Source organism: Zingiber officinale, chromosome 6B, assembly GCF_018446385.1.
Source record: "Zingiber officinale cultivar Zhangliang chromosome 6B, Zo_v1.1, whole genome shotgun sequence".
Classification (NCBI taxonomy): domain Eukaryota; kingdom Viridiplantae; phylum Streptophyta; class Magnoliopsida; order Zingiberales; family Zingiberaceae; genus Zingiber; species Zingiber officinale.
The window spans coordinates 92,970,562-93,042,650 of record NC_055996.1 but is presented as its reverse complement, the minus strand read 5'-3'; the positions used below and the strand labels follow the sequence as shown (position 1 = coordinate 93,042,650).

At 39.4% G+C, this 72,089-nt stretch overlaps 2 protein-coding genes across 2 annotated transcripts; one reads left to right on the top strand and one right to left on the bottom strand.

Moving 5' to 3' along the window:
* Positions 1-3,947: 3,947 nt before the first annotated feature.
* Positions 3,948-4,595, bottom strand: LOC121991243. Its single transcript, XM_042545254.1, has one exon. It carries the CDS (start codon positions 4,593-4,595, stop codon positions 3,948-3,950), a length of 648 nt encoding a protein of 215 aa, XP_042401188.1.
* Positions 4,596-35,522: 30,927 nt separating this feature from the next.
* On the top strand, positions 35,523-36,924 carry LOC121991242 (galactose mutarotase-like). The gene is made up of 5 exons (XM_042545253.1): positions 35,523-35,586; positions 35,726-35,775; positions 35,879-36,002; positions 36,087-36,197; positions 36,287-36,924. Exons 1-5 carry the CDS (start codon positions 35,523-35,525, stop codon positions 36,922-36,924), a joined length of 987 nt encoding a protein of 328 aa, XP_042401187.1.
* Positions 36,925-72,089: the final 35,165 nt, after the last annotated feature.

Below are 72,089 nucleotides of genomic sequence, written 5' to 3'. Positions count from 1 at the left end.
TGGCACTGGCGTTCTTTAGTCATAACAGCATGACATTATAGCAGAATGTTCCGTCGGCCATGATAAAGCTGACCTTTTCTTGATCTTCTCAGGCGAGCGACACTTAGTGATAACCTTGATATGCATCGAGCATGCAGATCAGCTCGTAGCCAGCCGTAGAGTCCACCATTTGGTCTATCTGGGGCAGCGGATAGAAATCCTTCGGGCATACTTTATTCAGGTCATGGAAGTCTATGCAGACCCTCTATTTGTTGTCTGGCTTGGAGACCAGTACAATATTAGAAAGCCAACTCAGGAATTGTACCTCTCGTATGTGGCTAGCCTCCAACAATTTCTCTATCTCCGCTCGAATGACCAAGTTCTGCTCCGCACTGAAGTCCCTTTTCTTTTGTTTGATAGGTCAAGCATTCGGTCGGATGTGTAGTTCATGCTGGGCCACACTCGGCGAGATACCGGGAAGCTCATGTGTCGACAAAGCGAATATATCATGGTTTTGTCTGAGGCAAGATACTAGTTCCGTCTTTTTCTCAGCCTCTAGATTGGCAGCAATGAAGATGGTTGCTTTCGGGCGGTTAGGGTGGTTCTTCTTTTTCTTCATACACCGGTGTGGGGGGTTTTTCGACGACGACATTCACCTTCAAGCGTGGGGTCTTTCGAGCGGCTCGTGCTTCCATTCTGACCATCTCGACGTAACAACGTCGAACGACTAACTGATCTCCTTTGAATTCTCCTACCTTACCATCCACCGGGAATTTGATCTTTTGGCAGAAGGTTTGCACCACCGCTCAGAACTCATTGAGTGTCGTCGGCCCAAAATGATGTTGTAGGCCGAGGACGTATCTACCACTATGAAATTTGTGATCCTTGTCCACTTTAGGGGCTCTTCTCTGAGTGAGATGGCTAACTTGATCTGGCCGATCAGCAACACTTAGTTGCCCGTGAAGCCGTAGAGTGGAGTCCTCATTGGCAGTAGTTCACTTCGGTCAATTTGTAATTGATCGAATGTCTTCTGGTATATGATATTTACCGAGCTCCGTGTATCAATAAAAGTGTGATGGACTGTATAATTAGAGATTACTGCCCAAATGATTAATGCATCATTGTGGGGGACCTCCACTCCCTCCAAATCCTTAGGACTGAAGCTAATCTCGGGTCCCTCAGCTTTTTTCTTGCTGCAGCCCGCGGTATGGATCTCGAGCCTCCGTGCATGCAACTTTCTTGCTCGATTAGAATCTCCACTGGTCGGCCCGCCGGCGATCATTCCTATCTCCCCCTTAGCGGCATTACTTCGATTCTCTTCTTCCCTTACGGATGGTCTGGTTCACTCAGAGGAAGCTCGGGCAAGGATTCGGTCCCTTTGTGGTTGGTGATAACGTGAACTGGTCACCCTCCCTGAATTCTTTCGTCCTGTAGATCGACTTCGGTGACGTCGATCGGTATCGTTTGTGGTATCCACGCTGAATCGACCCACCATCTGCTAGGTCGTAGCAGTCCCTGGTGTTATGTGTCGTTGAGCGGTGGAAGGTGCAAAACATCGGCTCCCACCTCTTGTCTCCTGGACGAGCGGCCACCACCAGTTGTACGACATGTGGCTTAGGCTCCTAGTGTGAAGGGGCTCCCTGTCTGGGGCCCTTTTGGTGGTTGATGACTGCTTGATTGACGCCGCTCGGATGCTACTGCGGGATTGACGGTTGTCTCTTTCTTCTTTGCTGTCTGATCTTCTTCCACATTAATGTACTCATTGGCCTTCTTTTGGAGGTGCCCAAAGTCCTTGGGCGGTCGCCGAATAAGTGATCGGAAGAACTTTCCTTCGATGAGCCCTTGAGTGAAGGTGTTCACCAGTACATCTGAAGAGACCGCCGGAATATCCATCGTCACTTGATTAAAGCGCTGGATATAGGCCCTTAGGGCCTCTCGGGGCCCTTGCTTTAGCGAGAATAGATTTATGTTAGTCTTCTAGTGGTGGCGGCTACTAGCAAAGTGGTATAGAAATGCCGCTTGGAAATCCTTGAAGCTGTAGATAGAGTTGTTCGGCAATCGTTTGAACCACCGTTACGCCGATCCAGATAGAGTAGTAAGGAAGACTCTGCATTTCACCCCGCCCGTGTACTGATGAAGGGTGATGAAGGGTGGCCGCATTATCAAACTTGGCCAAGTGGTCGTCGGAGTCGGTTGTTCCGTTATACTCTCCGATCGTTAACGGGGTATAGTGCTTCGATAGAGGGTCACTTAGGATTCCCTCTGAAAATTATTAATTGATCCTCTTAGGCGAGTCGTCTTCCTTAGGCGTTTTTCCCTTTCGTTCATCCCGCACTGGTGCCTCATCCGAGGATCCCTGGTCTCTATCCGCTCGACCTCTTTCTGCTGGGGGAGCCCATGACATCGCTCGGTTGAAGGGAATTGGCACATTGTGAACGCCCTCATAAGAGCCGATCGGTCTTCTATTCCTCTCCGGAGCGAAAAATTGATCCGCTCGATCTTCTCTTTCTCTTTCAGTTTGCCGACCTGCTGTAGAGGCGGCAGGCTCATGCGTTGGCCGATCAGCCATCACCTGTTGTTGTTGCTCCAATATTTTCATAGCTCGAGCTTGTATTAGTGCATCGAGTTCCTCTTGCATTAGTGTCACTGTTGTGAGTTGTCCAGCGTCTTCCATCTTCTTATTCAAATACGGGCAACGTTCCCACAGACGGCGCTAAATTGATCATGTCCAAATAAAGGACACTGGAAAGTCGGGAATGGGGTGCCCACTGACAAGAAGAAGACTTTGATGATCCTGCAAAACAAAACCAAGATCAGGGAAGGGGTCCCTAACGTTGGTCCTCCGACGCTCAAGTTAGAACATGTGAAGAGAATAAGAAAGTAGAGAATCGTAGAACTCAGAAATATTTTTGTTGCCTGTTACTCATACCTATAGACCTTTTTTATATCATTTTGGATGACCTTCATCTTTCCTTATTTAATGGTATGGTTTAATGACAAATCGAATACATCTTTATCTTGTCTTCTACACATTTATTAACAGATGTCGTGTTTCATTTTGCTTTTTCTTCTCCTTATTAATTATCTTTCCTTTCTGCATAGTGTTATTCCTTGCACCGGTCGGACGATCCGTTTATAAGTACAATGCCAACGTCGTACCTAGAACCGATCAGACCCCTCGATCGACCCGTATTACAAGCCTGTTCAACACGGGCTCTTGTCCCATTCAACGGGTTGATTAATTAGAGCATGAGTTGCCGATCGTCTGACCGATCGGACAGTAATCCCTCTGATCAGCCGAGGTATCCACACTAATTATACCTTACTTACCCTTATACGTTGACGCCTTTAATTTTTCTTTAACGTGATAATTGATTTGCGACAGATGGACTCTTCTTATCGGGTATCATTATTATTTTATATTTTATTATTATTATTTTTATAATAGTAAAAATATAATGAAAGAGATTGCAGGACATCAATCCTCGTTGAGTAAAATGATCTAGACGTACGATACGTTGGCTCCAGCTCGGAATGGATAACGAGTTGAAATCTATCGGATTCGGATCTAGACAACTCAACCAAGCCGTGTGATCCATTCAGGTGTTGATAAGGAGGACACGGGAACGTGTTGATTTTTCTCATAATAATTCAACAAATTGACATTTTCAAACCCGAAGATAGCGTTCGACTTTTCTTTTTCTTTTTTTTTTCTTTTTCAAAATCTTCCTCCTGTGATCCATTCAGGTGAAGATTGGATATCAATTATTTAATTATTTTTTTCTAAAACTAATTAATTTTATAATAGTTTAATTACAAAGCAAATGATGTGTTTTATTAGTCATGAAAATTAAATTTTAACGCACACTGGATCGTGCTCTCCCATATAAATTTACACAATTAAATACGATGGAATTAAAATTGTTCAAAAAATAAAATAACTTTTACATAATAATTATATTTGTGGTCTACACAATCTCTTCTATCATGCTCAACCTCTGCCTGCGACTCCGCCGTCGTTGCCGGGAGTTAATCCGCACTGATTCACTCCGCTTCATCATCATCTTCATCTTCATCTTCTTCTTCTCAAAAGACGAATTCGTTGCATAATCCTGATCGCTGCTACAAATTTCCGAATAAAATCCAATTTCTTTCTCATTGACGACTTCATTAAGCACGGCGGCCTGCTCTCCCGCTAACTCTGCCGCCGCCGGCATGAGTCTCTGACCACTCTTGCGCCTCCGTTCGCTGTCGTCGGAAGCGTACGCAGAGAGAGCCACGCTCGCTCGCACCGCGAGCTCCGCCATGTCGGGGCCGGAGAGCGGGTGGTGGAGCTTGGAAAAGGGGAGGAGGAAGTAGATCTGCCCTAGCCGAAGCGTGTCCTCGGCCGCCAAAGCTAGGATTTTGGCGTTGAAGTAGAGCTCGTCGGAGCTACAGAGGAAAATATTCAAGAGATGATGGCCGGCGTCAGCGAGGACGGCACGGACAGTGGTTTCGGCGTGGTACTCCAGCAAACGTCCGTCGGGGGCGATGACTTTGGCTGTCTGGAGGTGCTGGTGCTTGGATTCGTCGGAGACGGAGGCGGTGCCTGAAGCTGAGGAGATGTAAGCTCCCATGGACCGAAGAAATGCGTGAGAGAGCTGGTGGTTGAATAGGAAGGAGGAGATCGATTTGGATTGATATTTATAGATTAAAAGGAAGAGGGGGAGGAGGTGGGCGCAGTCGTCCCCGTTGAATTTGGGTCATCGATGACGATAGATTTTAGCGGCTGCCACGAGATTTGGGATAATTTTATTTCGTCATCTAAAATTTAACTTATTTTCAAAATTAATATTAAGATTTGAAGACCATTGGAATGGCCCAATATGACAATAAAACTTTTGTATGCTCATTTTGTGAGGACTAAAAAGACTTTATAATCAATCACTTGCTTGACCTTTATCTACATAGTGCTTGTAATTATGCTGCGTTAGACTGACTTTCGGTAAATTAGAGAAAAATTCTCAATGGTAATCATAATTTTGCATATAATCATCATGCCTAAAAAATTTTGTTTCCACTCCCTATATGCAAAGTATTACTTGTTTCAACTCCCTCATGCAAATATTGATACCTAAATTACTCCTCAGATTTTTTAGGTACAAAAAGTCTAAAATTGAGTACAAAAAGTCTGAAAACGAGTATAATTCTTCTTAAAGTCAGTACTTTATATTAAAAATCGAGTATATTTTCTATAAAAATTATCCCTCTTATTTTTAGGTATAAAAAGTCTAAAAATAAGTATAATTCCTGTTAAATTCAGCACTTTACACTATAATCCAGTAGTACTCTATACTAGGATCGAGTATATTTTCTATTGAAATTAACCCATATTTTTTAGGTACAAAAAGTCAAAAATTGAGTACAAAAAGTCCGAAAATGAGTATAGTTCTTCTTAAAATCAGTACTTTATATTAAAAATCGAGTATATTTTTTATTAAATTCAGCACATTAAACTAAAATCGAGTATATTTTGAGGTGAAAAAAGAATCGTACTCAATTTAATAGAAAATATACTAAATTCTAATTTAATATACTGAATTTAAGAGGATTTATACTGATTTTTGGACTTTTTATACCTAAAAATATCATGGGCAATTAGGTAAATATGTTTGACTGGGGAGTGAAAAGAAAGTTTTTCATGGATGGGGATTGCATGTAAAGTTGTGTTTACCAATGGGGAGTGCATGCAAATTTACCCGACTTTCATATTTATAAATAAAATCTTAGCATTGTAATAATGTTATGTCAGTAAAATGATTATTCTAAAAATGTTGGTAGTATAGATGAGTCTCTGTGAGTATTTTTTGATTTATCTGTGAGTATTTTTTGATTTATCTTAATAGTCAGTGAGATATTTTTTAGAAAGTGAGCCTTAAAATTATTCAGAAATAGTAAGTTCTTCTGATTGACCTCACAGGAGAGAGACAATTGTATCTAAGATATAATCTATTTTGTAAAATCATACTTGAGAGCTTGTGGATCTTCCTCCGGTAGGTAAACCACTAAGTTGTAAGTGGATCTTCAAGAAGAAAATAACGTCAGATGACATAATTGATAAATATAAGGCCAGATTGGTTATCAAAGGATATCGACAATGAGAAAACCTTGATTACTTTGATACATATTCTCCTATGTCAATAATAACTTCCATTAGAGTGTTGTTGGCTATTGCAACTCTATAGAATCTCAAAATACATCATATGGATGTAAAGACAGCATTTCTAAATAGGGATTTAGAAGAGAAAATCTACATGGAGTAACCTGTGGGGTTTTTTGTACCAGGATAGAAAAATAAGATTTGTAGATTGGTGAAGTCATTATATGACTTGAAACAAGCACCAAAGCAGTGACATGAAAAATTTGATAATGACATGAAGGAATGTGGATTCAAAATTCATGAATGTGATAAATGTGTCTGTATGAAAATCACAAAAAATGACTATGTCATCTTATACCTATATGTAGATGATATACTTATGAGAGTAATAATAAGATAACCAAATCCACTAATGATATGTTGAACTCAAAATTTGACATGAAAGACATGAGCCTAACTAATGTGATTGTAGGAATCAAAATTCTTATAACAACAGAAAAACTTGTTCTTAGTCAGTCCTATTACATGAACAAGATTCTTGAAAAATTCACTAAGGGTGATACTGTGTTGGCACGAACGCCGATAGATATGAGTCAACATCTATCAAAAAATCAAGGTGAAAATATCTCTTAGATAGAATACTCTCGACTGATTGGAAGTTTAATGTACTTAATGAGTTGTACACAACTAGATTTGGCCTACGCATTAAGTAAACTGAGTAGATACACGAGTAATCCCGGTGTTAAGCACTGGAAAGGAATAATAAGAGTACTGAGGTACTTGAGGTATACTCATGAATATGGACTGCACTATACGAGATATCTTGCTGTGATCAAAGGATACATCGATGCGAGTTAAATATCTGACATAAAAGACTCTAAGAGCATCCACATCAGTTTTTCTATCACTATATCTAAAATTTAGGATAAATAACTACTTTATTAAATTTAGACAATTACTTTTCGCTATACACTACATCAACTATCCAAACATTTTCATTATCCTTAATTTTTTATTATTTTCTTCTCTTTCTTCTATTTTTTTATTATTATATTTATGGAATGAGTGAAAGGAGAGAGATTGAAAAGAATGAGTGGAAGGAGAAAGATTAAAAAGAAATATAATTTTATTTTTATAGTAGAGGTTTTATTCACTAAATTTAGAGAATCACTATTCATCAAATCTAAATTTAAGGAATGGATAGGGTAGCTGATGTAAAGATTTTTTAGCTAAAATCTTTTGATAGAGTAGCTGATGTGGATACTGTTGGAACCCCAAGGTTGTTTTGGTGTGATCAACACGTTAAGTTAAGTCCTGTGTGTTTCTAACCTTGTGTCTAAGTGTGCAGGAGCTTAGGGGCACAGATAGTCGAGTTGAAGACGCAGCTAGCGAGAAGGACGGCACGAGGTGCGTCCGAGGGATGAGGCGTTGTGGAAGAGTACACCGGCAGACGAGAAGGAAGTGTGCGGTGGTTACGAGGGATGAAAGCTGGAGGGGAAGACTGCTCGAGGAGCAAGAGACGCAGCTAACAAGAAGGACGGCACACGGTACGTTCGAGGGACGAAGATTGCAGATGAGTACGCCGGCGGACAAGAAGGAAACACGCGTCGATTCCAAGGGACGAGAAGCCGGAGGGAAGCCCGCTCAAGAAGACCGGAAGTTGGGTTTGGGAGAGCCCTTTTCCGGATGGCAGAGATCACCCAAGCAAGCGGATCCAGAGTTGAAGACCCGAACCGAGGCGAACTGAACCGGAGAAGTGGTCCCCGGATGAAAAAGTCAACATCTGTTGACTTTAGGCTTCGGGCGCCCAGAACCATTCCGAGCCCCCGGAGCAACCCGGGGCGCCCGGAACCCCTTCCAGGTGCCCCGACCAAGGCTATAAATATAGCCTTGGTTCAGAAGCTTTTCAATCAGTTCAGAAATTGTAACAACGCTTGTGCGCTCCCACTGTTTAGATTAGCTTCTTTCTTTCTGTGCCTACATTACTGTAAAAGAGTCTTCTCCGCCTAAAGGAGATAGTAGTGCGATCATTTTCCTTGGATTAACAACCTCCCCGGTTGTAACCAAGTAAATCTCGTGTGCCTTTTACTTTTCTGATTTTATTTATTGCTTTTCTATTTTATATGCAAGTGTTAGTTTGAAAAGTCAGGAAGGGTTGTGTTTTATTTTTTCAGGGCTATTCAACCCCCCTTCTAGCCGGCCGCAACAGTCCTACAAGTGGTATCAGAGCCGAGGCGCTTCAGGAGGACTAATCGCCGAGCGAAGCAACGAGATGGCCGGACCAAGCATCCACCATCCGAAATACGAAGGGGACTTTGCCACCTGGAAAAAATTGATGCAGGTATTTTTTACAACAGATTTCGAATTAGTTTTAACAATGGAATCTGGCTTTGTAGCTCCATAAGGTAAGGAAAAATGTCAATGGACAAAAAAGGAGCAGGCTGAATACGTGGCGAATGACAAAACAGAATACCATCTGTTAAGCGTTCTTCCATCTCAAGAAGTCAACAGGATCGGACACTACGACTCGGCAAAGGAACTTTGGGAGAAGTTCCTCGAGCTGCACGAAGGGACGTCCGAAGCCAAGCTCGCCAGAAGAGATCTACTTCGCAATCAGCTCACCAGCCTGCGACTTGGGGAAGATGAGACAGTCGCGCATCTGCACTTGAGACCAAAAGAAATTATTACCGGACTTTCGAATCTCGGAGAAAAGGTAAGTAACCGAGATTCGCTAAGGTACGCTTTAAATTCCTTTCCTAGAAATACCAAATGAGCATCATTAGTAGATGCATTTTACATTTCTAAAGATTTAGAAAAGATTTCATTAGAAGAATTCTTTTCAACATTTGAAGTGCATGAGTCAAGATGTGCAGGAATGAAGGAGCCCAAGAACAATGTCGCCCTCAAAGCTTCGAGAGACGAACCAGAGTCGGAATCCTCTCTCGACGACGAGGAAATGGTAATAATGGTAAGAAGATTCAAGAAACTTTGTAAATCCAGATCTACTAACCATCCGCAGGGAAAGAAGAAAAGAACGATCCGCTGCTACCACTTCGACGAAGAAGGGCACGTCAAGGACAACTGCCCCAAGCTGAAGAACAAGGACAAGGAGAAGGGTAAGAAGCCTATCCAAAAGCGAAAGTCCCTAAAGGTGGCGTGGGACGATACGTCGTCCGAATCAGAAGTCGAAGCATTCTCCGGACTCGCACTGATGGCGAGTTATCAAGACGACGACTGCGATTCAAGCTCTTCCGAGATGAGCATCGATGAAGGGGGAGCTTCGTCAGAAGAAAGCAGTAGGTCAGGGGGAGACACGGACAACGAACTCGACAAGGTAAGTCAGGTACGTTCTCTTCCTCCCGATAAACTTTTTAAGTTTATCAAGTTATTAACTAAAGACTGCTGTAAATTAGAAAAAGAAATAAAGAATTTAAAAATAATTTTACCTAAATTCTGCCCTTTAGAAGAATTAGATAAATCAAAATTGGAAAATGAAAAATTACAATTAGAAAATCAAAATTTGAAAATTCAAATAGGCAACTTGAAAAACTATGCATGTTCACCTAAAACCAATTTTAGAAGATCTAATAATTTAAATTGGTACTTTAGATATTACCAGGGACAAACTAGGAACATTTCAAGAAAATATGTCCCTAAAAATTTTTTAGTTAATCCAGTAGGTTGGAACCTATATTGGGTTCCTATATCATGCTTAAACTAAAATTTAAAATTAATGCTTCCAGTGAGAAAATTAAACAATGAATTTCTTTATGTGGCTTTGTCTAAGGAAGTAGTTGTTGCTCCAATAACCAAGAAGGCCTAGTGCCTTGCCACGACCTGGAAGCCAAAATATTGAAATAAATGTTTAATTAACTTTCGGTCAAAGTATTAAAATTAGAATTAATTAATGCTTTTAAAATTTTTCAAACATTTTTTTCAAAATTTTTATACTTAGAAAAAATACTTTTACGTGAAATTTTTACTTAGAAAATTTTACTTAGAAAAATCTTAAGTTATGATTTTTCTTTGTATTTTCTTTCAAAAATAATTTTTGCAAAGACTTAAAAAAATTTTGAAAATATTTTTTTTAAGTTAGAAAATTTTTTTTAGTATTTTTTTTCTCCGTAGAAAAATTCTCTTTTATACTTAGAAAAACCTTCAGAATTTTTTTTTTGGTTAAGTTAAAAGTTGTACTGAAATTGAAAATTTCTGCTTAAGTTTTTTTTTTCTAGAAATTTTTTTTAAAATCTTACTTAAAAATTTTTTAAAAGAGACTATTTATTATTGCAAATTTTTTTAAGAATCTTAAAATTTCTAAGTGTTTACCCTTAGATGTCTTCCTAGAATCCCCATTTTTTATGTGATCAAAGGGGGAGAAGGTAAACTATAAGTCTAGGGGGAGGTAGACCAAATTTAACTTGTTTTATTTTTGTACTTAAAATTGCAAATTAAGTTAGTTTTATTTTATGTCTATTTTTTCCCTAGCTTAACTTGGGTTACTCACACCAAAAAGGGGGAGATTGTTGGAACCCCAAGGTTGTTTTGGTGTGATCAACACGTTAAGTTAGGTCCTGTGTGTTTCTAACATTGTGTCTAAGTGTGCAGGAGTTTAGGAGCACAGGTAGTCGAGTGAAAGACGCAACTAACGAGAAGGACGGCACGAGGTGCGTCCGAGGGACGAGGCACTGCGGAAGAGTACACTAGCAGATGAGAAGGAAGTGTACGGTGGTTCCGAGGGACGAAAGCCGGAGCGGAAGACTGCTCGAGGAGCAAGAGACGCAGCTAGCAAGAAGGACGGCACGCGGTGCGTCCGAGGGACCAAGACTGCGGATGAGTACGCCGGCGGATGAGAAGGAAACACGCGGCGATTCTGAGGGACGAGAAGCCGGAGGGAAGCCCGCTCGAGAAGACCGGAAGTTGGGTTCAGGTGAGCCCTTTTCCGGATGGCAGAGATCACCCAAGCAAGCGGATCTGGAGTTGAAGACCCGGACCGAGGCGAACTGAACCGGAGCAGTGGTCCCCGGATGAAAAAGTCAACATATGTTGACTTTAGGCTCCGGGGCGCCCGGAACCCTTCCGGGCGCTCGGAGCAGCCCGGGGCGCCCGGAATCCTTCCGGGCGCCCGGACCTAGTTTGTTGACCAGATCGCGTCAAACGCGATCTGAACGTTGGGGGATAAAGTTTTATCTCTCCAGGGTGCCCGGAACCCCTTCCAGGCGCCCCCGCCAAGGCTATAAATATAGCCTTGGTCCAGAAGCTTTTCAATCAGTTCAGAAATTGTAACAACGCTTGTACACTCCTACTGTTTAGATTAGCTTCTTTCTTTCTGTGCTTACAATTCTGTAAAAGAGGCTTCTCCGCCTAAAGGAGATAGTAGTGTGATCATTTTCCTTGGATTAACAACCTCCCCGGTTGTAACCAAGTAAATCTCGTGTGCCTTTTACTTTTCTGATTTTATTTATTGCTTTTTTATTTTATATGCAAGTGTCAGTTTGAAAAGTCGAAAAGGGTTGTGTTTTATTTTTTCAGGGCCATTCAACCCCCCCCCTTTTCTAGCCGGCCGCAATGGTCCTACAGATACTCTAAGTTTACGAGTGGATATGTATTCTCTCTAGGAGATGCAATCATTTTTTGAAAATCTTCTAAGCAAACCGTGATAACTAGATCTACGATGGAATTTGAGTTTGTAGCTCTTGACAAATGTGGTGAATAGACTGAATGACTACGATAATTCTTAGAAGATATTCCAAGATAGCCGAAACAGGTGCTAACAATTTCAATACATTGCAATAGTCTATCAGCAATTGGCCGGGCACAGAACCATCTGTAGAATGGTAAGTCTAAGCATATATGTCATACACATAATACCATTAAACAACTACTTTTAGCGGGAGTTATCACTATTGGTCATGTGAAGTCAAAGGATAACCTAGTAAATTCGTTAACCAAAGGGTTAAATCAAGAGTTAATAGCAAGCTCATCACGAGAAATGAGTTTGATGTCATTGTCAACGATCAATGGAGAGGACACCCAACCTATGCTGACTGGATATCCCAAGAACTAGGTTCAAAGGGACAACTAATTTGCACTGACTAGACACACTGTGGGGGATAACTCGATAAAACAGTGACTGAATCAGGGTAAGCCGATGGACTTTTAATGATCAAGAAGAGTAGATGACTACTCTCGAGGGATCACCTATATGACAAAAAAGTGGAGCCACTTCGAAGAAAATTTGAGGCACAATTCTTAGAGTTTTTCACAGAACCAGATATGTTCATAACTAAGAACGAACACACTCATGATAACTGAGTTGTATCAAGGAGAGTCTTGGGTGAGATTTGTCAATGCTTACACAAACGACAGAACAGTTTAAGGACATCATGTCTACTGTCAACCAGTATGCAAATATATTTTTACAAAGAAAGGTTCAAAGGGTAAAACCTACCTATTCTATACTTGACTCAACTGCTAAATGTTATCGCATACCCTGTATTCCATTTATGTGGGGGATTATTGGAAATGTGAATGGAATAAAGAGGTGGAGACAAAGAGACTCTATTGTGTGGGTTGTTAATCCCACATTAGAAGTCTCTTGGCTTTATTGTTGGTTTAAATTATAGTACATGCATTGATGTTGTAAACATATACATGGGGAGAAACTCTCTCATGCATGGGTGTGCAGGGGTGGGTGCAAATCCAAGACCTGGATTGTATTGAACTAAAGTTGACTCGTGTGTGAGCATGACTTACGCACGTCGAATGTCGGGCAAGTCAAGGCAAAATTTGCCGAAAAGAATGAATCAATATTTTGCCACTGAATCTTTTTTTGTTACCTACTCAAGAGGGTAACGAAGCATTAATATGAAATTAATGGCGATTCCGTAATGTCTCGACATTAATAGCGACATTAAACTCATTAATTGTGACTTCGTCACGTCTCAACATTAATGACGACATTAAACTCATTAATAATTATTCTGTAATGTCTTGACATTAATGAAGACACTAAACCCATTAATGCGACATTAAGCCCAACATTAAATGACCATAATTTGGTCATTTATTGCAGGAAAGGTGAAGACTCCTATATAAGGAGGCTGGATCTTGAGCAAAAGATAGATAGTAGTAGAAGATAAGCGAAAGAGAGAGAGCGCGAGAGAAAGAACAGCAAGTGAACCTCTGTTCACCTGTGTTCTCCCACAAAAACTCTATCAGTCATACATCCGTTTAGTTGAACTACTCGTAATAACAATCGGGTGTATTCTCAGTTCACCACAAACAACTAGTGCTTGGTTGCGTGTGTGGTTTTGCCATTGTATCATGAGAAATAGATGACCCAAAAGAACCTCAAAGCACAGCCGAAGGTGGAGTGAATATGTTTCGAGGAAACTGCGTTGAGAGCAGGCCTCGGTATCTTACTCAGTGAATTCCCTTTCCGACTTGGCCATCAACTCCCGATTCTACTACGCACCGCATTAACTCCGTACCTTGGACCACCGGAAGTTTGGTAGAACCAGCCTCGCCAGCAGCCTGAGATTATCCGCTCAGATCATCTCGACAGATAAGTTAGAATTAATTTTGTGTAATTTTAATTCTATAATTTTTTTTAATATCTCAGACAACATATTGTCTAACAAAACTTTTGTAGGATTGAACTACTCATCTTTAAAATTAGTCGGATCGAAATGTTAGATATTATATTATCATAAAAAATAATATATTGGTATGTATATTGTAAAAAATGATTTACTCATCCTCATCCTCAGTACCTCCACTAATTCGTTCGGAGGCCAATATGGAGGATTGAACTAGATGAATCCATTGTTATACGCTCATTATAAGTGGACAAGATTGGACTAGACTCTTGAGTGTAACTATATTTATACGGTGATAAAAAGAAGATTCCCTCGCCCAACACCTCCCCCAATAACTTTATTTACACGAATTATAGTGTGTGTATTAATATTCATGAATTATCGGATGGCTTAGTCCATTATAATATTTTTATTATCTATTATTTTTTAAAAAAAAACTCAACTACGAATGAAAGATTATGTTATTTGACATCTGCAACTAAGTTGAACTACCGGTTGTTAGATCTTGGGAGGGTCATGCCACGTCTTGTTTGTAAGACGGCGTGTTTGTATGAGATATAAAATATTATTTTCTAAAATTTTAGAATCTAAATTTGGTGTATTTGAACCTATCTTTTTTTTATATATTTTAGTTACCTATACTAATGATTAATAATCATTTATGATTTACTTCCTCTACTCTAGAGATAAATTGATAAAAACACTATAGATGAACAAATCACCTTTATCCACTTGGGAGAGTCATGCCACATCTTTAAAATACATGTCTATATTAATATCATCTTTTTATTAATACTCATTTATATTTATTTTTAACATTAACATTAACATTTACTAATTAGTAGATCTTACTATACACTAATTCATCTTTATTTTTTATATTCAATTTTTTTTATCTTTTAAATTTCTTTTAATCTACTCATTGACGGCATTCAAACAATTGAACATTATTAATAATGTAAATATTATAACACTCCTTCATATTGATTATAACATCATTTAAATATTATAATACTCATATTAGCATCAATACGAATGCCCTAAGAAATACTAATTTCTCTAATGAGAGTTAAACCCTTAGGCAAAGATTACCTGTGGTAAGAAATTTAAAACTAAGTACTTACTTTGAATGGTATTTAAATAACACTATAAGAAAATATATAATTAGCGGCCAAATTAGTGATACAATTATAATTTTGTCGTAATATCAATTGTTATTAATAAAAAAAATATATTTAATCTATTTAAATTAATGACGAAAATAAATTTTCGTCGATAAATTAGTGATGGAAATTTAATATCGTCGCTAATTTAGCGATAAAAATTCCGTCACTAATATAGCGAGACAAATATTTAATTACGTCGCTAATTTAGCAAATTGAAGGTTTCTCAACCCGATTTTTTCCCTATCTCACCGATCTTCTCCGATAGCCTGTGTCGTCCTTCGACACACGATTGTTGGAGCAATCCCAATGGTTCGTGGGACCATGTGTTTTGATGTTTGGGCAAAGGGTTTAAGTTAGGTTTACCCTTGTTATTTGATATGTCTACTTGAGTTGTGCAGGACTGCAGGTGACACATGTGACTCAGGTTAACAGCTTCGGGTCCGGTGAAGGATGGAGCATCCGAGGGACCATGGACAAGGCAGCAAGGACAATGGCCGAGGGAAGCGACTTCGAGGCATACGCAAAGGATGACATTGGAGACAAGCCGCGGGCTTGGATGCATCCGAGGGATGAGAGCCAAAGGAAGTAGGCTTGAAGGCAAGAGGTCAAGGCTGCAAAGAAGAGTCAAATGAGTCGTGAGGGTACGAGTGCATGAGAGATTGTACTTGGAGTAAAATCCTAGTTTTAGGGGTTTACTGTAGCGGCACTGTAGCAGTTACTGTAGCGGTTACTGTAGCGTACTGTAGCAGTCGACTGGTGTATGTACCAGTCGACTGATGCACTGTAGCAGATAGCCGTTGAGAGAGCCGTTGGGCTGGCATCAGTCGACTGGTAACGGGCAAATCAGGTTCTGATTTGTTCCAAGCTCTATAAAAAGGAGCTTGGTATGGCCGGCCAAGGTGACGAAATTAGACTTGGTTAAAGCTTAATTAGTAGTCACCAAAGTGCTCAAGGTTCCCTTGTGTCCAAGTGTTGTTGGTGAGTGTTGTGGTGAGGTTTCTCCACCCACAAGGAGGTTTGAGCTAGCCGGAGGTCTTCCGGGGAGTAATCCACCGACGGATAGGGATCGTCCACCTTACGAACACGCCGTGGAGTAGGAGCTTTATCTCCGAACTACGTAAATCGGCGCGTGTTGGTTTGCTTGCTCTTTCTTGTTCTTTGTATTTGTATTTAGCTTTCGTATTTGTGTTTGTATTATTTGTATTCCGCTGCGCAACTAACAAATATGTAGAAAGCGAACGATTTGGGGGTGCCGTCTATCCAACCCCCCTTCAAGCCGGCCACTGATCCTCCAACATCTCCTCTCTCAGCACACAATCTCTCTTCTTAGCACATGATCTCCTCTCTTGTCACGCAAGTAACTTTCTTACCTCTCTTGTCCCCTTCCCGTCGATCACATAGCTGGACGGGCATTGGCTAGGGCGACTATGAGTAAGCTCACAGCAGGGGTTGAGGTCGCGAGCTTGGTCACAACCTCAGCATTAGCAAGGTGCTTGGTTGATCGCAATGAAGCTATCGACCTTAGCCTTGGCCTGGCCGCGAGCTTGGTCAACATCGGATTGGTTGACCTCAGCTTGGTCAGCGCGAGCTTGGTTGCCACGAGCTTGGGTGACCATGTGCTTGGGTAGCTGTGAGTGTTAGGACACTTCGACAAGCTAGAGGGGGGGTTGATTAGCTCCAATCGCTTCTTTAATGATGAGTTACAGCGGCAAACACTCAAAGCAATGCTAGCACTCCGATTTATTTGGTATCCAGCTTAATGAGGTGACTAATCCAAAGATCCACATATAGTATACTCTCCACTATAAAAATATTCCTTCTCGGAAACACTTCGGAGGTGGAGAAACCTCGTACAAGTTCATATACAAGAAATACAATGCAAATAAGAAGAAAATACGTAACACAAATGCAAACTTTGTTTGTTTTCTTATAACTATCCTCTTGATCGGTTGGAAAGTACAACAACATTTATCTTCTAAAGCTCAAGGATCAACAGTGAAGAGTGGAGAAGAAGAGTTTGTGTTTGAATCTTCGTCGCCACCTTTATATCCCTTGGATTAAGAATCCAATCGTTTGGTCTTACTGTCAATCGATTGTCATGTTAGATCCGAGCGTATCCATCCATACCTTACAACGACTCTTTTCTTCGTCACTTAATCGATTAGACAATCGATTGTAAACCTTCTTAATCGATCACTCAATCGATTACGAAGCCTTATGTTCACTTGCAAGCTTTTCCCAATCGATTACCCAATTGATCAAGCAACTTCAATCGATCACCTAATCGATTTAGAAGCTCTCTGTTTGTAGCGAGCTTTTCCCAATTGATTAGGTTCAGGGTGAATCGATCACTAGATCGATTCACCATGCTTTTGTGCGTCGCGAAGAAAACATGCCCAATCAATCACTTGATCGATTGGCCTAGGTCTTGAACGATTACCCAATCGATCCAACACCTTTTGTTTCACAAACTTCACCTCCCAATCGATCACCTGATTGATTGAGTTTAACCTTGATCGATTACCCAATCAATCCGAGCCCTTTCTGCTTTACGAAGATAGGCTCCCAATTGATCCACTGATTGATTGCATTTGGCACAATTGATTAATCGATTGCCCAGCCGTAACTCACTTAACCCAAGTCTAGGGTTTCTTCACCCAACCTTCAATCAATCATGACTTGTTAGGACTTCTCTACCAAGTGTTCGATTAACCTTTTGACCCACTTGAACTTTGCCAACTTTTTGTTGGACTTCCGATCACCAAGTGCCATTCTCCTTGACCCACTTAGATTTTCCTTTTGCTTAACCGCAGGTTGGACTTTACCTTGCCAATGTACGGTCCTCCTTGACCCCACTTGCACTTCCCTTTACCTAACCTCAGCTAGGGCTTTTCTTTGCCAACGTGTGATCCTCCTTGATCCACTTGGACTTTACTTGTCTAGCCGTAGTTGGACTTTTCTTGCCAATGTGTAGTCCTCCTTAACCCACTTAGACTTTCTTTGTTAACATACGGTCCTCCTTGACGCACTTAAACTTTCCTTTACCTAACCACAATTAGGGTTTTCCTTGACAATGTGCAGTCCTTCCTAACATACTTGGACTTTTCTTGCCAACGTGCGGTTCTCCCTAACCCACTTGAACTTTCTCTTTGCCTAACCCTCGAGTTAGGGTTTGCCTTACCTAATCTCCAATTAGAACTTTACCAGTCAAGTACCGGTCCTCCTTATCATACTTGACCTTTCTCACATATTGTCCAACAGCATATTGTCGAACAACATATTATCCAAACATCGAAACTCAAGCTTGAATATACTCGAGCTAATTAGTCAAACTAGTCAACCTTGACCCGGGAAACGATTGCACCAACAATCTCTCCGTTTTTGATATTTGAAAATATGTTTATGTTAAGCTAACTCATATTAGTCCAACTCCAACTTCATCCCATGTTCGAAGCATGAATGTATATTTCTAACTTAAACTCTACATTTTCTCTTCCTTTAACACACATCAAAAACTCTTCCTCTTAAGAGTCAATTTGTCAAATAAACACAATGAAAGTCTCATAGGGGCGGCCCTTGGGGTGGGTAGGCAGGGCACCTGCCCAATGCCCCACTTTGGGTGGGCCCCATAATTTTTTTAATATATTATAAAAAATATAGTTACAAATTTCAATTCTTCAATTCTCTTAGCCAAATTGAAACTCTCTCGCCCTAGCCCTCTCCCTCCTCGCCGAAGCAAAGCTCTCTCGCCCTCCCTCAATCCCTCTCTGGCTCTCTCGACCTCCCTCTCTCGCCCTAACCCTCTCTCGGCCTCCCTCTTGTCGCGCCCTCCCTCATCGTCATCGCGACCGAACTCTGAAGCTCCCCATGATGACGTCGTCCCTCGTCGTGCCCTCTCTCGTCTCAAGCCACTCTCACTTGAAACGACGAAGGCATGAAGCATCGAACCTAGGGTTTCCCTGTGCCTCCCTCGTCGCGACGCGTGGAGTCATCACGTCGACTTTCGCCGCGCAGGTCTTCTAACATTTGATCCTCATCCTCCAAATTTTTTTGGGAGTAATTTCTTATTGTGTTTTCTTACAGGATTTTAATTTTTTAGAAGGACAATTATCTCCTTACTGAAGAGGGCAAGTTGTATGCAATGGAAGGATCACTAGAAGTTAACTTCTTTTTAGCCGTGCCTTCGGAGGATATCTCCCTTGCAAATCTCAAGGTGAGTGTTGCTTATTTGTTCAAAATTTAGTTGCTGTGACCGAACTATTCGTAGTGATTAGAGAAGTTGCAATCTTTTAAGTTGTATTGTTTGCTTTGATCATCATCATTTCCTGTTTATATGATTTGGCTATTGGTTCAAGTAAAATTGGACACATAAGTATTTAGTATTGGATCATCTTGGTCGAAAAAGAACAACTGGATTGAAATTGTTAAGGGATCTGTAACAAGGAAGGTATAGTGGATTTTATTGTCTTATGCTTCATCTCCAATAGCCTTTTTGTTTGTTATCATCAATATATTTTGCTTGGTTACTATTATTTTGGATCTGTGTTGTATCGACAGATACCACAGTTCTATTATTTTCGATCGGATTGTATTGTTTGTGTTGCAAATTTCAATTCTCTATGAATGATAGTTTATGTTATAGCTTCATACATGCTTTTTTCTATTAGTCATTTTTAGAAATTTCATGATTATTCTTGCTTTTAAGTTTTATTTGTGTTAAAATTCCTTAGCAAAACATGAAAGTCCTAGTGAGTAAAACCAAACAGTTGGAAAGTCTTGATGATTAAAACTAGACAGATAAAAAGTCCTAGTGAGTGAAGCCAGACAGATAGAAAGTCTTGGTGAATGAAGGTAGACAGATGAAAAATTTTGGTGAGTGAAGTCAAGCAGATTAACATTTTTTGGTGAGTGAAGCCAGATAGATGTGGAAGTTTGAGTGAGTGAAGCCAGGCAATTGGAAAGTCTTAGTAAGTGAAGTCAGGCAGTGGGAAGTCCCAGTGAGTGAAGCCGGGTAGTAGGAAACCCTAGTGAGTGAAGTTAGGTGGAAAAATCATAGTGAGTAAAGCTAGGTAGTGAAAAATCCTAATAAATGAAGCCAGACATTGAGAAATCCAGGTGGGTCAAAGGTTGACCGGACACCTGGTGTTTTGAAGTCCAAGTGCGTTATAAAGGACCGGACACTTGACATGAGGAGAAAAGTCCAAGTGGGCCATGGATTGACAGGACACTTAATGGAGAAGTCCTAGTAGGTCAAGGGTGACCGGATGTTAGATAATGAGGAGTTCCAACAAATCATGATTGACTAGATATTGGGCCAGAAACCCTAGGACTCGGGTGATAGAGCATAAGCGATTAAACTCCATCTTAATGGCTAAAGGCTCAAAATCATGATAATAGAAAGCTGCTGAATCGTTTAGGGTAAGCGATTCAGTAGGCCTTAAGTTAAGATCCTTTCTATAAAGAAACAAAGGTGTTGAAGCGATTACCTTACTTCAGCTGTGGTAAGCAATTAAGCAGGGAAACTTAATCGCTTATGGGCTTTCTCGCGATCGAGTAGAAGGGAGCTGAATTGATCAGGCTAATCAATTCCACCCCTTTTAAGCGATTGGAGTAATCACTTAATATTCGGAAATATAGTTATTCTAAGCAAGTTGCTAACATAGTAATCGCTTAAGAGATTATTAAGCGATTAAGGCACCTGAGATATCCCTAGAAAAGGATTTTTCATGACCGAATCCACGGAGTGACGCCAGTTCTTCAGATTTGGGGGAGATAAGTGCTATTGCATTTCCCACCTTCAAGAGGGATTCCAAGGTAAGAAAAGTTCAAGCAAATCAAGGTTCAAAGTGCTAAGTCGTGTTTCAATTTGTATTTATGTTTGTTTTCTTATTTCAAGTTGTATTCTTGTTCTTGAGCATGTATGAGACTTCTCTACCTTCGGATTATTTTTAAGAAGGAGCTCTTTTATAGTGTATGTGTGAGAGAGGGTTGGATCCTTGAATTTGTCACCTCGAGGAGATGGATACCAAGTAAATCCTTGTGTTAGTATTGGAGAGTTCTTTACTTCAAGTATTCTACTGTAACTCATCTTCGTCGAAGCAAGAGAAGCTATTCACCCCTTGGTCCTAACATTATATTAACTTCTATATTCAAATATTTTCCCCTTACGTTAGTTTGTTAAAGCATATGTCTTAAAATTACCTTCTTTGACAACTTGTACGAACAACAACTACAACTATAAAATCCATCAATAGATGCAAGAGAGGTAGAGAAAATGTTAGAGATGAAATTTACATTCTGGTTAGAAATCTATATAAGTTAGAGACTAATTTTTTTTTTCAAGTGTACTATATAATCAATAATTTATATCATAACTACTTTTTTAGGTGAAAGACTATAGAATATCGAATGTGCAAAATGAAAGGATAATGAATCTTGTATCATGACCTCTCCATAATATGAGCGTCTACTATGGTAACTCTATTAATGACTTCAAATTTCACATGGCACAAAGCGATTCACACACATAGACTTATAATTTAGGTGTTTGTGTAAAAAGATCTATCAACAACACTAATACCAAATTTGATTATTATGGTAGACTTGATAAAATCATTGAGTTTGAATATTCTGCTTTGCCCATAAAAAAGTGTGTTATTCAAATATTCATGGTATGATTTGACTCAAGTACATGTACAAGAATACTTCCAAACTACAATTTAGTTAAAGTTCATGCAAATAAAACATTCAACAAGTTTGAATTATTCATTTTCGAGGTACAAGATGGATAAGTTTTCTATATTAAATATCTGATGAAGAGGAGATGATCTATGAATGGTTAGCAGTTTGCCGAATGAAGCATCACTAAACCATAGAAATGTCGAACTCCATCTCAGCACAAAAACCATGATGCTTTTAAAAATGAGGAAGTGGAGACATTCAATTGATTTACAAATTTGATTCACATTCTAGTTACTTATAGATGTAAATGTTACTTACGAGGAAATAGATAATAGAGAGATGTCCAGAAGTTATGAACTTAATGTACTAATAGTGTAGCGATGAACATACAAACTGTTAATGTCAGATGATAATGATAATTAAATTTTAGGATATGTTTGCTTTTTACATATAAATCTCACTAATTCTACCATATAAGATATTATTATTCTAATTTGATTATTATTTGACATGTGTATATGTTATAATATTATTTTATAAATATAATCATGTAGAATATTACAGCAGTATACGGTGGTCAGATTTTTCTAAGGATTTTGGGGGATTGATAAGTATTGATGTTATTAGTAATTTCAATTTATCTAATATTTTATTTATTATTTTAAAAAATATAAAATTTTCATACAGTTTTACTCCCAATGGTCGAGTGTAGCTACTTATATAAGTAAAAAATTTAAAGAGTGACAATGCACTTCTAGTTTTACATGGAGACATGCAAGACAAGATCTTAAAGAATTTTATTATCAAGAATTTTTTATAAGTAATTTGAATATTATTTATACTGTATAATATAATATCCTTTGATGCATAATTTTTTCGATATTATTGCAGAAAAAATATATTTGAGAGATAGGACACAAGACACAATTTAAAGAAAATGGAACAATTATTGTGTAAAATTATACAAGGACTTATTATACAAGTGAAGAAGGAAGGGAACAAGGTCATCTCATATATTAGATGAGATTTAGAATACATGGAAGAACACTTTGGTTGTAGAAAAATGACAACAAAATTCATTGACCGCTCAAAATAATAGAAATATTGAGCTCTCTTGCTTAAACATTGGATCCACAAAGCATACGGTTAAATCACGATCTATTGTAGAGCATGCAATAGACTTGGTAAGTTTATTATAAAGTTATATTGAAAATTTTACATTATTAATGAATTTATTTTATTTTATAAAAAAATTATGTATGCAGGCTGATACTTTATAAAGACTTATCACTTGTTAGAAGGTATTTTACAATACACACAAAAAAGGATGACACTTTTATCAATACTAAATCAAAGACCATAGATGTAAGTATATAAAGTTTATTACTGATCATATTTAACAATTACTAGCTTTATTAATTGTATATTAGATATTAATAATATTTTTTTAACATAGGATCGAAATCACTGATCGAGTTGCTCATGCATCTTAGCTTGCTATAGAGGAAGAGGAGTTACAGACTCTATTAGATGATGTGCTAAATGATATATATTATGACCTTGTCCGTGGAAGGAAAAAAAGAACTCTCTCTGTGGCCTTGACTTCCATGCAAAAGTCGTATATGATCGTGTGATAGCTCCTAGGCTCAGGGGTCGTCCAGTTCTTCATCTACTTGAGTGGAAGCGTTAATACAAGCTTATCAAGAATTGAAGGATTGGGTCACGACATTAGAGTAGTCTCGGGTCAGTAGTAAGCAGTCGATGGAAGATCGGGTCAAGACGTTAGTAGAGCGACAAATGCAAGAATTCTTTTATCACTGCACTTTCCATTAATGAGTCATTCAGGTTTTCTAACACCGCATGGTTTTAACTCACAAGAGACTCAAGACTCGAACTCTACTAATAAGCAACTCATGTAGTAAAGGCAATTCGCTCGTCCCTAACACCCCCTCCAATCCGTTCCTAGGCCAACACAGAGGAGGTGAATCATGGGTGACTACTAGCCATTAGTGCATGTGGCAAGGCATGGGGGGAGGCATGCTAAGACATGCCGAGTTTTGATCCCAAGACCTCATGTTGCAACACCCCATGTCTTAACCACCGCACCGTCCCGAGGGGACACATATCTTCCAAAAATAGAATCCATTACGACAGCAACTCATGATTCTAAGGTAGCTAGTTTTCTTGTTTATCACTAGATCTATTAATTTTAATACTATATGCATCTCTAATTTTGATTGTTGACTTATTTTCAGGAACAATGTAGGTAAATGTATATTATATTATTATCAATAGATATCCAAACTCTTATTAATGTATATTTAAAAAAATATGTCAAACTTATGTTTTTCAGTTTGTGCATTTTCATGACAAATAGTTTTACCTTTATGTATATCTATTAACTTTAGGTTATCATATTAACAGGACTTTTTTTATACATGAATAATTTTGCCCTTGTTTTCTTAATAACCTATCGTATCTACTTGTTGTATGATTGGATAATGATGAATGTATAAGTTTTGAGTATGATGAGATGTGTTGGATTTGGATATGTTGGTTTTGAGTAGGATGAGATGTATTTAGAGTTTTTGTGATGAAATTGTTTCATAACAATGCTTTAAATAATGATGTAATTGTTTTTGAATGTATTTGTGAATGATTTATGAATTGCTTGTTGAATTGTTTGTGGACGTTTTTGATTTTATTTTTGGATGTTTTTGATTTGTTTGTGAATATATCGTGCATTAGATGTGTAATGTTGTATCATTTGAAATTTGTATGTAAACAGGATTTTAAATCACAAAATTAAAGGGTTACTATTAAAATTTTAATATAAATTACCAATGAAAATAAAAATTCTGTCTTGAAATTTTATCCTAATTTAGAGACGAGTATTTTATATCTGTTGTTGTTGAATTTTACCCTAATTTAGGACAGATATTTTATTTCTAATCGCTAATGTAGGGGTAGAATTAAATTTTTTGTCACAAAATTTAACACTAAAATTTTCATTGTTAAATTTAGTGATGTAATAAACTTTCATAGTTAATTTTAGCGACGAAAATTTATTTCCGTCAATTAGAAAACTGGGCGAATGAATTTGTCGGCCGCTAAGTTTAATTAGCGACTGATTCAATGACCAAAATGTCGGATGCTAACCGTGGGTCTTACCGTACGAATAGGTAAACTTCGAAGAGTGAATCGAAATTTATACTAGCGGATTCGGGTCTAGAGATTTCAATGAAGCGGGCTTGATTTGGCATCTCTCCACCGTCCTGCGCGCCCATGGTGATAAATTAAAACACCAAAATAAGTCAACAGTTTGACTTTTCCAAATACGAAGTCAGTCTGCAACTTCTTTTATCACTTTCAGAAAAATATTTTTTCTGAATTTAAAAGGATAAAGAAAATTATTATGTTTCTCGACTAATGGTTTCTCTAATCCTGCCAGGTGAAAAATATATAATATAAAAATTATACATTCTGATGAATATTTATAATGAGAAAAAATCGTTTGTTTTGTGGAGAATATATTGTTTCAAAAAGTCATAATTAATATTTCAATTCTATTATTTTTAAGTAACCCGTAAATTCATATTATTTCTTCAGAACGGTTTTATATTCTCATAATGAGCAAAATGAATAATAATAATAATAAAATATTGGCAGAAAATAATTCATTTGATCAAAATACTTGGGCAATTAATTAGAATTTTTTTATTGTTTGAAAAATTGAACTTCGAAAGGAGCTTCATTTATTGTGCATTCAAATGGATAATCTCCTCCAATATTTATAGCACGTGATTAATTCTTGACTTTTGCTTGCAATTTGATGTGAAACGTTAACGAAGTAGACCAGAATTACAGTCCAGATTCCAGAAGATCCGGACTGCGTTAACGGGCATTATTAAGCTGGTTTTGGTAGCTAGAATCCCATAAGGAATTCCTTAGATTTTACTGACGTATTTGCCTACGTCATCGTGCTATGTCAAAAGTCAAAGTCACAGGTCAGAATCAGTCAAACACCTGATATTCCATAATCAAAATGGAGAAGGGCATTTTCCCTTCCTCCTCTTTGAATTTGGAAATCCATGATTAAGATCATGTTAATTATATTCTTGGTGGGCACTTAACTTCTCCTCCATCTGAGTAAGTCTAAGCCCACTTTTATGATAGTGCGTGGCGAGGTCAAGAAGGAACAAATGATTATACGTGAAAGGAATCTTGGAGATAAATAAAGAATTATTTCTTACTAGATCCATCTTGATAGAGTATTTTTTTAGAAGAGCAAGTTAATACTGTTCCAACAAGAATTATAATTTATTTTTTTGAAAATTATAATAATAGATCGAAAGAATCAAGATTTCCTTTCAAATATGAGCTAGTATGAGTGAGATGGAAGAGAGTAGAGAGGACATCGAGTGAGATAGACAATATTAAAGAGAAAAAGGCAATGAGCTAGATTATGAGAAAAGTAATAAAGAGAAGACATTAAATGGTGGATTGGGCTTAACAATTGAGAAAGACAAACATATATGAAAATATTCTGTTACATAAAACACACACACACACAAATGGCTACTTTAAAATGATATTGTAAACCAATTTACTCTTGTATTTTACAAATCTATTTTTAAAAATTACTATAAGGTCCATATCTTATTGTGCCCACACTAAGGGATGGATTTAGGAATTCCATATGAGGGGGTGAAAGGTATATGTTTATGTTGATAAGAGATGGCTATGTCGTTGCCTCTCATTTGTCTCTCTTTATACTACTTATTTCTATACCTCATATACCTTTTATACTAAAAACTTAAGCGTTCCCTTTGGCTCCGCTTCTGTTCACACTTATTTCCATCCCTATTTACTACTTATTTTCATCCTTATTTAATAGATCATCTTTACAATATATATATGTGTGTGCGCGCGCGCGCGCTCCGCTTCTGTTCACACTTATTTCCATCCCTATTTACTACTTATTTTCATCCTTATTTAATAGATCATCTTTACAATATATATGTGTGTGTGTTGGAACCCCAAAGTTATTTTGGTGTGATCAACAAGTTAAGTTAGGTCCTGTGTGTTTCTAACATTGTGTCTAAGTGTGCAGGAGCTTAGGAGGACAGGTAGTCGAGCGGAAGACGCAACCAGCGAGAAGGACGACACGCGGTGCGTCCGAAGGACGAGGCACTGCCGAAGACTACACCGGCGGACGAGAAGGAAACGCGCGGTAGTTCCGAGAGATGAAAGCCAGAGTGGAAGACTGCTCGAGGAGCAATAGACGCAGCTAGCGAGAAGGATGGCACGCGGTGCGTCCGAGGGACGAAGACTGCGGATGAGTACGCCGGCGGACGAAGAGGAAATACGCGGCAATTCCGAGGGACGAGAAGTCGGAAGGAAGCCCGCTCGAGAAGACCGGAAGTTGGGTTCGGGTAAGTCCTTTTCCGGATGACAGAGATCACCCAAGCGAACAGATCCGGAATAGAAGACCCGAACTGAGCCGAACCGAACCGGAGCAGAGGTCCCGGACGAAAAAGTCAACTGGTGTTGACTTTTTGCTCCGGGGCGCCCGGAACCCTTCCAGGCGCCCAGACCTGATTTGTTGACCAGATCGCGTCAAACGCGATCTGAACGTTGGGGATAAAGTTTTATCCCCCCAGAGCGCCCGGAACCCCTTCCAGGCGCCTCGACCAAGGTTATAAATATAGCCTTGGTCTAGAAGCTTAGAATCAGTTCAGAAATTGTAAAAACACTTGTGCGCTTTCCACTGTTTAGATTAGCTTCTTTCCTTTTGTGCTTCAACGCTGTAAGAGGCTTCTCCGCCTGAAGGAGATTGATAATGCGCTTCATCCTTTCCTTCGATTAACAACCTTCCCGGTTGTAACCAAGTAAACAACTGTGCCTCTTTCTTTTCTGCTTTTAATTTACTGCTTTGATTATTTCACAAGTGTTAGTTTGAAAAGTTGGGAAGGGTCTTTGTTTATTTTTTTCAGGACTATTCAACCCCCCTTCTAGCTGGCCCAACGGTCCTACAAGTGGTATTAGAGCCGAGATGCTTCAGGAGGACTAACCGCCGAACGAAGCAACGAGATGGTCGGATCCAACATCTACCCGCCAAAATTCGAGGGGGACTTCGCAAGCTGGAAGAAGCATATGGAGGTATTTTTCGGTACTGATTTCAATTTATTATTAACAATGGAACTCGGTTTTGAAGCTCCCGAAGGCAAAGTAAAATATCAATGGACGAAGAAAGAGCAGGCTGACTACGTGGCAAATAAGAAAGCAGAATTCCATCTGCTAAGCGTACTTCCGCCACAAGAAGTCAACTGTGTCGGCACCTACAACTCGGCAAAGGAGCTTTAGGAGAAGTTCCTTGAACTACATGAAGGAACATTCGAAGCCAAGTTTGCGAGATGGGACTTACTTCGCAACCAGCTCACCAACCTCCGTCTTGAAGAAGGTGAAACAATTGCACATCTACACTCGAGGATACAGGAGCTCATCACCGGACTTTCGAATCTCGGAGAAGAGGTAAGTAACCGAGATTCGCTAAGGTACGCCTTAAATTCCTTTCCGAGAAATCCAAAATGGGCATCACTAGTAGATGCCTTTTATATTTCAAAAAACCTAGAAAAAATTTCTTTAGAAGAATTTTTATCGACATTTGAAGTGCATGAATCAAGATACGCAGGTTCGAAGGAGCCCAAGAACAACGTCGTCCTTAAAGCATCGAGAGACGAACTTAAGTCGGAATCTTCTCTCGACGACGAGGAAATGATAATGATGGTAAGACGATTTAAGAAGTTATACAATTCTAGAAAAACTAACCATCCACAGGGTAGAAAGAAAAGAACGATCCGCTGCTACTAATGCGACGAAGAAGGGCACGTCAAGGACAACTGCCCCAAGTTGAAGATAAAGGAGAAGGAGAAGGGTAAGAAGCCTATCCAAAAGTGAAAGGCCCTAAAGGCGACATGGGATGATACGTCGTCCGAATCGGAAGTCGAAACATTCTCCGGACTCGCACTGATGGCGAGTCATCAAGACGATGGCTGCGATTCAAGCTCTTCCGAGATGAGCATCGAGAGCATCGATGAAAGAGGAGCTTCGTCAGAAGAAAGCAGCAGTTTAGGGGGAGACACGGACAACGAACTCGACAAGGTAAGTCAGGTACGTTCTCTTCCTCCCGATAAACTTTTTAAGTTTGTTAAGTTATTAACTAAAGACTGCTGTAAGTTAGAAAAATAAATAAAAAATTTAAAAATAGTTTTAGCTAAATCCTGCCCTTTAGAAGAATTAGATAAATCAAAATTGGAAAAATTACAATTATAAAATCAAAATTTGAAAATTCAAATAGAAAACTTGAAAAACCATACATGTCCATCTAAAATCAATTTTAGAAAATCTAATAATTTAAATTGGTACTTTAAATATCACCCTGGACAAATTAGGAACATTTCAAAAAATGATGTCCCTAAAATTTTTTTAGTTAATCCAGTAGATTGGAACCTATTGGGTTCCTAAATCATGCTTAAACTAAATTTTAAAATTAAAATTAGCGCTTTCAGTGAGAAAATTAAACAATGAATTTCTCTATGAGGCTTTGTCTAAGGAAGTGATTGTTGCTCCAATAACCAAGAAGGCCTAGTGCCTCGCCACGACCTGGAAGCCAAAATATTGAAATAAATATTTAATTAATTTTCTGTCAAAGCATTAAAATTAGAATTGATTAATGCTGTCAAAGTTTTTCAAACATTTTTTCAAATTTTTTTTACTTTTACATAAAATTGACTTAGAAATTTAAGTATTTAGAAAAAATTTCAAAAATCTTTTTTACTTAAGAATTTTTTTTTATTTCTTCTCTTATAAAATTTTCTTTAATACTTAGAAAAATTCTTAGAAGATTTTTTTAAGGTTGTTATGAAGTTGAAAATTTCTACTTCAAATTTCTTAGAAATTTTTGTAATGTAATGTCTAAGTTAGAATTTTTTTTGTCACTTAGAAAATTTTATTTAAATTTTTTCAGAGACTCTTTATGTGAAAATTATTGCAAATTTTTTAAGGATCTCAAAATTTTCTAAGTCTTTAACCCTTAGATTTTTTTTTTCTGGAAACCCCATTTTGTTTGTGATCAAAGGGGGAGAAGGATTAGTATAAGTCTAGAGGGAGGTAGACTAAATTATTAACTTGTTTTATTTTTAACTTAAATTGCAAATTTAGTTAAGTTTATTTTTAACCCTTATTTTATGTCTATTTTTCCCTAGCTTAACTTGGGTTGCTCACACCAAAAAGGGGGAGATTGTTGGAACCCCAATGTTGTTTTGGTGTGATCAACAAGTTAAGTTAGGTCCTGTGTGTTTCTAACCTTGTGTCTAAGTGTGCAGGAGTTTAGGAGCACAGGTAGTCGAGCGGAAGATGCAGCCAGTGAGAAGGACGGTACACGGTGCGTCCGAGGGACGAGGTGCTGCGGAAGACTACACCGACGGACGAGAAGGAAACGCGCGGTGGTTCCGAGGGACGAAAGCCGGAGCGGAAGACTGCTCGAGGAGCAAGAGACGCAGATAGCGAGAAGGACGACATGCGGTGCGTCCGAGGGACGAAGACTGCGGATGAGTACGCCGATGGACGAGAAAGAAACACATGGCAATTCCGAGGGATGAGAAGCCGGAAGGAAGCCCGCTCGAGAAGACCGGAAGTTGGGTTCGGGTGCCCTTTTCCAGATGGCAGAGATCACCCAAGCGAATGGATCCGGAATAGAAGATCCGGGCCGAGTCGAACTGAACCGGAGCAGAGGTCTCGGATGAAAGAGTCAAAGGCTATTGACTTTTTGCTCTGGGGCGCCCGGAGCAGTCCGGGGCGCCCGGAGCAGTCCGGGGCGCCCGGAGCAGTCCGGGGCATGATTTGTTGACCAGATCGCGTCAAACACGATATGAATGTCGGGGATAAAGTTTTATCCCCCCCAAGGCGCCCGGAACCCCTTCCAAGCGCCCCGACCAAGACTATAAATATAACCTTGGTCCAGAAGCTTAGAATCGGTTCAGAAATTGTAAAAATACTCGTACGCTTTCCGCTGTTTAGATTAGCTTCTTTCCTTTTGTGCTTCAACGTTGTAAGAGGCTTCTCCGCCAGAAGGAGATTGATGGTGTGCTTCATCCTTTCCTTGGATTAACAACTTCCCCGGTTGTAACCAAGTAAACAACTGTGCCTCTTTCTTTTCTACTTTTAATTTACTGCTTTGATTATTTCACAAGTGTTAGTTTGAAAAGTCGGGAAGGGTCTTTGTTTATTTTTTTCAGGGCTATTCAACCCCCTTCTAGCCGGCCCAACAGTCCTACAATATATATATATATATATATATATATATATATATATATATATATAATATGATATCTTGCACAACTTACCTTGCATAACGGTGGGTGATATCCAACGTGGATGCTTTGATGTGGCTAAGAATGACTTTTTTTTTAAAAAAAATTCTCTCTCATATGCATGTAATTTTCTTCTCTCTCCTGCATGCAAGGTGATGCTGGTCTTTAAAGATTAGCACTAGTCAGCATCATGTTGGTGCTAGTTTTTAAAGTGCTAGGATACTTCGTGAGCTAGAGAGGGGGGTTATTAGCTTCGATCGGTTCGTTGATGATTTGTTACATCAGAAACTCAAAGTAAAAGCTCTATAACGCTAACACCACCAATTTACTTGGTATCCACCTCTTTGAGGTGACTAATCTAAGAATCTACACAATGCACACACTCCACTATGAATATACTCTTTTTTGGAAATAATTCGGACGTGGAGAAATCTCGTACAAACTCATAACAAGAAAATATAACAAGGAAATAATTACACAGTACAATGAACATCTTGATCTCTTGTTGCTTGTAGATGCTCTTGATCGGTTGGAAAGTGCAACAATACTTATCTTCCAAAAGCTTAAGAACTTGTGAGAAGGGCGGAGAAAAAGTTGTATTTGAATCTTCACGACACCCTTTATATCACAGATTAGAGTTCTCAATCGATTGGTCTTACTTTCAATCGATTGTCATGTTAGATCCAAATAAATTCAATCATTCAAACATCACAATGACTCTTTTCTGCTTCTCCCTGTTAATTACCTAATCGATTAACTAGCTTCAATCGATCACTTGATGGATTATGAAACCCATTGTGTGTTCGCGAATTCCTCCTAATTGATTACCTAATCGATTAAACTCCTCGCGAGGAAGCTATCGCGCTTCGTGAAAAAACTCCTCTTGATCAATCAGCTCATTGATTAAGCGCGCTCTCAATTGATTACCTAATCGATTAAGACACTATTTCACACAGAAAAACTCCTAATTGACCTGATCGATTAGCGTAGTCCTTAATCGATTGCCTAATCGATTTCAAACCTTTTTGTTTTATGAATAAAAGTCGTCTAATCGATCATATGATCGATTGGCTTTGGCTCAATCGATTACCTAGTAGATTAACCAACCCTAACTTACTTAACCTAAGTCGAGGGTTTCCCTGCCTAACTTTCGGTTAACCATGATTTATTGGGACTTTCCCACCAAGTGTTTGGTTAACTTTTGACCCCCTTGGACTTTGCCAACTTTCAATTGGTGTTCTTATCATCAAGTACGGTTCTCTTTGACCCACTAGATTTTCCTCTTACCTAACCGCAATCAGGACTTTCCTCTTGCCAACGTACGATCCTCCTTGACTTACTTGGACTTTCATTTGCCTAACCGCAATTAGGACTTCCCTTTGGCCAACATGAGGTCATCCTTAACCCACTTGAGCTTTCCTTTATCTAACCCTAGTTAGGACTTCCCTTTGCTAACGTGCAGTCCTCCTTAATTCACTTAGACTTTTCTTTGCCTAACCATAGTTAGGACTTCCCTTGCCAATGTGTGGTCCTCCTTGACCAACTTGAACGTCCTTTTACCTAATCATAATTAGGACTTATCTTTCCCAACATGTGATTCTCCTTGACCCACTTAGATTTTACCATGCTTAACAACAGTTAGGACTTTACCTTTGCCTAAACTCCAGTTAGGAATTTACTAGTAAAGTATCCAGTCCTTCATAACCTACTTGACTTTCTTCTCTCAAACATTGCCCAAAACGTATTGTCCCACATATTGTCCAAACATTGAAACTCAAACTCACTCAAGCTTACTCAAACAGATCAACCTTGAGCCAAGGATAATTGCATCAACAATCCCCCAACATAAAGACCAGCACCATACTGGCTGGTGCTAGTTTCAAACTAGCGTTGGTGTTGGTCTTTAAAGACCAGCACATGTCGGTCTTTAAAAACTAGCACCAACGTAGTGTTGGGACTTTCGAACCGTAAAAAAATCGCTTTTTGCGTTGCGGAAACCCTGAAGTCCCATGCCACCAGATCCGTGAGAAGATAAAAATTTCGTGTACATATTTTCTAACCTAGATCTACTCTAGATCTACATAGTAGAAATTTATACCTTTGATGCGAAGCCCTTCGCTTATCCCGCTCGTCCAAGAAGATGCCGGATCTCAAGGGTGTCAAGTGAACACCCCTCTATGTGTATCCACACGAACAATTAGGTGGAGAAAAACCTCTTAAGTGTGCTAGCACTCAAGGAGGTTTCGGCCAAGGTGGAGGAGAGGGAGAACAAGAAGAGAGGAGGAAGAAGATGAAAAGCAATTGCCTTGAATTAGCACACAAATGCACTAATTTCACCTTTTTAAGTGGTCGGCCACTTCATGGTGGTTTGTAACCTCCATGGGATACCAAGGGTCACAACTCTTGGTCTCCCTCATGAGGTGGCATACCATGAAGTAGTCTTGATGATGTGGCACATCATTATTGGCCGACCCTCATGCCAAGTCATCTAATGAAGGCATATGGTCAAGTCAAACTTGACTCTTAATCTTCCTTCTCAAGTCAAGTCAAACTTGACCTCTTACCTCCCATGGTTGATTAAATCCAACCATTTGATTCAAGCAAACTTAATTTAATGAATCTATATTCATTGAATTAAATTGATTCAATGAGTCATAATCTAAATTAGACTCATTCAACACATGAATCAAATTGAGTCCAACTCAATTAGTCTAATTTGGATTACTCTTAATCCAACTTGGTTCATCACACGAACCTAATCCTCTTGGTTCATCAAATGAACCTAATCTCCATCTAATTGCTCTTTGTGTGTGACCCTATAGGTTCTTGTAACATTGGCAATGCTCCTAAACCCATTTAGAAGCATAAGTAATGAGCGGTATCTAGCAACACATCATTACTATCCAAGTTACAAGAATGTTGAGATCCAACATCACCTTGTGACTACTAATTGTGACCCTTCACAATATATGACAATGTCCTTCTATCCTTGACATCTAGATTGATCAATTTGAGGCATAGATGGTGTCATCCTCTGATCAATCTAAATCTTGAACTCCAAGTAGACTCACTATAATCAAATGAGCTCAATATCTCATATTGACTCATTTGGGCATGACCATGCACTTAGTGGTCTCACTCTATCAAGAATAACGATGTCACTCCCGTTATATAGGAGGGATAGATCCCATCTACATCACTCACATGTCTCCGCATAATTTGTTATATACCCAGTAATCACCTTTATAGTCTACCCAGTTACGGGTGACATTTGACGAAGCCAAAGTATGCAAATCCTTATATAGGGAACCATGGTGACTTCATGTCCAAGGACTAATACTCATACTAATAGCCATATGAGAAAGTATATGACACTCATATAACGATCCATGGTACTTTCTCATGGCGGGTCATTCAGTATACATTCTCCAATGCATGCCCATGTGTCAACTTGATATCTCTATATCCATGACTTATGAGATCAAGTCATCAAGTTGACCTACATGCTAGTTTCATCGTATTAACATTGCCCCTGAATGTTAATACTTGACTAAGAATGATTAAGAGTAGTGTTCTCTATATCATCTCACTATCGATTCAACCAATCGATTGATATAGTTAAGAACCTTCTACTCAAGGACACTATTATACTTTGTTATTTGGCACAAATACAAGTAAGTATAATAACCAAAACAAATATCTTTATATACATAGGAATATGATACAATGAGTCCATACAACAATCATCATATGATTGGCTCTAGGGCTCTAACTAACACGTAGTGCTGATTTGCGTAAATCAGTGTTGGTGCTGATTTGTGTAAATCAGAACTAACGTGATGTTAGTTGGTGCTAGTCTTTAAGACCAGCACTAATGCTGGTGCTGGTTCTACAAACCAGAACCAGCATTGGTGCTGGTTCTACAAACCAGCACCAGCATTGGTGCTGATTTATAGAAACTAATACTATCTTGATACTAGTTTGTACAAACCAGTACTACTTTGTATGTAGGAGAGAGATTTGCATGTAAAAGACAGAAGAAAATTACATACAGATGAGAGATGAAAATAAAAAAAATCATTCTTGGCTTCGTTAGAGCATCTACGTTGGATGTTGTCCACCATTATTCTTGATACCCTATATATATATATATATATATATATATATATATATATATATATATTTTGCACATAATTAAGGATTCCAAATTTACCATCGATAATTATAGAAGAAACTGATCCAACTAATGATTCTAATTAAATGTTCTAGTTTGGGGAGAGGTTTCCATTCTATCTTAAGCAAGTTTCGCCATTATAAATTTCGTCCAAGTGCAACTTTCTAAGCCATCACAAGTTTAGAAAGAGAAATTAGGCATCACTTCTTCTTTCTTTCTTTTTTTTTTTCTTTTTTTTTACCTCTCTTTTGTTTTTGATCTTCCACTGGCTGCCTTATTTCTCTTTCTAAACTTGTGATGGCTCAGAGCTTGATGGTTTTCTTTTTCTTTTTCGCTCTCTCTTTCTTTGCTTCTTCAACTTTGGGAGCCAAAAGGAAAATTGTTGAGTTTTATGAATTTGGATCCCCATTAATGCATGTCAATATATCTACTTGGGGTGCAACTATTCAATCTATTCGTGTTCCAGATTCAAAAGGTTTTATATGCTTTAATTTTTTTTAAAATAGTATATACATACATACATAGTAGATTTGATATGTCTCTTTTTAGCATGATAATTATTATTTTTGCCATATCTAACCATAATATTTTCTAATAATGGTGGTGACATATAGGAAAATTAGCGGATGTAGTTCTTGGATTTGATGGAATCGGCCCTTATATAGTAAGAAAAACTTTCTTATATTTATATTTTAATTAATAATAATATTTAGATGACTAACTCATAGAAAAAACAATATCTAACTAAATTATTTTCATTCGAATAGACCGATAATAATTACTTCGGAGGAATCGTGGGGCGAGTCGCAAATAAAATCGGAAATGCAGAATTTACTCTCAACGGAACCACGTATCATCTTTTCCGCAACGATGGAAATGATTCGTTTCACGGTACGTATATGTTTTTAATTCGTAATATATATTTTTTAATCGACCCATTCAATTAATAACATTCGTCCGGTGTCGTCTAACTAGGTGGAAATAGAGGATTCAACAAAGTTATTTGGGAAGTAGCAGAAGATAGACGTTATAATGTTTCAGTGCCATTTATCACATTTCATTACCGCAGCTCCGATGGAGAACAAGGTAATATTAATTTATATATAATTAAGAGCTCGAGTTGATTTTTTAATCTTAATTATCTTCATTTTTTTTATATATATACTTTGAAATAGGTTTTCCCGGAGCCGTAGACGTGTTCGTGACGTACGAAATGTACGAGGAGAATGAACTGAGCGTGCACATGATCGCTACACCCGTAGACAAGCCGACTCCCATAAACCTAGCTCAACATATTTGTTGGAACCTTGGCGGCCACGACAGCGGCTCGGTTTTGCATCATAAGCTTCAAATCTCGGCTTCTCGCATGACTCAAGTCGATGACAGATCCCTCCCCACCGGCAAGATTGTGCCTGTTCATGGAACTCCCTTTGACTTCCGATCGCCCACCGAGGTGGGCAGCAGGATCTCAAAATTACTAGCACAGCAGCCCGATGTTGGAGGATACGACGTCAACTATGTGCTAGACAGAAAATTCGAGGGCACGTACAAGATGGCGGAAGTGGAGGACCGTCGATCCGGTCGAGTTTTGGAGATTTGCTCCGACGCACCAGCGATGCGATTGGAGACTGGGAACCTGCTCGACCATGTGCGAGGCAAAGGCGGGCATTACTACGAGAAGCATAGTGGCCTGTGCTTGGCCACGCAGGGGTTTCCTGATGCAGTCAATCATCCAAATTTTCCAAGCCAAGTTTATAGTCCGGGCCAAACTTATCATCATGACCTTCTTTATAGGTTTACAGCCAAAATATAATTAAACTAAAATTAATATAATATTTTACAACCGTCTGTAAAATTTAAATGAATAAATAATATTCAAGTACTGGATTCTATTTGATCGAAGAGGAATTTTTATTTTAATTTGTGTGTCGACCGATGCCTTTATACTTATTAATTATAGTTAAAAAAAAAAAGAAAATCGATCCAGCTTAACCTTTCAAATATAATATTCCCTGAGAAATGCTCTTAATTCGTCGTTTGCATTATCTGTACGTAGTTACGTTGCATGCAACGAACTAACCCAACAAGGAACTTGCCGCTAGCATGGATCATATCATAATACATATCCCTGAGACCTGGCCTGACGAAGAATTCCCAGTGGAAAAGAAAACGAAAAGTAGGAAAAAAAAAAAAGATAGAAAGAAAAAAAACCGAGCTTAATTTAATTTAGTCAGCATGCAGCTAGCTCTTGCCTGCCTCTTGGCAGGCTTTCAGCAGGCTTAATTACGAGCAGGCCGTGAGCTCGCATGCAGCACATGTTAGGATATTTGATTTATAACAGATATCTTAAAATGAAGATTTATCAATGCTAATATTTAAGATTTTATTTAGTATTTATTTATTTTTTTTGATATGACTAATTTAAAGATTCACATAGTATACATATTCTATTATGAAAAATATTTCCTCTTAAAAATAATCCGGAGATGAAGAAATCTCGTATATGTTGGAATATAAGAAATACAAACAAGAAAAGCAAATTAGGTTACAAAGAAATCGAAAACCACTTTAGAACATGAATCTTTAGTTAGCTTGCTTTCTTCTCACTTGGAATACCTTTTGATGGTGGAAAATATAACAGCACTTGTTCTCCCAAACACTAAGAATCATTGACCAAGATGTGTGAGAACGTTGCCTTCAAACCTTTGTGAAACCCTTTTACTAGAGTTTACTCGATGCCTCTAATTGATTAAGAGTTTTCCTAATCGATTGTCACATCAGTCGACCATTCAAACATCTACAGAACGACTCTTTTTCTGAACACTAATCGATTGGTGAGCCCCCCAATTGATTCAGAGAGTCTTAATCAATTAATTAATCGATTATGCAATTCTTTGTTTGCTCGTGAAAAGATCTTGATCGATTAGTCCAATTGATTAAGCCTTCTTAATCGATTTTCTCAATCAATCCTTTTTCCTCATGACAAAACAATGCCTAATCGATTGACCCAATCGATTAGTAATGGCTGAATCGATTAACAGTGATTGTATCGATTGGGCCAATCGATTTAGCCCTTGTCTGTACTCTCACGACAAGTGCCTCCTAATCTATTAGACAGTCAGGCTAATCGATTCAAGCAAGCCCTAATCGATACCCCTAATCAATTAGGGTTGGATTAATTGATTGACATAATCGATTACCAACCCTAATTTACTAGATCCAAGTCTAGGGGTTTTCTTGCCCAACATCCGGTCAACTATAAAGACTTCCCCACTAAGTGTCAGGTCAATCTTTGACCCATTTGGACTTTACCAATTTTTCGTTGGACCTCCGATCACTAAGTGTGATCTTCCTTGACCCACTTGAATTTTTCTCTTGCCTAATTACAGTTAGGACTTTCTTCTTGCTAACGTGCGATCCTCTTTGACCCACTTGGACTTTTCCTTTACCTAACCCTCGAGTTAGGACTTACCTTGGTAACGTGTGATCCTCTTTGACCCACTTGGACTTTCTTTTGCCTAACCACTGTTAGGACTTTTCTTTACCAATGTGTGGTCCTCCTTGATCCACTTGGACTTCCTTTTGCTTAACCGTAGTTAGAACTTTTCTTTGCCAACTCGCGGTCCTCCTTGACCCACTTGGATTTTCTTTTACCTAACCACAGTTAGGATTTTACCTTGCCTAACATCCAGTTAGAACTTTCTCAGTCAAGTATCCAGTCCTTCATGACCTACTTGACTTCTCCTCACATATTGTCCAAACATCAAAAACTAAAACTCGAATCCACTTGAGCTTAGTCAAACTGGTCAATCTAGGAGGATTGTACCAACAATCTTTCCTCTTTTAATGTTTGACAATATGTTTAAGTTAAGCTAACCCATATTAGCCCAACTCCATTCTTCATCCCGTGCCAAGCCATGAACGTGAGTTTCTAACTTAAACCCTACATTTTCTCCCATTTTGACATACATAAAAACTTTTCACCTTAAGAGTCAATTTTTATCAAAGGAACTCAATGAAAGTCTCATATCTTTCATTGTATCCAATACTCAACCTTGAGCATAACTCCAACACAATGAAGATTTCCAATCTTTCAAAGTTTCTAAGGCTCATCCTCGAGCATTTATAACAATGAAGGTTTCCTACCTTCTATTATTTCTTCATCCTTATATAAAGAATCATGCTTGTAAGGAAGACCTCCCCTTCAAAACATGCACTAAACTTGTATCATTGTACCAACAATGATTTGGAGTTCCTAAATCTTTAGGAAATCCAAAATAGAAGTTTTGAGGTTCAAAATTCAACTTTAAAACTAAACCTCCTCTTAAACTTCAAGTTAGTCCACTTTAACCATTTCTTTCTTGTTTTCATTAAGAAAAATTACCCTTAAATACTTATAAATGCATTTCTTAGGGTTAGGGATAGTTAACCTAACTAAACATGGCTTAGTGGACTGAAATCAGACCAATTAAATCAAAATCAATATTCTTAATCGATTGGTTTTAGCTACCAATCAATTACAACCTCTCTTAATCAATTAAAATTGGGATTCAATCGATCACCGTGTTCTAATCGATTGCCCTAATAGATTAGTACCTCTTAATCGATCACTTGATCCATTCTGCGAGCCTCTATGCTCGTAGAAATTCACTCTAATCGATTGCCCTAATCGATTGGGGTGTGGTAATCGATTGACCCAATCAATTACAATAACTGAATTTCTGATTTTTATTTTAGATCGAATTTCAGAAACTTCTAAATAATTTTATGATTTTTCAGAAATCATGAAATTTTATATAGACATTATTTATGTCATATACTATCAGGGAAAAATAGTTGTATATGAAAATAACTTTCATTTTCAAAGATTAATACAAAATTAGAAACTATTAAAAAACATTAATGTTTCACTCTATTTTGTATCCAACTAATAAATAGTGATTCCTATCAAAAGATAGAATTCACCAAGATTTTCTAAAATGATTTTGAAATAATTTTTAAAACAAATTTCTAACTATGTTTTTTGGGTTAAATGCACATGACTTGTACACTTATTTTTTTAATGATTGGACTTTACATAATCTATTATTTTGATAATACTAAAACTCTAAAAAGATGCACTGAATCAATATCTTGAGCTTTATTCATCTTCCTAACATCTCACATGTATTTAATGTGTTAAACCTATGGTCGTGTGAGATGTAAATAGGTTTTTCCTAAATCTAAGGGATCATGCATATTTAACTAGACATTTAAACTTTGATTATTCAACCTAAGATGTCAATTGATGTCATTGTCATTAATTTCAAGGAATTAAAAATAATACATGAAAATAGTTATAAGATACATCAAATACATATTTCTAAAAAGAAATCGATCATATCTAAATGATGCATGCATAGCATAACATATGATATTTTCATAAAAATATGAATGCAAAAGCAATGATGTCATGACATATGATAGAGCACACAAAACATGGTAATTTTAGTATAAAGACAATACCTAAATTAACTATCTAAGTATCACTAAATAATTGCTAAATTTAAAAATAATCCTAAGTTGCCCTTATCTCCTAAGAAAATGTTAAAATCCCAACTTGGCATTTCTTTGACTTGATCCTAATTTAATCATCAATTCCTTAAATTTATTAGCACACTTTTACTCTTCAAGAGTATAGCTTAAACCTTTTACTTTCAACGTGTTATAATATCTTGAAAAAGTTATAAAGTATCAACTTTGTCATAGTTGGGTTAACTGATAACTAACACTTTTATATGTTATTTTGGTTCTTATACTTAACATTTTCTACCTTCTCGCATACTTAATGTTGTGTTTATATCATGATTTGCGAATAGAGACTAATTTTGGACTTAATTATAATTTTCCTATAATCATGATATTATTTCTTATATTTTGAATTTGGTTTTGTAGGAAATTCAAAGAGCCATGGATTAGGGTCGAGCCAGATCAAATTTGACCTGATTTGGAGGTTAAACGAAGAAGATCAAACTAAATTAATATGAACCATTGATCTAGTTCTGAAACAATCTAGGCCTTTGCTTCATCAAGAAAAGATCAAGCCACCCATCATCTCTATCATTAAATCTGAACCTTACATCCACTCCTATTGAATGGACGGCCCAGATCCAAAGAGAGAAAACCCTTCTCTTAATCTTCATGCAGACGAACAGTGGAGAAGCTCTCTTCTAGCGTTTTCCTCTTCTGCTAAGGCTCGTGACCACCGACAGTGCCCTCTTCTTCCTTTCTTCTTCCTCACCACTGGCTGACGGCGTCTTCTCTTCCCTTGCCACCGGCTGGCCAACCCTTCCTCTTCTTCCTCCTCTGCGATCTGCTCTAATCGGCGACGGACAATAGTAATCTCTGACGGTTGCAAGCGACGACAAGCATCTCCGATCGAGCTCAGCTTGCTGAGGGTGTTTTCCCAGTGAGTCTTCCTCTTTTTCTCTTCCAATTTCTCTACTGGAGGGAGTTTCCCCGTTAGGGTTCAGAGGAGGAAGAAATGGGAGAGAGCTCTGATCGACTCAACACCTGAGGGCGTTTCCCCGGTGTTTCCTTTCATACCCGACAGTTATCCAGACTTCTTTTCTCATTGAGGGAGTTACCCCGATGGGCAAAGGAACAAGGAGATCTTCGGCGATATCCATTCACCTCATCAGGAGAACTTGAGGGCATTTCCCAGGTGCTACTGGTCCCACCCCGATTTGCATCTTTCTGCCATTTTCAACATTTCAGCCTGACGCCGAAGGGAGTTTCCAAGGCGCACGTTCTATTCTGTTCACCAACAGCACTTGATGGTGTTTCACCAGTGTTGCTAGTTCCATTCAGTTCATCAGCAGTCATTCCAGAAGATGCAGAGATCAGCCATCACTGATTGCCGAAGCTGAGTATTCTACTAGAAGAGTTGTTGTCCGTTGGGGAAGGTGTTTCTGATCCAGGCCTCTGCGTGTTGGTGGGGGTAGTTGTGCGGTGAATGATCATAGAAGAGAAGAAGTGGTTTGGTAATTAGGATTTATTCTTGTTGTTTGTTTGAATTGTTCGATTAAAATTCACTTCTATGTTGATTCTTGTAGTCATGTTCTTATGTTCTTTAGATTGTTAGATTGTTGGCGTAGCGGCGGGGCCGGTGAGAGAGTGCAGCGTCTGTAAACAAATATAAAATATTTTCCTTCTTTCCAACCAAGATTAGTAGCAATATCACAATTAAAATAAACTGAAATTGACAACTAATTAAAAAGAAAAGAGATAAACAGATTTGACTTGGTTACAACCTAGGTGGTTGTTAATCCAAGGCGGTTGCAAAGCTCTACTAGAAATATCTCCTTTTCTGTAGGCGGAGAAACCTCTTACACTCTTTGAAAAACTCAAAAAATCTCTAGGAAATGATTACAGTAGTTGTTCTAAAGTTCTTGTATCTTTCCTAGGTCCAGGGGTCCTTTTATAGCCCCTGAAAAATCTTATCTACTGCGCCTCTAAGGGGCTTGGAGGGGGTCTCCAGCGAGGTAGCGGATAAAGCTTTATCCGCTGCTAAACAGCTACAAGCACTGGGTCGAGGGCGCCCATCATAAGCATGGAGGGCACCTCCCACACCTTATGGAGGGCACCTCCTATATCTCATGGAGGGCGCCTCCTATACATCATGGAGGGCGCCTCCACTTGCAGCGTATAAATAGCTTCAGCCTTCCTTAGATCTTCCGTTGCTCCGTTCGCTTGGCTGATTGCGGCCAACCGAAATAGGGCTCGCCCGAACCCAATTTGTGAGATCTTAGAAAATTTAATTAATAGGGTTATTTGGAAAATAGCCTTATAGAATTTTTCCGAAATTTTTAGGAATTTTCTGGGAATTTTTCGGAGCTCGTACGACGAGTTTTGAGAGGATCAATTTCGGGTTCGGATAAAGCCTGTTTGGGATACCCGTTTAAGTGAGGAAATGTGTTAATATATAAATTCCTTTATTTCTTTTCTTTCCCCCCAAATCGCCGATCCACCCGACCCAACCCTCGCGATCCCGATCTCCCCTTCTTCCTTCTCTGTTCTCTCTCTCGCGGATGAGCGACGGCGACGGGAGCAAGGCTCTAGCTCCGGTGACCTTCTCTGCCGGCATCGACCCTCATTGAGCTCAAGTCCAACCGGTGTTTTTCTCTCCGGGCTCCAGGTCCGGTGATCCCTATTGATGCCTACATGCCGACGCCACTGATCGAGCGAGATCCACCTGATCGCCGGCGAGGGTTTTCCTTCGGAGGTTTGAGAGAGGGGCTAGCTTCACCCAAGCCCTTTCTCCTTGTGCAACCGTGCCCTAGATCTCTTCGGTTGGCTCCGATCCGTTGTCGTGACAACAAAGTTGTGCCCTAGCCGAATCTGGGAGGTAAGTGTATATCCTATTCGTGATATAGGTCTAGATCTTCTTCCTCGATTCTGCTCTCTTCCTCTCTGATTCTCGGTGATCCCAGGTCAGATCTTGGATCCCGTCTTCATTGTTGCTAATTGGGGTTCAGAAGTATCTTCGATACTCTGCTTCACGGATTGGATCGAGTGACATTTTCTAGAGACGATCAATTGAGGTAATGTTGGGAATTATGTAGATTTAAGGATCTTGTTGGATTGTTTTTCTTTTGTGATGACCTTACGGTTCTTGATTAAAGGAAGCATTGGGCTGCTGTGGATCAATGTATTAGGTCTGTGAGGTTTTATGGCTTTCTTGGTTTCGACAGCACCCAACCAGTAGCTCCTCTGGTTTCAGCAATTAACAGTGTCTGTTAATTGAGGTTCTTATCTAGTCCAGCAGCTTAATTAAGGTATTTGTAGGAGTAATTGAGTACATGATGTATTGATGAATTAGATTCATGTATTGAATTAGGGTTAGGTTTGAATTGAATTTTGGTTGGAACATGTTGTAGATCATGTTTCGAATTTGGATATTTGTTAGATCATGTGTTAGATGATTAGGTATGATCTTGATACCTACTGATAATTAATCATCATTAGGTTGTGTAGATTAATTAGATTATATGGATTTAGGTTTTGGACTTCGATCTAAAGGGTTGTTTGGGGTTAAGGTAATTAACCCTAATTAACCGTTAGAAAGGTTGAGGGATATGGTTTAGGGTTTATCCCTAAATTTCTATTTAGGATTTATTTAGTTATTTGTTTGTATTCTAGCTAAATAAAAGTAAATGTATTTGTTTACACAGGACTCTGATTCGAGACGGGCATCTCAATTTCGGATTTGGATTGACTGTACCTTCTATTTGAAGCGGGTACCCTTTGACTTATCTTTTGATACTGTCTTATGATATGTATAATTTATATATAATTACTAGTGGTAGATGGTAGATTTATCTCTTCCCTGGTCTTAGCTTAGTTGATACCTATCACATGCTTCTTCTGTTAGTTGTTTTACTTTAGAACTGGATGCTTTTATCTTTTGCCATGTATATATATGTTTATGGAGATGGATAGGTACATTTAGTGTTACTTTCCACTGGATTAGTGTTACTTTCCACTGGATTAGTTGCTGTAGGTACTTGTTATATGTTGTTGGATTTATGTTGCTTATATCTCTGTTATATATGTGTTTACTTTTTTTGGCACCTACGCATATGGAGGAGGATATGTTCAGGTATGACATACTGTAGCCGCACGCACCATATTGCATGATTGCATGCTGGGCGATTGACGACTCCATTATTGTTGAGCTCGTTGGCCGGCTACATGAGGGCCTGCACACAGCGTGACCACTGCATGGGTAGTGGCACAGCACTCAGGGTGTGTATGGCATGTTGCTCGGTGGTGCACCGCCGGGGTGCTCATGGGTAGCACGATACAGCGGGGTTGCAGCCGGGATCCCTCCCCGTCATCGCGTACCGGGAGATGAGAGCATTGCGCTCCCTCACTATGTTTGAGGTAGGAGGATAGGTGTACTCCGACAGCATCCCGTCCACTCGGTCACTCATCAGGGGTAGTGACGGCAGAGTGCACGGTGTCACAGCCCTACCCACTCGGTCTCACCATCGCGTGTGAGATGGTTGACTGGCGTCAGGGGTGACCATGTCATATTGCATCATATGCACAGATTGCATTTATTGTGATTGTTGCATATTGGATAGTGCACTTGGGTGACTGCATATGATTGACATGCATACAGGATATATGCTTATTTGCTCTGACTATCTTTATCTGTGTATGTCCACAGTGATTTGCCCAAGCCTCGCAGGTGAGTACAGTTTATTTCAGTTATGCACTTCTTAATATTCTTGCAGTAGATTGTATTACATGCTTATTGTTGGTTACTGCAGTTTATTTAGTTATGCATACCTGTTATACTTAGGAGACTGTACTATATATGTATACTGTTAGGATTCTGTACCATAGGATGTTACTGGTAGCTATATGTTGCTGTACATATCTATTGGATTACCTGCTGAGTTCTTTGAACTCACCCCGTTGTTACTATTTTTCAAGTTGAGGCCGTCGGAAGATATTTCAGTCGCTAGCCCCATTATCGCGAGGATTTTCTTTGTCGGATTATATTTTGCTTTTGCATCTTATATACTTGTATTGTGGGTTTGTATTGTGGACTTTATATCGAACACTTGGGTTTACTACTTTTGGTTTTCCACTGTGGATATTTTCATTACTTCGTGGACTTTGTTTTCTTCGTTGTAGTGGAGTAGGATGTTTACATATATCTTCGAGGATTCTATATCGTCCTTCCTTATTAAACTGCGTGGATTGATTATATGTTGAACTGTGTGGAATGTTGATATAAACTGCGTGGTTTGTTTCTTATTTGTATTGTATTGTTCCGGCCGTGTATGGCCGAGGTATAGATATATGTATTCTGGATTCATATTGTCACCCGTACAGGGGAGATGCTGTCGAAATTTCTTCTGACAGGGACTATCTGGGGCGTGACAATTTATTTGGTATCAGAGCTTATCTGATACTAGTTCGTACGAGTTTTGCGAGCTTATCTGGATATTTTTGGATTGTACAGATTTCCGTCGATTTATCGTTTCAGAATTCCGAGGTATTTTGACGAGGTTTTATTGGTTCTATTTGGGGCTAAGCAGCGATAGGATATCTTCAGACGATAATTAGGTAAAATAGGTAATCTTATAGTTTTCGTACCTGTAGTAATATCTGGGTATCATTTTATTTTCAGATATGACACATACACGTGTACCGGCACCGAGACGTGAACACCCCCATAAGAGGGCAATAGATTCTTTGGAGATAGAGTCTCCAGAGAGATCTGCTAGGATCGAGCTTGTCCGTCAGGGACAGACTCGTAAGGATATTATAGGCACGTCGGATTATAAGACCCCGACGGTTCCGACTTTAGAGGTTCATACCTCGACTGTACCACGAGTGGTATCACCTTCAGTATACCCAGCACCCTCTCCAGTCGTGCCTATTACTACGTACTTGAGGTACGAGATGAGGCAGAGATCTGGTGGGACACACAACGCTCCATTATAGGCGAGCAGCATATTAACTGGACGAGATTTAGGGAGGCATTCGAGAGTCAGTATTTTCCCCGTGCATATCAGATGACACGTCGGCAGGATTTTCTGAGTCTTTGGCAGAATAACCGCTCAGTGATTGGGTATAATGCCGAATTTAATCGGTTGGCTAGATTCTGTCCTGAGTTGGTTGTCGAGAACAGATCTCGTATCATCCAGTTTGTCCAGGGACTGGACGGGCATCTTCAGGTGAAGATTGCCGATTTTGGTCATTCATCATATACAGAGGCACTGGATAGAGCTTGTATGATTGAGTCTGCTTATCAGAGATTGAATGCAGATAAGAAGAGGAAGCAGACTGATCGGACTTCCGGACAGACCCAGCAGCCACAGACTACGGGACAGCAGCAGAGCAGTCGTACTCAGACAGGTCAAGGTACTTCTGGGGCATCTGGTCAACACTAGAAGTTAGGACGATATTCATCTGGACGCTCCCAGTCTGCTCAGCAAAATCGGAAACAGTCCACTGGTGACCCTTACTGCACCTGATGCGGATCCCGAGATCACATCATCTCTACATGCACCCTGGGACAATCAGTTTGCTATTATTGCAAACTGCCTGGGCACTTGAGCCGAGATTGTTCGCTGAAGGCTCAGCATGTAGCTTCCGAGATTTCTATTCCGGGAGGACAGTTTGGTCAGTCCGGGACCAGCAAGGCAGCTCGAAAGCCCAATCTTCGCATCGTCAGCAGAGGACAACTTCTCGTGCAGAAGCTGCATATGTCATGCACGAGCAGGAGCATTTCGGTGTCCTTGTGGAGAACCCCACCGTATTCCGCCTTAGTGTTCTCCAGTACTATTCTTTAAGAAGAAGGATGGTACTCTGAGGCTGTGCATCGATTACAGGCAGTTGAATGCAGTGACTATCAGAAATAAGTACCAATTGCCACGGATTGAGGATTTATTCGATCAGCTTAGAGATACATCAATGTATTCTAAGATCGATCTGCGGTCAGGATATCATCAGCTGAGAGTTAGAGATTCTGATATTCAGAAGACAACATTTCGCACCAGATATGAACATTACGAGTTTTGGTAATGCCATTTGGGCTTACCAATGCTCCAGCAGTATTTATGGATTTGATGAACCGTATCTTTTTGGAGTATCTGGATCAGTTTGTGATTGTATTTATCGATGACATATTGATCTATTCACGTTCCGAGGAGGAACATGCGCAGCACCTTCGCATAGTCTTGGAGACTCTTCGACGACATCATCTATATGCGAAGTTCAGCAAGTGTGCATTTTGGCTTCCCTCAGTTGGTTTTCTAGGACATGTGGTTTCTAGCCGAGGTATTTCAGTAGATCCTCAGAAGATCGAGGCTATCACCAGCTGGGAGCAGCCGAAGTCAGTCCAGGAGATTCGCAGTTTCTTGGGCTTGGCTGAATATTACCGACGATTCGTTGAGGGTTTCTCCAGCATTGCTATGCCGTTGACACGTCTGACTAGGAAAGGCGTAAAGTTCACGTGGTCAAAGGCTTGCGAGACCAGCTTCCCGGAGCTGAAGTGGAGATTGGTATCAGCACCAGTTTTGGTTTTACCTTCTGGTGATGACGGATTCGTACTTTACACAAACGCATCTCTTCAGGGCTTGGGCGCTGTTTTGATGCAGCATGGTAGGGTGGTCTCCTATGCTTCTCGTCAGTTGAAGGAGCATGAGAGGAACTACCCAGTACATGATTTAGAGCTAGCCGCTATTATCTTTGCTTTGAAGATTTGGCGACATCATCTATATGGTATTACTTTTGAGATTCTTACTGATCATAAGAGTCTCAAATATATTTTCACACAGAAGGAACTCAATCTCCGACAGAGGAGATGGATGGAGTTCCTGAAGGACTATGATTGTACTATTAGCTACCATCCGGGTAAAGCTAATGTGGTTGCTGATGCACTTAGCAGGAAGTCCAGAGGGACTTTAGCTTGTCACCGAGTTTTAGTCACGGACTTGATTAAGGGATTCTCCGAGTTGGGCCTTGAGGAGCAGGGACGGACAGAGCAGGGTATTCTTGTTACCATGGTTGCTCAGTCGTCGATCAGGATGAGGATTCGAGAGGCCCAGGCCGGAGATCAGCATTTATAGTTCATTGGCAGCCAGATAGCTTCCGGACAGCAGACCGAGTTTACACGAGATGACAAGGGTATTGTTTATTTCCGAGGCAGATTATGTGTACCTCAGTCTCACCCGGTCATGGAGGAGTTACTTCAGGAGGCTCATCATTCTAGATTTGCTATCCATCCAGGTGGGACCCGTATGTATCGTGATTTGAGGCGTTCCTATTGGTGGAACGGTATGAAGAAAGACATTGCAGATTTTGTAGCAAGATGTTTTGTCTGTCAGCAGGTGAAGGCCGAGCACCAGAGACCTGCTGGATTACTTCAGAGGATTCCTATTCTAGAGTGGAAGTGGGAGCATATTACTATGGATTTCGTAGTGGGATTGCCTACGACTCGGCGAGGCCATGATGCGATTTGGGTAATCGTTGACCGATTAACCAAATCCGCACATTTTATAGCGATCCGGAAGACTGATTCTCTGGATCGATTAGCAGAGCTATACTGTCGTGAGATTATCAGGTTACATGGTGTTCCTTGAGTATTATATCAGATAGAGACCCACGATTCACGTCCCGGTTCTGGCAGAGTCTGCAGCAGGCTTTGGGCACACAGCTCCGTTTCAGTACGACATTCCATCCACAGATAGATGGGCAGTCAGAGTGGACCATTCAGACTTTAGAGGACTTGCTGAGGTCTTGTGTTATGGACTTTGGAGGCAGTTGGGAGGACCACCTGCCATTGGTGGAGTTCGCCTACAACAACAACTATCATTCGGCTATCTAGATGACACCGTTTGAGGCGTTGTATGGTAGACCGTATCGGACACCCATCCTCTGGGAGGAGGTTGGGGAGGCCCAGCTGTTAGGACCTCAGAGAGCTCAGCAGGAGGCAGAGTTGGTTCGTACTATTAGACGGAGGATGTCAGAGGTTCAGGACCGTCAGAAGAGTTATGCTGATCAGAGACGGAGACTCCTGGAGTTCTCTTTTGGTGATCATGTATTTTTGAGAGTTTCACCCATGAAAGGGGTGAAGAGATTTGGTCTTCGAGGTAAGCTAGCTCCACGATTTATTGGGCCATTCCATATCTTGGAGAGGATTGGAGCAGTAGCTTACCATCTGGCGCTACCACCATCTCTAGCTGGCATTCACGATGTATTCCATGTATCTATGCTGAGGAGATACGTATCCAACCCAGCACATGTTCTGTCAGATGTATCAGTTCCTGTTCAGCCTGACGTCACTTACGAGGAGGTTCCGGTACGGATTCTGGATCACATAGAGCGTCAGCTACGGAACAAGACTGTCCGACTGGTTAAAGTCGGATGACAGCATCATTCTGACGAGGAGGCTACTTGAGAGCTGGAGGATACGATCTGAGCTCGATACCCTCATCTTTTTACTTGAGGTATGTGGGTTAGAGTTTCTTTCAGCATTTATACCGTTTGGTTATATTCTAGTGTTTGCTGTTGGTTATAGCGAAATTCGGGGACCAAATTTTTACAAGTAGGGGAGGATGTGAGATCTCGGAAAATTTAATTAATAGGGTTATTTGGAAAATAGCCTTATAGAATTTTTCTGGAATTTTTAGGAATTTTCTGAGAATTTTTCGGAGCTCGTACGACGAGTTTTGAGGGGATCAATTTCGGGTTCGGATAAAGCTTGTTTGGGATACCCGTTTAAGTGAGGAAATGTGTTAATATATAAATTCCTTTATTTCTTTTCTTTCCCCCCCAAATCATCGATCCACCCGACCCAACCCTCGCGATCCCGATCTCTTCTTCCCCGATCTCCCCTTCTTCCTTCTCTGTTCTCTCTCTCGCGGACTAGCGACGGTGACGGGAGCAAGGCTCCAGCTCCGGTGACCTTCTCTGCCGGCATCGACCCTCATTGAGCTCAAGTCCAACTGGTGTTTTTCTCTCCGGGCTCTAGGTCCGGTGATCCCTATTGATGCCTACCTGCCGACGCCACTGATCGAGCGAGATCCACCCGATCGCCGGCGAGGGTTTTCCTTCGGAGGTTTGAGAGAGGGGCTAGCTTCACCCGAACCCTTTCTCCTTGTGCAACCGTGCCCTAGATCTCTTCGGTTGGCTCCAATCCGTTGTCGTGACAACAAAGTTGTGCCCTAGCCGAATCTGGGAGGTAAGTGTATATCCTATTCGTGATATAGGTCTAGATCTTCTTCCTCGATTCTGCTCTCTTCCTCTCTGATTCTCGGTGATCCCAGGTCAGATCTTGGATCCCTTCTTCATTGTTGTTGATTGGGGGTCAGAAGCATCTTCGATACTCTGCTTCACGAATTGGATCGGGTGACATTTTCTAGAGACGATCAATTGAGGTAATGTTGGGAATTATGTAGATTTAAGGATCTTGTTGGATTGTTTTTCTTTTGTGATGACCTTACGGTTCTTGATTAAAGGAAGCATTGGGCTGCTGTGGATCAATGGATTAGGTCTGTGAGGTTCTATGGCTTTCTTGGTTTCGGCAGCACCCAACCAGTAGCTCCTCTGGTTTCAGCAATTAACAGTGTCTGTTAATTGAGGTTCTTATCTAGTCCAGCAGCTTAATTAAGGTATTTGTAGGAGTAATTGAGTACATGATGTATTGATGAATTAGATTCATGTATTGAATTAGGGTAAGGTTTGAATTGAATTTTGGTTGGAACATGTTGTAGATCATGTTTCGAATTTGGATATTTGTTAGATCATGTGTTAGATGATTAGGTATGATCTTGATACCTACTGATAATTAATCATCATTAGGTTGTGTAGATTAATTAGATTATATGGATTTAGGTTTTGGACTTCGATCTAAAGGGTTGTTTGGGGTTAAGGTAATTAACCCTAATTAACCGTTAGAAAGGTTGAGGGATATGGTTTAGGGTTTATCCCTAAATTTCTATTTAGGATTTATTTAGCTATTTGTTTGTATTCTAGCTAAATAAAAGTAAATGTATTTGTTTACACAGGACTCTGATTCGAGACGGGCATCTCGATTTCGGATTTGGATTGACTGTACCTTCTATTTGAGGCGGGTACCCTTTGACTTATCTTTTGATACTGTCTTATGATATGTATAGTTTATATATAATTACTAGTGGTAGATGGTAGATTTATCTCTTCCCTGGTCTTAGCTTAGTTGATACCTATCACATGCTTCTTCTGTTAGTTGTTTTACTTTAGAACTGGATGCTTTTATCTTTTGCCATGTATATATATGTTTATGGAGATGGATAGGTACATTGAGTGTTACTTTCCACTGGATTAGTGTTACTTTCCACTGGATTAGTTGCTGTAGGTACTTGTTATATGTTGTTGGATTTATGTTGCTTATATCTCTGTTATATATGCGTTTACTTTTTTTGGCACCTACGCATATGGAGGAGGATATGTTCAGGTATGACATACTGTAGCCGCACGCACCATATTGCATGATTGCATGCTGGGCGATTGACGACTCCATTATTGTTGACCTCGTTGGCCGGCTACATGAGGGCCTGCACACAGCGTGACCACTGCATGGGTAGTGGCACAACACTCAGGGTGTGTATGACAGGTTGCTCGGTGGTGCACCGCCGGGGTGCTCATGGGTAGCACGATACAGCGGGGTTGCAGCCGGGATCCCTCCCTGTCATTGCGTACCGGGAGATGAGAGCATTGTGCTCCCTCACTATGTTTGAGGTAGGAGGATAGGTGTACTCCGACAGCATCCCGTCCACTCGGTCACTCATCAGGGGTAGTGACGGCAGAGTGCACGGTGTCACAGCCCTACCCACTCGGTCTCACCATCGCGTGTGAGATGTCTGACTGGCGTCAGGGGTGACCATGTCATATTGCATCATATGCACAGATTGTATTTATTGTGATTGTTGCATGTTGGATGGTGCACTTGGGTGACTGCATATGATTGACATGCATACAGGATATATGCTTATTTGCTCTGACTATCTTTATCTGTGTATGTCCACAGTCATTCGCCCAAGCCTCGCAGGTGAGTACAGTTTATTTCAGTTATGCACTTCTTAATATTCTTGCAGTAGATTGTATTACATGCTTATTGTTGGTTACTGCAGTTTATTTAGTTATGCATACCTGTTATACTTAGGAGACTGTATTATATATGTATACTGTTAGGATTCTGTACCATAGGATGTTACTGGTAGCTATATGTTGCTGTACATATCTATTGGATTACCTGCTGAGTTCTTTGAACTCACCCCGTTGTTACTATTTTTTAGATTGAGGCCGTCGGAAGATATTCCAGTCGCTAGCCCCATTATCGCGAGAATTTTCTTTGTCGGATTATATTTTGCTTTTGCATCTTATATACTTGTATTGTGGGTTTGTATTGTGGACTTTATATCGAACACTTGGGTTTACTACTTTTGGTTTTCCGCTGCGCATATTTTCATTACTTCGTGGACTTTGTTTTCTTCGTTGTAGTGGAGTAGGATGTTTACATATATCTTCGAGGATTCTATATCGTCCTTCCTTATTAAACTGCGTGGATTGATTATATGTTGAACTGTGTGGAATGTTGATATAAACTGCGTGGTTTGTTTCTTATTTGTATTGTATTGTTCCGGCCGTGTGTGGCCGAGGTATAGATATATGTATTCTGGATTCATATTGTCACCCGTACAGGGGAGATGCTGTCGAAATTTCTTCTGACAGGGACTACCTGGGGCGTGACACAATTTCTGGTCTTCTCCTCGAGCAGGCTTCCGCTCCGGCTTCTCGTCCCTCGAACGTCGCATACGTTCTTCTTGTCCACCAGTGTACTCTTTCATAGCCCTTTCGTCCCTCGAATGCACCTAGCCCGTCGGCTCCCTTCCTGTGCCATCCTTCTCGCTAGCTGCGTCTTCCGCTTGACTTTCTGTACTCCTAATCTACTACACACTTAGATACATGGATCAAAATCAAATAGGATCCAACCTAACTTGGTTGATCACATCAAAATAACCATGGGATTCAACAATCTCCCCCTTTTTGATGTGCATCAACCCAAGTTCAAGTTAGGGTAATAACAGACAAAATAAAAAAATATTTTAAGTATAAAGTTTGCAATAAAAGAAATTACAACACTAAGTAAAAGATAAACTGAATTGAATTCAAAATTTTAAAAAATCCGAACTCCCCCTACTCCCCCTCAACTTGTACCTATTTCTCCTCCTTTAATCACATCAAAAACTAGGGTAAGAATTTAAGTTTTAGGAAAAACTTGATTAACAAAACAAGTAAAAGAAATTTCTAAGTTAAGGAGTTTTCTAAGATTGACAAACTTTGAAAGCAATTATCTTAATCAATTACACAAACTTATCAATTTGTTAATTAAATATTTAATTCAATAATTGGCTTCCAGGCTGTGGCGAGGCACTAGACCTTCTTAGTTATTGGATCATCAACCACTTTTAGACAAAGTCTTATAAAGAATTTAAACATTTAATCTTTTTTGAAAGCCTTAGAAAAATGTTTAATCTAAGTAAGACTTTGGAACCCAATATAGGTTCCTTCTTATTGGGTTAACTAAAAATTTGGGGGGTACATATTCTCTGGGAATTTTTCTAAGTTGACCTTAGTGATGTTTAATATACCAATTTAATTTACCATAAATTCTAAGTTTTGAATTTTGAAAGTTATTCAAGCATGTATGGTCATTTTTAAAATTTTTTATTTCTATTTTTAATTTTTCATTTTCTAATTTTAGATTATCATACAATTGTAGAGGATATGCTTTTGGTAAATTCAATTTCAATTCAGCATTTTCCTTTTCTAGTTTAACTAGATCTTTAGTAAAACTTTTAATAAATTTAAAGGACTGCTTGGGAGATAGAGCATGTATCTCACTTACCTCAATTTCGTATGCTCTCCCTTCATCGATGCTTTCTTCCGATGTTCCTCCCCCTTCATCTATGCTCATCTCTGAGCTGGTCTCATCTTCTTCTTGATGGATTGATGTTAGGGCTAGTCCAGCGTATGCTTCGATTTCAGATTCAGAGGACGATGATTCATCCCATGTGACCTTCAGACTCTTGCATTTGGAGGATGTTGGTCTTTGGGACTTTTCTTTCTCTTTGTCTTTTTTCTTTAATTTTGGGTAGTCATCCTTGATGTGCCCTTCTTTGTTGCAGTTGTAGCATCAGACCTTTCTTTTGTTTCGGTAATCCCTCTTTGTCTGCGATTTAAACTTATTAGACCGAATAAATTTATTAAATTTTCTTACCAAAAGGGATACTTCGTTTTTATCAATTGATTCTTCGGAGTTTGAATCATTGGTTCTTGCTTTCAGGGCAACGTTCTGACTTGGTCCTTTCCTTTGTCCTACGCATCGAGATTCGTGTAATTCGAAAGTAGAGGAAAAACTTTCTAAAGTACTTATCTCAAGATCCTTGGATATATAGTAGGAGTCTACTATAGTTGTTCATTCGAGTGTTCTTGGGAATGCATTTAAAGTATACCTTTGTGCGTCCCGATTCGTTATCGTTTCTTTGAGGTTTGTTAGTCTGGTGATCAGCTCCTTGATTCTTCTATGTAGTTGTGCTACTGACTCTCCTTCTTCCATTCGGAGGTTCGTCAGTTGATTCCGGAGCATGTCCCGTCTCGCAAGCTTTGTTTTGGAAGTTCCTTCGTGTAGTTCCAGGAACTTCTCCCAAAGTTCCTTTGCTGAGTCATAACTGCCGATTCGATTGACCTCCTGGGGCGGAAGAATGTTGAGCAGATGGAATTTTAATTTAACATTCGCCACGAAGTCAACTTGCTCCTTCTTCATTCACCGATATTCTTCTTTTTCTTTTAGAACTGTAAAATCATATTTCATTGTTAAAAGAATTTTGAAATCTATTTTTAAGAATACCTCCATTCTGTGTTTCCATTGAGCGAAGTCTTCCTTAAACTTTGGTGGATGAATGCTTCTACTGGTCATCGTCTTGATCTTGATGCTTAAGTTGGTGATTAGTCCTTCTGAGGTGGTTGAGCTTTGATACCACTTGTTAGCGTAGCGGCGGGGCCGGTGAGACGGTATAGTGTCTGTAAACAAAAATAAAACATTTCCCTTCTTTCCAACCAAGATTAGTAGCAATATCACAATTAAAATAAACTGAAATGAACAACTAATTAAAAAGAAAAGAGGCAAACATATTTAACTTGGTTACAACCTAGGTGGTTGTTAATCCAAGGTGGTTACAAAGCTCTACTAGAAATATCTCCTTCTCTGTAGGCGGATACGCCTCTTACACTCTTTGAAAAACTCAGAAAATCTCTAGGAAATGATTACAGTAGTTGTTCTAAAGTTCTTGTATCTTTCCTAGGTCCAGGGGTCCTTTTATAGCCTATGAAAAATCTTATCTATTGCTTGAAGGGGCTTGGAGGGTGCCTCTAGCGAGACAGTGGATAAAGCTTTATCCGCTGCTAAATGGCTATAAAGACTAGGTCAAAGGCGCCCTCCATAAGCATGGAGGGCGCCTCCCAAACCTTATAGAGGGTGCCTCCTATACATCATGGAGGGTGCCTCCTATACCTCATGGAGGGTGCCCTCCACCTGCAGCGTATAAATAACTCTAACCTTCCTTTAGATCTTCGCTACTCCGTTCGCTTGGTTGACTGTGGCCAACCGAATTAGGGCTCACTCGAACCTAATTCCGCCCTTCTCCTCGAGCAGGCTTCCGCTCCGGCTTCTCGTCCCTCGAACGTCGTGTATGTTCTTCTCGTCCACCAATGTAATCTTCCGCAGACTTTTCGACCCTCGGATGCACCGAGTCCGTCGGCTCCCTTCCCGTGCCATCCTTCTCGCTACCCGCGTCTTCTGCTCGACTGCCTGTGCTCCTAAGGTCCTGCACACTTAGACACAAGGATCAAAACTAAACAGGACCCAACCTAACTTGGTTGATCACATCAAAACAACTATGGGGTCCAACATAGATCATTTTATTTTATTGCATTTACTTAGATGTTGTTCTTACTTTCCTGGATTTACTTGTTATGTTCTTCTATTAGATCTATTGATGACTAAACATGAGTTGTAGAGTGACAATGCAATGCATGTCTGTCATTGATAGATAGCTAGAATCTAGTTTCATGTCTCGCATTTATTTCTGTTCATGGTGAAGTCTACAGTGTAGAGTGACATTGCATGGTGGGTTCATCATTATTGTAGGATAGGGTTTCATTTCCTGCATAAGGATAAGAAAACAAAACCCCAAAATCTCATTTATTTGATTTAGTCTGAGAATGAATGCCCTATCACTAGTTCCACGTGAGAGACGATCTGGACCCTCTACTATACTACCTTAGTATAGGTTAAGGGGGTTCGGTTAATTAGAAATGAATTAATTTGATTTGCGGGTGTGACAGACTTGTGATCAAAATTTTGGCACCATTGTCAAGGAACTAAGTGGTGTTTGTTTGTTTTTAGACCGCACATAGTTTACTTTTATCTTGTTCTTTATTTTCTGCTTTGTTATTTTATCTTTCTTTCGATGTAACTACCAGTATCTTTCTTTTGCTCTTGAACTTTGCAGGTTGAAGAAAAAGGGTAAGGGGAGAATACTGACAGTTGCACCATGAATAAAGACCAATTTTGGTCAAATTCATCATTTAGACCACTGTTTCAGTTTTTCTATAAAAAAAAAGTATGGTTAGGATTTAATTATTTTATCTCTTGTATCCATGTGTACTATCTTGTATATTTTCCTGTGTCTTTTGATTGTATTTGCATAAGTGTTTCAGGTTAGACCAGGAAACCTCTTTTGTATCGGTAGTTTCAGAGTTTTAGTGTGTTCAGTTTAGGACCTTAGATTTGTTAAGCAAAATGAATAAGAATACTGAAAAGATTCTTAGAGAACTTTGGGTACCAGACTTATAAGATGATTCCTTTTGTATTAGATATTCTGGTTTAGAGGCAGACTTCGAGTTATGACATGTTGCACATTTATTATCGAAGTTTCATGGACTATCTGGTGAAGATCCCAACAAGCATCTATAAGAATTGGATATAGTATGCTCTTCATGGAACCCACATGGTATATCAGAAGAAGACATCAGACTTAGAGCATTTCCATTTTCACTGGCAGATTCAACAAAAGATTGGTTGTATTATTCTCCACCCAATTCAATTTTCAGTTGGTCAGAGATGAAGAAATTATTTCTGGCGAGGTTCTTTCCTGCTTCTAGGATCGCAACTATTCAGAGGAGTATTTGTGGAGTCCAGCAATTCGTAGGAGAACCGTTTCAAGAATATTGGGAGAGATTTAAAGAACTTGTTGCTAGTTACCTTCAGCACTAGATAAGCGATCAACTACTGATTATATACTTCTATGAGGAATTGCTTCCCATGGACAGGAGTATAGTTGATGCAGCTAGTGGAGGGGCTCTAGTTAACAAGACACCAACTTAAGCCAAAGAACTTATTGAAATTATGGCTGTAAATTATCAACAATATGGAACTAGACCGACTATTACCGAGGATGTTCACTCATTTGCTAGTGTATTTCCTTCCAGGATCTAGTATTATTAGCCTTATCCTCAGTAGGACAGGTATAATTTCGTTGCAGGATTCGGATATGGGATCATACAACAAGGGAATTTTAAGTGGTCCAATCATTACCAGTCATATTTTAAGCATCATCTTGAGCATGATTTTAGGAAGTAGTTACAAAAATTATGTCAACAATAAGAAACACAATTTCAGCCAAGGATATATTCACCGACACAGTTACAGTTGCATTCAGATCAACCTACTGCATCAATTTTCGAGGAGATGGATCGTAGAGTTTGTGATATCCTTGACTTTGATTATGCTACTGACTCTTCTAGTTTTTTATATTGTGATGTTGTAGTTGATTATGATCATATTGTTGTTGTCAATGATGTTGTCATTTCAGATATTCTTGATGTTGCAGGTGTTTTTGGTGATGGAAGTGTAGGGGAGAGCCAAGAATCATTTCCTTTGACTATTCCACCACCAGCTGAGACAATTGAGCCTTTTATTATATATATTGATGATGGAAGTGTAGGGGAGACTTAGAAATCACCTCCGTTGATTTTACCTGATCCAGAGCTAGACCCTTCACCTGACCAAGATAATGTCGTTTTCACTATTTTAAACCTCTAGATACCTTTCAAGATGGTAAGGTTGATATTTCTTCTGAATCTTTAGGAAATACTATAGAGGTAGTTCATTTTGATTGTAATAGATGTGATAAATCTTGTGACTCATGCTCTATTGATTTTGTTATTATTTCTAGTCAATCTTACATAGTATGCGTGCAAGAATTACATCCTCTTTTTAGTGCACAAGATTTCTTCAGGCATTTCATTTGCAATCAATCACGCAAGGATGCATTCTATCTCTTGATGAAAGTCCTAACACTCTATGCAATAATCAAGCTTCTGGAGTGGATATTTCAAATGAACCATCTCTTACCACTTCCAGATTGGCTGTTGAAACTGAATCGACTCCGACCACCAGAAATTCAGGGGAGTTGGTTCCATCTCACTTCTCTTTTCTGTTTGCTTGTATATATTTCTTTGCTTTGTCTGCTTTATTTGTTTTTGCACGTTATTTCTTTCTTATCTTGCCTAGTTGGGGTTTCGTAATAAATTCCCTATGCATTCTTTTTATTATTTTAGAAATTGTAAAAGTTAGTTAAATTTGATTGTCGAGTTTGATGATTTATTGTTATGATTGGATTCTCGGATTGCATGTGATTATAACTTGATGATGGATTCTATGTTGGTAGATTGAAATGATAATTTTTATATACCTAGTGAGGATATTTTTAAAGCCTATTATTCCTATTAATGTGTGATGCACTCGTGGTTAATGTTACTCTAGAACTTGCTTTATTCTTTCGAGACCACATTATCATAGGATTGCATAATTTTTATAAATGCTATCTCACTTTCTTTTATTCATTTCTTTTGTTATCACATATTTCTTAAATAAATTCCATATTAGGGAGGCTTGAATCGATCGGTCGATCGATTCAGAGCACCTTTGTGCTCACTAGAAAAGACCTAAATCGATCGCCCGATCAATTCAACCTCTATCGCGACTTTGTGCGATTTCTAGTTCTCCAATTGATCGGCCGATCGATTGGCGGTGCCCAATCGATTGGCTGATCAATTGGGTAAGCTTCTGTGTGCACGATTTCACTTCCCAATCAATCGGTCGATCGATTGGGCCAACCTTCGATCGCGCACACAGCCAATCGATCGACTGATCGATTGGACTACAATCCAATCGATTGGTTGATCGATTGGCCTCCCTTGGACTTGCTTACCTCAAATCCAAGGTTCCCAATTCCAACATCTGGTCAACCATGACCTGTTAGAACTCTTCATGCCTAACATCCGGTCAACCTTGACCTGCTGGGACTTCTTCACCAAGTGTCCGATCAATCCTATAACCCACTTGCCACCAGATGTCCGGTCAACCTTATCCATCTGAATTTCCTCGTGCTAAGTGTCCGGTGAATCTTTTGACATACTTGGGCTTTCCAAACACTAGGTGTTCAGTCAACCTTGACCCACCTAGATTTCCACGTTTCTGGCTTCACTCACCAGGTCTTTCCTTCTGCATAACTTCACTCACTAGGGCTTTCCATCTGCTTGGCTTCACTCACCAAGACTTTCCATCTACCTGCTTCACTCACCAGGACTTTCACCTGCATAGCTTCACTCACTAGGTCTTTCCATCTGCCTGACTTCACTCACCAGGACTTTCACCTAGCTTCACTCACTAGGGTTTTCACCTGGCTTCACTCACCAAGATTTTCCCACTGCCCGGCTTCACTCACCGGGTTTTTCACCTGCCTAACCTCACACACTAGGTCTTTCACCTGGCTTCACTCACGAGGATTTTCTAACTGCCTAACCTCTAGTTAGGACTTTCCTAGTCAAGTATCCAGTCAACCCTTGACCTATTGACTCTTCTTCACATCTAACTGCCAGTCCTTGACCAAAGGAGAATTGTATCAACAATCTCCCAATCGGACGATTGTATCTGCAATCTCCATGCATTGTTAAACATCGAAACCCAAACATTAAGACTCAAGCTTGAGTCAACTCAAGCTTAGTCAACCTGACCCAGGGGATATTGCACCAACATTCTTGGATATTTCACCTGTCTAACTTCACTCACTAGGTCTTTCACTTGGCTTTACTCACCAGGATTTTCTAACTGCCTAACCTCTAGTTAGGACTTTTCCAGTCAAGTATCCAGTCAACCCTTGACCTATTGACTCTTCTTCACATCTAATTGCCAGTCCTTAACCAGAGGAGAATTGTATCAACAATCTCCCCAATCGGACGATTGTATCTGCAATCTCCATGTATTGTTAAACATCGAAACCCAAACATTAAGACTCAAGCTTGAGTCAACTCAAGCTTAGTCAACCTGACCCAGGAGATATTGCACCAACATTCTTGGACACATGTTTGAGTAATTTGAATTCATAAGACAAGGAACTACTATTTGGGATAGGTGAAACTTAGTCAGTCTAGTGGAACTGACACATATATCATGTTCTGAACTAAGTCGATATAAGATGAGTGAAAGGATAAACACATGAATAACTGTAGTTGTTAAAATGTTTAGAATCGGTTCTAGAATCAACTGTAATTTTTTTGATTAATTGAGGATCATGATGTACTACTAGGTGTCACTCATGATCGATTCATAATTATTGATTAATTGTGAATTGTCAACATAAATCGGGAATTTTTTTTAGTCACATGCACTATGAGTATATCTGAAAGAATTAAAATAAGTTTGAAAATTGGATTATCAGATTAAGAAATACTAAGTTTGGTAGGACCAAACTAGGAGCAAATATGGAAAATGTTTGGCGCAACAGAAGTGATAGTGGACCATGCCTCTTGTAGGCAAGGTTAGATTCATTGTAGTTTAATAATAAACCAAAAAGTTTGGTTTAATTATGAATTAAGTTGATTTGATTTTGAACCAAACTTAATGGTAATGAATCAAGTTGTAATTGGTTATTGGGTTTGAGAGATGACTTGCTCCCTATGTCATTGAAGAGGTGTATAAATATACCCCTTTATTAGGAGGATATAATTATTGGAATTGAATTGGAGAAAACCTAATTGGATTAGGATTTCTCTTCCTCTATTCTTCCTCTCCCTCTTCTCTTTGTAGCCGACTAAGAGGTGCTCTCGCCTCTTTATGCCATCACCCAGCCACCACCACTGGCAGCAGTTAGCCACTGCTGACAGCAGCTAACCACCGCCGGTACCATAAGCAGCTATCATCGGACAACAACACAAGCTTCCGAACAATAGCTTATTGTGGTTGAATATTCTCCCTTATGTCAGCTAAGTTGTTGGTCGTACCTCATTTTTTGTCCTCGAGTTGCCCTCGCCTCCGGGCATAAAGTCGAGCCAAAATCTCTCTTGAATTGCTTCGTCTCCACGTTTATCTAGTACCAATTGAAGATGAAGAACTTGTGACTTAACGAAGCCATCTTATCAAGATATCTCAATGTAGATATCGATAAAGATAAATTTTGTAAAGTTTGCTAGTTAATATCATTCACACTTAATGTCATCCAGAAGGGATAATTTCTTTTTATGAATTTTATGCTCTATGATTATGTCGACACATGTTGTATCTTGTATGTGTATGGTGAATGTGTTGTAATAATTTAGAAAATTATTATTTTTCGCTGCTTATTTAGGAATTTTTTTTTATAAAACACGCGTAGAGACACCCAACATAGAGTGGGTGTGAATAGCATTACAAATTTTAAAAAAAATGAGCAGATAGTAATTAAAGCAGTTAAATCAATTAGAGTAACACAATAGAAATAAATTAAACTTAGTCTAATTCAATCAAGTAAGACAAACGTAATGAAAGCATGCAATAGATTTAGCTAACCGTTTAAGTATACAAGTTAGTAAATCAAATAAGAAGTATAAACACACATTAGTTATAAAATATGGTTCTTATTTCTAATTACTCGTAAGTTGAGAAACCTTACAGAAAAAGAATCTAAAAATTAAGCATAATACAAAATTAGGCAATACAATAAAAATGAAAATGTTATTCTTGGTGTTACCGATCGAAATGAAGCTCAAGTCGTAGCATGATGTATGATAGAAGGCGAAAGAGCACTTAGAGCATGAGAACAAGAGTGAATTCTGTGTAGATGAGTGATTTTCAAATTCTGCCTCGAAACTCCTTATATAGGACTCTTCCAGTTACTTTGAGCCTTACTGATCACTTGGAAGCTGCTCTAGTTGCCCGTATTCTCGATTGCCTATACTCTATATGATCGCTTGGACCCTCTGAAATCCCTTCATCAAGAATTATCACTTGTCAGTCAACCCCTGAACTACATCTGGTCGCTTGGAACTATTGAACATACTTCCCTATAGTTGTTGTACGAAATAGGAAGGATACAAAATGTAAAGTTACTCACACTTATATTGAGTTTAGGTGTTCAGTCTCCAGCTAACTCATCTAAACTGAGGTACCAAGCCGCAATTCCCAACTGCTTCCATTTGGACTTGTTTCCCAAGCCTTCAACTCCCAACTAACTCCACCTAGATTTGATTCACCTAGCACCCAGCTAGAAATTTATCTTTCAAGCCTTAATCACTTGAACTTAATTTACCTAGCCTCCAGTTAGAAATTTATCTGTCAAGCTTTAATCATTTGGATTTGATTCACCTAGCACCCAAATTGGAATTTGTCTATCAAATCTTAATCACTTCGACTTAATTTACCTAACCTCCAGTTAGAAATTTATTACTTAATCTCCAATAAAGACTTAACTCATGCCTGATTCCCAATCAGGATTTTATATGTCTAGATCGACTAGGACTTAATCACTGTCTGGTTTACAACCAAGACTTTAACACTTGTTAAGTATCCTATATCTACAAACTTAATACAACTGGTTAAATCATAACTAATCTAACTTTAACCTTAGTCATATATCAAAACTCTAGATTAAATATTATATACCCAACACCAACATCTCCCTCTCCACCCTTTCCATCTAAAATAAAAAATCGCACAAAATATATATTCTCAATTAGTTATTTGTATTTACAAATTAAATATTTATAAATTTTAATTTTTGTCCATCTTATTAGATATCGATATAAATAAAATTAAATAGAACAAATAATAGTATAGAATTGAATTTCTTTATCTTTCCAATTTTTTTTTTGATAAATAAAGATGCAAATCGGCCATTTTTATTTTAATTTATTTTTCCTCTTATAATTTCCATCCAACTAAAGACTAATGGTCATATCTTTCTTTGGTCAGTGGTTCAACTAAATACCATGGATGGTCAAGTAATCAACCTATAAACGACATGATGTGACCATTAGTGAGGAGGATGAGAGGACCTAAAAACACCTCAATAGAGAGTTAGAATGATATCGAAGAGAGATCATGACAGATTACTCCGACGCTCAAGTTAGAGTTTGTTTGAGGTATGAAACATACTAGAGGCGGAAGAAGAAGAAGAAGAAGAAGAGAGAGAGCTTAGTGGAGCTAAGAAAAGTCTCCTATGCTTACCTTCTCTAGTATTTATATAGTTATAAGAAGAACATCTCTACATTAGATGCTACATTCTCCTCTATCATTCTCGTATGGACAATGAAAGAATCAAACTTGGCAGACATTAGCTATCTTTCCATTCACTAAGTGCCACGTGTTTGTGTTAGGACCTGTGTGAGCTAGAGGGGGTGAATAACTCTTATTCCTTCTTGTCTTGATCTCGTGCTCATCGTTTGAATGAACAGTGGAAACCTTGATTCAAACTTGATTCTACATGCATAACTCTAAACTTTTACTTGATTTCTGCTTCTTAGGTGACTAATATAAGACCTACTTCTAATAATCTCCCTCTACGTACTTCTCCTTTCTAGATACATTCTGGAGGAGGAGAAGTTTGTTACACCTTGTTCTAACAAGAACAAAAGAAGTAAATACAAAATAGAAATACAAATGACAAGTAAAACAACTTTACAATGAACACTTTAACGTCGGGAAGAATAATAATTATCTTGCGGGATAACGAGAATGGAAAATTGAGGAGAAAGGTAAGAAGAGAAAGTGCTGAAAACAAAGCGCAATCCTCCATTCTCTAGGTTTTACCAAAAAAGAACTCAAATAGCTAAACATAATGCTTATCAACAAACCCTAACCTATAAATACCTAACATACCAAGAATACATGAAATATTATAAAAATAGAAAAAAGATATTTGGATCCTCCAAAAAATCCTAAATAATATTTTTTGGCCCAAAACTTAATGGTTATGAGTTTCCCCTAATAAATATAAATCTCTAAAGTCTGCATGCATGAGCATAGACAAAGTCTAATTTTGAGTCACGAGTCAAAAGTTATGACCCATTGAAGATTGAATACTCCTATGTTGATCCTGCATCAACTTTGCTTTTCTTGCTTCTTTGTTGCTTTAGAATGTCTATTGATGGTTGGAAATGCAACAACACTTTGCTTCTAACCTCTTAAGGACTGACGCCTTCTCCTCCAAACGAAACCCTATTTATATGGTTGTTGTTTGGGTTGATTTCGACCTAGAACAACTATTTTTATTTGGTCAATCAATTGCACCAATCGATTGCTAGTCACCAATTGATTTAGAATCTTCTATCAGCCCTAAATAAGCTACCAATCGATTTCCCTAATCGCTAATCAATTGGTTAACTAGTAAAACTATAGATCTCAGAATGAGCTCTATTTTTCACCAAAAATTGTCTTTTTTGATATTTGAGTTAAAAATTATAGCATTTAAATGTTTACTATATTGAGACTTCCTCGTTGCCTAACATCCGATCAATCTTGACCTGCCGGGACTTCATGTTTCAAGTCAACACCCTGTTGGACTTTTGACCACTAAGTGTTCGGTTAATCATGATTCACTTAGAATTTTCTCTTGTCAACTACTTGTTGGATTTCCGATCACTAAATGTCTGGTCAATTGTGACTTACTTGGACTTTTTTTTCTCATGTCAACTCTCTGTTGAACTTTCGATCACTAAGTATTTGGTCAACCGTGACTCACTTGGACTTCTTGTCTTCATGCCAACTTCTTGTTGGTCTTCTGATCACCAGGTGTCCAGTCAACTGTGACTCACTTGGACTTTTCTTACCTCATGCCAATGTCATGTTAGACTTCCAACATCATTAAGTATCCGGTCAACCTTGACATACTTGACTTCTCATATTAACTCTTTGTTACGCTTTTGACATCATCAAGTATCCGGTTAAATTTAACCTACTTGACTTCTTATCATCAAATATCAATTAACCTTGACCTACTCGACTCTTTTTTATTGTCAAGTATCCAGCCAACTTTAACCTAATTGACATCTTACTAACATTTTAATCAAACATCAAAACTCAAACTCGAGTCAACCTGAGTTTGGTCAACCTTGACATGAGATCTATTATGCCTACAATTTGAAGTAGGGCAACCAAGAGATGAAATCTAACAACCATAAGACCGCTTCTACATTTATTATATGTCACGTCTTTTGGAATATTTGCAATCATTGTCAGTATCTCCTAGGAGAAATAGTCTCATTATTGAGGTGGTTATATTGTTTCTTTATCCATATATGGCTTGTGCATTTTCAGAAGGCCAACGAAGGGTGTGGGCCTGTTTTGAGGATGAAGAAATGAGGTCGATGCTGAGTAACCTTGAGGATACATGAAATCAATGACCGAGGTCAAATCAAGAAGGATGTCGGAATCCGAGATTGAGATTGGGACGATATCGGAGACTAATTAAGGTCGAGCTAGAAGCGATGTTGGTGATTACGACTGAGGTATAGAAGATGTCAGGATTTGAGGCTGAGACATAGAGGATGTCGGGATTTGAGGATGAGATCGGGACGATGTAGGCGACTGAGGCCGAGCTAGGGGTAATATTGGTTACTAAGACTGAGGTATGGAGGATGTTGGGATATGAGGTTGAGACAAGGAGGATGTCAGCGACTAAGAATGAGACTGGGATGATGTCGATGACTGAGGCCAAGTAAGGGGTGATGTCAACTGATCCCGTCCGGAAGCTGAGTCGGATGAAGGCGGGCCTCGATGTACTGGAGGTTGACGGAAAGTCGCTGCGGCGTCCGATCGACCTAGCACCCTCCGGAAGGGTTCACATGGGCGGATGACGAAGGATGATGACCGGGATGATGATGCTAAGGCTCTGCGCACACTCAGACGAGCCCACGAGTCGTTAGAGACCAAAAACCAGGGGAAAAGTCCCCGGGTCAGACCCTCCGACACTCAAGTCAGGTACTTTTTCCCCAGAAGCACAGAGAAAGGACGAAAAGTAAAGACGAGTAAGAAATGACGAGTGAGCGTACCTGCATAAGGGACAAAGCATCCCTTTTTATACTGCAACGGATGTTTCTGGGGTCTAGCGGGTGTCAGGGAATGTCGGCTGTCAGACTTTGTCTAGCCGTGAATGACACGCGACACCTCCTCATAGGCCTGCGACAGAACCAAAGGGGTAATGAGCCCCTACTGTTAGCATATTCCCTAACATACTGATTATTCTCTGACAGACAGTTACGATTCCCTTGCTTGCTTGTCCTGTAGTGCCTAGCATCCTCCGCTCGTGATTGCTACGCTGGCCCTTTACACTTGCTAACCTCGTTCTGATATCTTGCTAACCCTGATCTGACATCGCCTCCAGACCTGTGCTTTGAACCTTGTCTTATGCATCTCCTATTGCCAACCCTGATCGGTCTTGTCTCTTATTGGCATTACGTGTCGCACCCTGTATACCTTAGTTCAGTTCTATTTATCCCTACTTCCAAGCTGTACGTCTGACTTTGTTTGTCCCGACCTGTATGCATGCCTCCAACTTTGCTTATCTCGGACCATGAGGATAGACATCCTGACCTGTATCCTTGGCTAGCACATCCCGACCTGTACGTTTTATCGATCCACGTATCCTGAGCCATAAGGCTATAAATCCTGACCTGTGTGCATCGGTCTGCTTCCACCTACGTATCCTGAGCCATAAGGCTATAAATCCTGACCTGTGTGCATCAGTGTATTGACCGATGCTTCCAGCTATGTATCCTAAGCCATAAGGCTATAAATCCTGACCTGTGTGCATCGGTCTGCTTCCACCTACGTATCCTGAGCCATAAGGCTATAAATCCTGACCTGTGTGCATCAGTCTGCTTCCACTAATCTTGAGTTTCGACCTGTGCTCTTCAATCCCTTTATCCCATGACATGAGGATATAAGTCCAAACCTGTAAGCCAGGTCTGTAAACCGACCTGCTTCGGTCCTCTGTTATCCATGGCTTGTACGTTCCGACCTGTACACCAGGTCTGTATCCCGACCCGCTTCTGTCTGCTGTTATCCGTGGCTTGTACATTCTGACCTGTGTGTCAGGCCTGTATCCCGACCTGCTTCTATCCGCTGTTATCCATGGCCTGTACATTCCGACCTGTACGTCAGGTCTGTATCCTGACCTGCTTCTGTCTACTGTTATCTATGGCTTCTATGTTCCGACCTGTATGCCAGGTCTGTATCCCGACCTGTTTCTATCCGCTGTTATCCATAGCCTGTACATTCTGACATGTACGTCAGGTCTGTATCCTGACCTGCTTTTGTCCGCTGTTATCCATGGCTTGTACATTCCGACCTGTATGCCAGGTCTATATTCCGACCTGCTTATGTCTACTGTTATCCATGGCTTGTACGTTCCGACCTGTACGCCAGGTCTATACTATGCCAGAGGCCTTTCCCTCTGCACCTTTACCTGGCTTGTAGGCCCACTTCTTAACTGTACCTGGCCTGTGGGCCCAGTTCTCAGCTGTACCTGGCCTGTGAGCCCAATTCTCAACTGTACCTGGCCTGTGAGCCCCATTCTTGATTTCTATCAAGGATGGATCTAGTCCAACTTGTAATCCTATCCTTTGACTGCCCCACCAGCTGAGACTCTGACCACGACACTACAACAAAAGCCCTCATAGACATCAGTGATACAATAACGGTTTTAAGTAAAAACCGATGTCTTTGAGTATTTTACACCGATTTTTCCAAAAACCAGTGTCTATGAGTGCAGATTTTAGCTCATAGACATCGGTTTTTTAGGCGATGTCTATGAGCGCCTTTTTTTTCGTTAATAGACACCGATTTTAATAGCGGTTTTTAAAACCCGGTGTTAATGAACCAAAATAAACTATTTTAATTTTTCCACCAATACTTAGCCAAAATTTGCAACATTTCATTCTTCCCTCCAAACCTAAACCTATATCGCGTCGTCCACCGTATACCGTCACGACTCCACCACCACTTTCCTCCTCGCCGCTGGCCGTCCAGCCATCTCTCTCAGCCTCATCTCCCTCTTCCCCTTCCTAGATCGAGGCCCCTTCCTCTCCGATCAGGATCAACACACGGCTTTCTGCCTTTTCTAGTTTTCCCACAAATCCGGCCAAACCCTCACACGAATAACCCCCGAGTCCTCAGTTGCCGGAGCATTCAGAGACGTAGGGAATGGAGATTGTTCGATCATAGAGGGAATCGACTCATGCTGCCGCCTCGACAACATCGGCTAAACTCTCTTTCTACCGCTCCGCGCCTGCGCTCGAGGTCCGGCTGGAAGATTTTGAACTCTATGGCATAGATCGCCTCCGAGGTACCTTGCAAAACCTCATCTTTTCCCATTTCTAGGGTTTGTGGTTCGTTGTATACTCCCTCGAGGTCCGGTTGGAAGATTTTGAACTCTACGCCATAGATCGCCTCTGAGGTACCTTGCAAAACCTCATCTTTTCCCATTTCTAGGGTTTGTAGTTCGTTGTATACTCCCTCAAGGTCTGGATGGAAGATTTTGAACTCTACGCCATAGATCGCCTCCGAGGTACCTTGCAAAACCTCATCTTTTCCCATTTCTAGGGTTTGTGGTTCGTTGTATACCTCCCCTTCCTTGATCAACTTCCCTATCCTGCGTCTGTTTGGCTCTGTTGGTAACTTATATTCGATTGTTTTCATGAAGTCCTGCAGGGTATTTCAGATGGTTTGCCCCAAGGAAAAAGGGCCGAAGAGATAGAGAAATTGGTATTGTGTGTGATTTTGTTTGGATCGCTCATTTTACTTTTAAATATATGTTTTATTTTGGGAAAATTAGGTAACTGAACTATGGAGGGCACATATGAGGCATCAAGATCCATCAGAGGTCATGAACAAAGATATCATTTCACACTTCGTTCTCCGTCTTGCATATTGTAGAATGTAGGTTTTGATTTTTATGGTCATGTTTTATTTTGATATCACACTATCTTTCCTGAGTGTTATCTCCTTCACCTCCTAGGGATGAATTAAGGAAATGGTTTCTTTCCATGGAGACTTCTCTTTTCTGCTATTGATTCCGACTAGAAAGCCCCGAGTCATAGGTATATTCTGGATACCTTGTATGAGGTTTGGAGCTCTTATCTAATTTCATTTACCAAAATTATGTTCTATTGCTCGTAGAGGTCACTCATGTCTAAATTTCAGCTACCCTATAAGGCTATTAGTCATGCAGAATTCGAGGTATGACTACAAATTTATGCACCATATTTTTGGTCATATTACAATACTACAAATTTTTAGACATCTCTTTCTATCGAGATGCATTTTTCTCATGTTCTTTGGCCATGGTTTTATCTAGGATGTCTTTTAGTACTTATAGGAAAATATTTTTTATTGCATTGCAGACTGTAAAGGAAAAATTGAACCAAGTTGCGCATTCTATTGGTCAACCGTTGAATGGTATGTCATTACCTACCAGATTTACATTTGTGATGCTACTAGTAACTAGTAATGGGCAAGATTGAACTTCAATAAGTCATCTTAAAACTCTTGTGATGCAATATATATTTGTCAATTTATCTTCTTATCAAATTCCTGGGAACTGATTATAAATTGTTTTGTTCTGTTTGAAAGTAACACAGATACCAGTTGCTCAATCATTTATAGCTTTTATTGTTATGTCTAGTAATTTGACAAATTTTTATTGTTTTTTGCAGCTAATACACTTTTTTTTAAGGTACCATTTATCTACTTGTTTTTAGTCTAAACTCTCTTTTTTACTACAACAATGTTTCCTTAGTTTCTACTGACCTGTGTCTACATGCAGGCACCCTTTGAAGAAGTGCCAGAATTATTTGTTGGCCGCAGGGTTTTCCTACAAAAAGGTTTTGCTTATGTTGCGATGCATCAGGTCCATGTTAAATTTATCTTTATACTTTCAAACTCCACAAGATGTGATTATAACTTTATACTTAGTCGGAACTTTTTTTTAGGTTGTGTCCCTTGTTGCCACTCAATTCCGAAGCAATCTCTCAAAGTGCCTTGTCTTAACCAATAGGTAATTGTTCATGTAATTGATATTCAACATTGCATTTCTTAAAATTGTCATTGCGGTCGAGGACAAATAGAGAGTATTTTGAATACATCACTGATGCTAAGTTGGGAGATCCTTCAATTCACTACCAATGCTTCACAAAATGGATGTCATCAATGGATATTGACGAAACTGATGACAATGAACCACCTTGTATTCGTGGAGATTGTGATGGGATTTGGGTTGACAATGAGAATTTTTAGTTTGGTAACTTTATTTATGATTTATATATATGACTATTTACTTTATTTTGGTAACTTCATGAAGCTAATGATGGTGGACTTCTTGCCACTATCATGGCTGCTGGTTTCAAAGGTATTGGTATCATAATCCACTAAATATGCACTATTGTTATTTTCTTGTGAGAAGGTCAATAATTTATCTTTCAGGTGAGCTTAATCGGTTTCAACCTGGAGTGAGAATGGAGATATTTCGGCTTGATGCTTGGTATTTCAAGGAAGATCTATTGATAAACCCTACTAATTACATAGTGAAAGGGCTTAATCGTAGGTGTTGTCTACCATAAATTATTCTTCGTTGTATGCAGGTTAATTAGAATCTCAACCTCGATACTTTTTTATTTCTCTGCTATCTGTGTTCCTTGACATACACCATGGTGTTACAAATCTTTATTGGTCCTTTTTTGTTCACCAATAGGTGTCAGTTTCTCTTGCTAAAATGGGCAATTTAAAAGATCATCATGATGCACTTGTAGAATTAGTTGCTTCTTCGGAATATGGAATCCTTCATTTGTTTAGTCATCACCAGTTACAGGTATTACCCTCCGCATTCTACGTGAATAAACAAATCATCATAGTTTGAGTTCTACACCGTGAAAATTGATTTGAACTGTTCTTGAGTATCACTGCCAGCTCCCCAACAAAACATGCGACAAAAGAAATTAACTGGACATATATTTTTCAGGAATTTTTATTAATTGAAAGGGAATGCTCATTACACGCAA

Bases quoted from the DNA above. Each gene is read 5' to 3' on its own strand.
- LOC121991243 (XM_042545254.1), bottom strand. From the start codon at position 4,595: ATGGGAGCTTACATCTCCTCAGCTTCAGGCACCGCCTCCGTCTCCGAC.
- LOC121991242 (XM_042545253.1), top strand. From the start codon at position 35,523: ATGCATGTCAATATATCTACTTGGGGTGCAACTATTCAATCTATTCGT. The intron at 36,003-36,086 runs GTACGTATATGT...TCGTCTAACTAG, and splicing joins TGGAAATGATTCGTTTCACG to GTGGAAATAGAGGATTCAAC. The intron at 36,198-36,286 runs GTAATATTAATT...ACTTTGAAATAG, and splicing joins CAGCTCCGATGGAGAACAAG to GTTTTCCCGGAGCCGTAGAC.